Genomic DNA, 72,089 nt, shown 5'->3' with positions numbered 1-72,089 from the left:
TAAGGGAACCCAAAAAGGGTGTTTTGGGAAAATACCTGTAATTAGGCTTTAGTAATCCTAGTTTGGGTCCATTACCTTCTAGGGATTTCTATATAAGGACCTAATTAGACAACCTATATCGAGAGTCCAAAAAGTGAGTCCAAAAAGTGGGTTTTTGGAAGAGGTAAAAAGCCAACTGAAAAAGTTCAGTAAATACATCTCAGAGAGAGAAAATGAGTTTTCTCAATAATCTAGTCAAGAAGAAGGAGTTCTTCATCTCAACCTTCAAGAAGGTCCTAGCTGACTGAAAGGAGGGAGTTCAAGTTATACACTAGGTGTCTCAAGGAGAGGAGCAAGAATTGAGCCTCATATCTTCCGAATACTGGTCGCAATTTAGTTCGTGGGAAAGCGATTAAGGTAATCTTCTTTCTATTCTGGTTCATTGATATGTTCATGTATAGATCCTGGTAACCTAGTGTTAAACATATATATGTTTGAGATTCCGCTAACAACACTAGCAATTAGATGTATTAGATACATAGAGAACCCTACAGTGGCATCACGAGCCGTATGCATGAACTATCTTTGACTAGACGAATTAGATTCAAACTTGAACAACTAGATAATAGTGTTAATGGTGTTTGAATGGAGATTTAAACATATATTGATTAGATCAATTACGGGTTTGGATATGATTCAATGACCTAAAACACTAAAAACTTAGTTTTATGGAAAGGGTTTTCATAAACTAGCTTTAGGTTTTAAGTTTTTTCACTTTTTGATAAAATTAATCAAAACTATGAAGTTAGGATGATGAATTCATCAAACACAGTACCTAACAGTAGCTTGGATGATGAAAAGCAGAAAAGAAACGAGTTGGAACACTAGGGTTTCTAAAAAAATTTGGAAACCCAGCTGGCCGGACCGACCAGGACGCGTCCGGGCCGGACCAGCAGGTCTCAGACAGGGAGTCCGAGACCGGGTGGGACACGGACTGGAAATCCCAGTCCGTGAAGGACCGGGATTCCTAGTCCGGATAGGACTGGGAGTCCGAGACTATCGGGTTTCGGACATCCAAGCGCGTGAAAGACGGGTCTGGGAAATCCCAGTCCAACACGGATTAGGAGTCCGAGACTATCGAATCTCGGACATCCCAGCGCGTGAAAGACGCGTCTGGGATATCCCAGTCCAACACGGACTAGGAGTCCGAGACTCTCGGGTCTCGGACATCCCAGCGCGTCTAGGACGCGTCTGGGATATCCCAGTCCAAGACGGTTTAGGAGTCCGAGACAAACGCGTCTCGGACGTCCCTCGCGCGTCTGGGACGCGCTCTAGGGAATCCTAGGTGGTCTCGGTCTAGGACCGAGACCCTGGACACAAGTCCGGACGCATCTAGGATGCGTCTGGAGCAACCAGACGCATCTGGGATGCGACTGGAAGCTTCCAGATGCACCTAGGATGAATCTGGAGCAACCAGACGCATCTGGGATGCGACTGGAAGCTTCCAGACGCACCTAGGATGCGACCGAAGCATCCAGAAGTGTCTAGGATGCGTCTGGAGCAACAAGATGCATCTAAGATGCGACTGGAAGCTTCCATGCACACCTAGGATGCGTCTGGAGCAACCAGAAGCGTCTCAGACGCATCTGGACGCGTCTAGAAGGAATCTCGTGCAAGATGCCCGCGCCGTCCGTGCATAGAAGCGTCTAGGACGCGACTGTGATGCACCAAGGCATCTCGGACCTAGCATCCGAGATGGCCTATGTGCCGTCCTGACCAGAGACACGTCTAGGACGCGTCTCACTGTTCCAAGACCTCTCGGACTTGGCATCCGAGAGGATAACCAATAGACCCGATGGTCTGGACGCATCTAGGACGCGTCCAGGACGCATCCAAGGCATCTCATCCGAGATGCATATGGTCTGTCCTTGGCCAGAAGCGTCTAGGACGCATCTGACTAGGTAAGGACGCGTCTGACCGAGGGATAGAGCATGACAAGAACGTGCCGTCCCTAGGTCTAGCCTATGATTAGGCTGATCCGAGACAAAGTCTAGGGTTAACCCGAGACCAGCCAAGGGACTTTGACCAGGTTGACTTAGGACTTTTCGAATTTGACTCGAGGGCTTTTGGGCCTTGACCTAAGTGGGAGTTTTTCAAACCTTTTTCTCCCGGTTCCAAGCATATTTTTTCCGACATCGACCCGGACCATCGGAGAGCCCAAACGGAGTTTTTCCTTGAATCGATTTTGGAAACCATTAAGGAAGAAACATAATGAGCTTTTGGTCCGAATTTTACGAAAATAAATTTTAGAGCCCATTAGACATGGAGATGTCACTATTTCCCACGATTAGCTATACGAAACATAGCAAACCTAGAAACGAATCTAGGATACATACTTTGTTTTATGAATGTCATATTATTGTATGTATGGATGTGTGACTGCGTAAATAGTATACCTTTAGATAAGTAATCGTTTCTTGTTTCTAAGCACAAGTGGATGTGCCCGAATAATACTTAGAGTATAGGGTCTTAGAATCTATTGACGAACCGAACGATGAGATCATGGTTCAAGTGGGAGTATGATGGGTCATGAAAATGTCCCATCTGAGTCGTTTAATTTAGCCAAGTTAGTTCGTTTCGAGTCTTTACTATAATAAAATGGTTGGTTTTTATGATTAGGTGTCTTTTGCGGAGTTAGGTGTGAAAAACGGTTAAAAATGAGAAAAAGTTACTTGAAGGGCATTTTGGTCTTTTGGACACAAGGGTATTCTGGGAAATTTGGACAAGGTCAGTGACGAGTGGAAAGTAGAGTCCGAGACGAGCTCGTAGGAGAAAACGGAAGTCAATTCGGAGTCCGGAAGAGTGAGATATGCATAGTCAAAGTTGGAGTCAAACAATGTAGACTGGTGGGACACTTTCGGGCACCATTCTGGCTGGTGGGATGCACAAACCGGACAGCAACATGTGGTCCCCTCTTTTCCCACTTTTAAGTCACTGAATTTACAGAAATGCCCCTCCTTTTTGTCTCACTTTATGTTCAACCAATAAGAAATCATTTCTTGAGTAGAAAGCAACCCTAACTTCCTATTTTAACCCTCTTTCTCCCATTTTCTCCCAATTAACTCCTCAAACCCTAGCCATCAACCCATCTATAAATAAATCTCTACCTCTCTCATTTCTCTCTAGACTTAAAATTCCTCTCAAAATGCTTCCTTCTCTAATTTCTAAGCCACTTCTCCTTCTATCTTCTAACCCTAAACCTATTTCTTTCTCCTTTCTCTAGCCACCTTCATCTATTCTCTATAATTTCTTTCTACTCCTAATTTCTTCTTCTAAACTTCTAATTTCTCCATTACTTCTTCTCTAAAATCTCTTCTTCTTCTTCTATCTCTCTTCTAAATTTCTCTTCTTTTATCTTCTAAAAAGCTATTATTTGGAGTTTTGGGTAATATTCTTGGAAATATTTGGAGCTAATATTGGACATCAACATGGAGGCACAAGGAGTTATGGATCTAAATCTCATTTGGTGATTTCTTTTCATTATCTTTTGTAATTCCATTTACTTTAGAATTTCAATGAATATTACTTTAGATTTCATGAGTAGCTAAATTTTGTATCTAGGGTGTAGAGGAAACCCATATTTGGGCTTATTTTGAGATATGTTATAAATCAATGAATCCTTATTTTGAGCTTCAATGCCTATTGATTGTCATTTCATGTTGATTCTATAACCTTATTATCATTCATGTATTATAATTAGATATTTCATGCTTTTATTGATTTATTAGATGAGATATGCCTTTTAGATCTTGAATGATAGTGTAGGAAATTAGTTTTATATGGTAGTCAATCATACCTTCTTGATTTTGAATTGTGTTATTAAAGAATATATTCCGAAATCTAAATAGTTTATTATGTTAGATTTTGAGTTATATATGAAAAAAGGAATTTGTTAATTGAATGCATGTTTTAGATAGAGTCCATTTATGTGGTGGAATCAAGAACCCTAGATTTCTTTCCAACCTTGATTTCACTCTTCTTTAGTCTTTTTATTGTTTTTCTTTTTAAAATAGTTTTTTTAAAACAAATCAAAATTATTAAAGGTGGTGTTAATTTAAGATTTAGATAAAATTACTTGTCCCTTGGAACGATTTCCCGAGTTACAAACTTTACTATAACTTGACCCCGTATACTTGCGGGAATAGACCTATTTTTAGGCCTATCAAGTTTTTGGCGCCGCTGCCGGGGACTAAGCTTGAATTTGTCTTATCTTATTTCTATATTTGGAAAGTTTTATTTTTTGGTAAGTTTTTATTTTTGGACACTTTGACTTGCTTTTCCATTTTTGGTGTGTAGAACGCTAAGGAGCAAAGGAAGAGGCGCAACAAGGAGAGGAGCTCAAGAAGGAAAATTTACATTTTATTTTTAGTATTTTTTTTATTTTTGGTGAGAGAGAGACTTTTAGACTTTCTAGTTTTTATTTTTGGTTTAAACGTTTTGACCCTAAATTAGAGGGCTTGTTAATTGTAACCGAAAACCAAAACGAAGCCTCGGGTTCGCACACTTGCGGGAAGAGTGGCCCGGGTCGTCTACAAAGGTCGTCGCCCGTCTTGAACGGGAGGTAACTTCTAGATCACCCACGAATCTCCTGTAAGTGGGTACTTGTGATGTTTTTGCTTGCCTAATTGATTGTCGAACTGTTAGTTTAATTATCATATTAGTAAGGGCATTAACCCATTACAAGATAGGAGTTGGATTTCATCACCGGTCTCTTGCCCATTTAGGTAACAACATTGCGCAATCCCAAGCCTCACTTAAAATTAAAAATTGATTTAGACATTGGCCAAGGGTAACGAGCTTATAGGACCTTCTTCACAAATCTCGAACTTGATTAGTATTTGGAGTTTTCCCAGGAAGAGGGAACGATCTAAGCGCACAATTCTTGATCTTTGTACTGTGACGGAGTAACTCCTTATAAGAATCATAGTTCAAGCTTTGGAAAGAAATAGAAGCTGTCTAGATCAATTTTTAGGTGAAAAAGACTACCCAGTCGTCTAGATTGTGTCTAGGTTGCTTGGTTGAGTCAGCTTGCTTGTGTGTGTGTTTTTCTTAGGATCTTCGTAGTTTCGTTACTCTTTTAAAACAAAAAAAAAAAAAAAAAAAAAAAAAAAAAAACCAAAAAAATGGAAGGATTCTTCTATGAGGACGAATTGGAAGAGAGACGGAAGGAACAATCATTGTTAAGAACACAAGAGATACTTTTACGAAGCATGTCTAGACTTGAGGCGACTAACGCTACTCTAGATAATTTTGACCAGTCCCGTAATGATGGTCATAACGTCGATAACTATTGGAATCATCATCAACCTCAACAAGGTTGTGTCCCTCAGTTACAAAATACCAATAATTATCAACGTTTTAACTATCAAAATTATTTTGAAAATCCGAGAGATAATGTCTATGGTGATAATTATGGGGAGTATTGACAACCTCAAGGAGGTTATGAGTGACACTATGCACATGTCTATAGTTCATCCTACAGTCAATATAATGAAGAGTTTTATGATCCAAACATGTCCCAACCATCTCAATGGGATAACATTCAAATTAATGACTCTTCATCATCTTCATTAGACAAACTTTATAGTCTTCTTGTCAGGACTAATATAGAGCTTGAGCAGAAAGGTCGGGAGCTACGAGCTGAAAGATTAGCTCTGAGTGAAAGAATTAGTGAAAATCTAGAATTGTCCCTCAACAAAAAACCCAACATCATAGATGATGAGTCCTTTGATAATCTGGAGTGCAATACACAATATCATGAGTCTTATGATGATGAGGATGGTAGTATAAATGAGGCGAATACTTTGTTTGATCCTACTCCATGTTTAGTTTCTGACCATAGTATTTTGCCAACCATAGAGTCGCCGCTATCATCATATGAGTCCATTGCTGAGGAAACTCTTGAACCACCTTCAAAGAAACCAAAAGCTGAGTCTGTTTTGTCTCCCGAGTCTAAACCTTCTACTCATCTTAATGATAATCTTTTGGATCAAACTAGATGTCTTACTAAAGATGAAGCTGATGAACTTTGGCTAGTTGAAATGTCCAAAGAGAGTGATGACTCACTCGACTTAGGTGAAGTTCTAAACACTAATGAGATCATAATGAAAGATAGTTTGTCTGAGTCTTTACCGAAGGAGATTAGACCCAACTTGGAGGTAATTTCAATACAACAAGCCAATGAGGCTATTTTAGAACCTCCGAGTTTGAGTGTTGATCTAGGTGAGTCAAACCTCTTAAATAGTCATGCATCATGTCCCTCGGAAGTCCAAGTAACCTCGTGTCAATCACTTGTGTATACTTCCACAGTCTCTCAATCAATTTGTCATGTTTATGAGGATCCATTTTATCCAATGTCTTTCAACTTTAGTTTATCGTCAAACTTAATGATTGTTGCTTCATCTAAGTTTGGGGATAAATCATTCACATTGGAAGTCTCACTTAAACTGCCATATCATTCCATGGACGTGAGACTGAACCTTCCTGGATACTTCATCTTTTGGGTTGACCCTCAAATCTTCCGATTACTATTGTATGGGGAGTCATCAACCCTTAATCTAGTAGGTTTACAGTAATTTTTCTTTTTTTCTAAATAGTCATCGTCTGGCTGAAGACGATAAATTTAACGCTTCTTGGGAGGCAACCCATGCTTCTGATATAGGACAGTGGAGTCTGGTAATATCTTTCCTCTCATCTTTTATTTTGGCATAGACTTCAGAACATTGGGGACAATGTTCGGTTTAAGTTTGGGGATAGGGAAGAACTTTTTGCTAAGTCCTTCATTTCGAAAATTCAAGAGGGTTCAAAATTTTTCAAATTTTGGACCGAAAATGTGAGTCTAATAGTTGTTTTTGGCTTGTTAATAGTTATAGAGTCGAGTTGATCGTACTATCCGGTTGTTAAAAGTTTTTTCATGAATTTCGAGTCTTGAGGTCGTCTGTGTGCTAGCCATGTGAGTATTATGGAAGTGAAGGGTAGACGGTTCTGAGAGAACTAAATTAATCATTAGTGGAGACTTAACCCTTGTGAGATTTCTGAGCCTTTCTATTACCTTTGAGTGTACTCTTCTGCGCTGACTCTGAGTAGAGTGAAGAGCTACTCAACCTCGCAACTTTATAAAAAGAGCTCATTTGATCTCGTGTGCTCAACTTCCATAGCCACTAGGAGTGACATCAGGATAGCGAATAAACCTTACTCTTGTAGTCCATAAAACCCGATAATAGTGTCAACTTTAGGAAGACGGATACTCCACCACCCATTCATTATATGACTCTCGAGAATGAAGGCATGAAAAGTAAAGAAAGAAGAATGTGAAAGCAAAGTGTGAAAGAAGGAAAAGTTGATTGTTGAGAATACTAGTGTTGGTATTTGTAGTTGTTTAAATAAAAAAAAAAAAAAAAAAATTGAAATTGAAAATGAAGAGAAAAATCTCTGAAAAAAAAGAAAGTTTGTGTAAAAGAAAGTTCATGTGAACTTTAGTTTGTTATGTAAAATAAGTGTTCGAAGCAAAAAAGCTAAGTATGGAAGTTGCTTGAAGTTCTCTAACATTGAAGGCGTCGACATTCTCGGGATCTCATCACCATCCATCTCATCACTTGTATCCGTTGACCTTTAGGAAACACTTTTAGAGGGTAGAGTGGGTGAGAAGGGTAAGTGAGCTTCCCCATTCCATTTAGTGGTTATATTCCTTTTCGTAGATCATTCGTTTTAAAATGTTGTCCTCACCCTTTTTATGTGTTGAGTCTATATTAGTGATCACACTCGCACACACGAGCGAACCTTTTCTGAGTGACTTCATCTTTTAGAGTGTATGTCTGGGAGGCCAAAGTCGAGGCGAAATGTATTAAGATAGGGATCAAGGTTTTGTCTGCTTGGAACTGAAGTGATTCTCATTGTGGCTAGTCACGTACACTTCGAGTCTAGATTATTAGTGAAGAGATTTTTAACGTCTGTATAGTGTTGTTAACTTTGACTGATTCCTATTAGCTTGCCAAAATTTTCTAGGAGATAAACATTTTTGGTCCATCTTAGTGGCTTTGAGTGCGTTTGGACCCTATTGTATTTTTGAAATGTTTTTAAATTTTGTGGGTACATTCTCTGAAAACCCTCACGAGACAAAACTCGTCCACTAGGGCAACCTAGGGGTTTAACGGCTTGTTGCATAGGCTAAATGCAACCGGGATTCCTCCGAAAGTGAGTTAGGTTTTTCTTTTATTTTGTTTTTCTCGAGGACTAGCAAAATCTAAGTTTGGGGATGTTTGATGGGTCATGAAAATGTCCCATCTGAGTCGTTTAATTTAGCCAAGTTAGTTCGTTTCGAGTCTTTATTATAATAAAATGGTTGGTTTTTATGATTAGGTGTCTTTTGCGGAGTTAGGTGTGAAAAACGGATAAAAATGAGAAAAAGTTACTTGAAGGGCATTTTGGTCTTTTGGACACAAGGGTATTCTGGGAAATTTGGACAAGGTCAGTGACGAGTGGAAAGTAGAGTCCGAGACGAGCTCGTAGGAGAAAACGGAAGTCAATTCGGAGTCTGGAAGAGTGAGATATGCATAGTCAAAGTTGGAGTCAAACAATGTAGACTGGTGGGACACTTTCGGGCACCATTCTGGCTGGTAGGATGCACAAACCGGACAGCAACATGTGGTCCCCTCTTTTCCCACTTTTAAGTCCCTGAATTTACAGAAATGCCCCTCCTTTTTGTCTCACTTTATGTTCAACCAATAAGAAATCATTTCTTGAGTAGAAAGCAACCCTAACTTCCTATTTTAACCCTCTTTCTCCCATTTTCTCCCAATTAACTCCTCAAACCCTAACCATCAACCCATTTATAAATAAATCTCTACCTCTCTCATTTTTCTCTAGACTTAAAATCCCTCTCAAAAGGCTTCCTTCTCTAATTTCTAAGCCACTTCTCCTTCTATCTTCTAACCCTAAACCTATTTCTTTCTCCTTTCTCTTGCCACCTGCATCTATTCTCTATAATTTCTTTCTACTCCTAATTTCTTCTTCTAAACTTCTAATTTCTCCATTACTTCTTCTCTAAAATCTCTTCTTCTTCTATCTCTCTTCTAAATTTCTCTTCTTTTATCTTCTAAGAAGCTATTATTTGGAGTTTTGGGTAATATTCTTGGAAATATTTGGAGCTAATATTGGACATCAACATGGAGGCACAAGGAGTTATGGATCTAAATCTCATTTGGTGATTTCTTTTCATTATCTTTTGTAATTCCATTTACTTTAGAATTTCAATGAATATTACTTTAGATTTCATGAGTAGCTAAATTTTGTATCTAGGGTGTAGAGGAAACCCATATTTGGGCTTATTTTGAGATATGTTATAAATCAATGAATCCTTATTTTGAGCTTCAATGCCTGTTGATTGTCATTTCATGTTGATTCTATAACCTTATTATCATTCATGTATTATAATTAGATATTTCATGCTTTTATTGATTTATTAGATGAGATATGCCTTTTAGATCTTGAATGATAGTGTAGGAAATTAGTTTTATATGGTAGTCAATCATACCTTCTTGATTTTGAATTGTGTTATTAAAGAATATATTCCGAAATCTAAATAGTTTATTATGTTAGATTTTGAGTTATATATGAAAAAAGGAATTTGTTAATTGAATGCATGTTTTAGATAGAGTCCATTTATGTGGTGGAATCAAGAACCCTAGATTTCTTTCCAACCTTGATTTCACTCTTCTTTAGTCTTTTTATCGTTTTTCTTTTTAAAATAGTTTTTTTAAAACAAATCAAAATTATTAAAGGTGGTGTTAATTTAAGATTTAGATAAAATTACTTGTCCCTTGGAACGATTTCCCGATTTACAAACTTTACTATAACTTGACCCCGTATACTTGCGGGAATAGACCTATTTTTAGAGTAGTCAATAGAGGTTCATGGATATGAATCCGAACAAACCATAGGCGGACAAGAAATAACCTAAAACATGAGATCTTTTAGGGGTAATACAAAGATTTAATAAATCATAACGCAAACACACATAAACTTTTACGTAATAAATTGTGAATGGTTATGCTAGAGTTCACAGTAACGCAACTTGATAAATTACGTAATAGTCCCAAAAAGAATTTTGAGTAAAGCCTACCAAGATTAAGACACATGTTGAGCCCTTGTTTATCGATGGTGTGTCATGCCGAAGCATGGTGCCATCTTTTACCTTGGGATAATACGTGTAGATCTATGAAGAGGTCTTGATGCACCCGAAAAGGTTGCACACCCAAGCGGAGCAGGTATCAAGTAGTAATCCGGCAAAGCCGGGATCGATCCAAGGATAGGAGGGTAACTCGGATATCGGACGGTCTTATCCACCGGTCTAGATATTTCAAGCTAACTTAGACTAAAAGGAAAATGAACAAAAGTAAATGGGGGGTTTTAGATTGAATGAGAAACAAAACAAGAAAGCAAGCAAAACTAATTAAACGATAAAAGTAAACGGGCGAGAGAGATTCGAGAGAAGTGTCGGAGGAACAAGAGTCGAGAGACGATAAGACTCGATTCGGGCAACAAATAAGTGAGAGAGGTGTCGAAGTCCGGGAATCCATAATGATAAACCTACGACTATGTGTAGTCCGATTTGATGTGTCGAGGTACAATCGATATTCGACTCCTAAAGTAGATGTCTCTAAGTACTATGTATATCCGGAGATCATACTTAGTCAAACAAACGTCTAAATCGGTTAATCCCGAGTCATCGAAAGTGTCGTCTAGTCGCCTAACTATGTGAAGTGCATGACAAGACACATGAAAATACGATCAAAACGATAATCGAAATAAATGAACATCAATTTATAATCAAAACATCAAATCATATTAAACATAATCACGAATTCATCACATTTCATCTCATATAATCGACACACTAAAGTTAGCTAAACATGGTGATTAAATAAGAAATGGAAAGAAGATAATGAGAGAATCCCCCTTTTTCGATGTGGTTCAAGGCTAAGATCGTCGGAAAATATGAGTCTTTAAGGTGCAGCCGATCTCCCCTTAGCAAATTCTGGGTTCCCCATAGCGACCACCATCATCTTCTCCATTTATCACAAACCTCCATTAAAGCTAAACCCTAGCTTTTTCTCTCTAGAAATTTGTTGCCCAAAATCAAATCAAACCAAATGAGAAGCAAGATCATGGCATGGGGAGTAAAAGCCCTAAGATTTCCGGCCAAGAAGGTGGCCGGAATCCTAAAAATTCGACGACTTCCGGCCAAGAAAGAAGAAATCCGGCCAGCAGCTCCCATGGAAGCTTCCCGTGCCCGCAGCCGCGTCCCGTCCGTGCGTCCCATGCTTGCAGTCGCGTCCGTGAAGGCGTCCCGAGCTGCAGATGCATCCCTAGTGCCGGATCTCGAGCTGCTCATCCTGTGTACGCGTCCTTCATAGTTGCTGCTGTGTGCTGTTGCTGCCGGTCTACTGCTGGTACCGTGGAAGCTTCCCGTGCCGGCTCTCTCGTGCTCCTGTCGTGCTGCAGCTCCAGCCCGAGCCGGCCAAGCTTTAACCGGCCTTAGTGATGGCCGGCCGAGCTTGGCCGGCACCTCCTTCTCCTTCCTCTCTTTTTCTCTCTCTTTCAAGCTCTTAAACCTTCAAACTCTCACTCAAGAACACTCACAAACCCTAGCACCTTTAGGCTCTCTCTCTTCCAAGTTGTGTGTTCAATGATGAAGATGATGAATAGTGTCTTTGACCCCTTTTCTCTAACTTGAGTCAAAGCCTAGACTTAGTCAAAGTTTGACTAAGTCTTTAGACCATTTCACCTTGGACCCTAAAGAGGTGCCTCTAAAATCTCTAATCCTTTTCTTTTTGGGTTTTGATTTTTCTTTGGGTTTGACTTTGATTCCCAACTAGAAACAAAGGAGAGTGCCTTCAAGAAAAAACTATGTCTTCTTTCTTTCATATCTTCCCCGTCCGAACTCCGAATTGAATTCCGTTTTCACCGTCGGACTCGTCATTGACTCCACTTGTCATATGATTTGCTTGAAATCTCTTTCTCTCGTTTTCGGCACATGAAATGATAGTGACAATTCGTTCCTTTTATTCCGGTTTACATGTTTATCTCCAAAAATGATACCTAACAAGAAAAACACATAAAATATTATTCATAACACTCGATAAGGACTAATTAGTCTAAGTTAGGCTCTCCAAATGTGACATTTTCGTGTCACATCAGGTCTACAAGTCTAAATGGTTATTCTCAACGAGTCAGCAAAAGGATTTTGGATTTCGAGGCTAAAGGATAATTTGACACTAAAGTGTGGAATTTGTCAACCAAGAGTCATAAGAGTATGATCAGTAAAGTGTTACTCGCCCAGGACGACGAGTTAAGGGTAGTGCCAAAGTACGCTTAATTTCGAAGGAATGGGATCTTGGAATTATATTATTCTTAGGGGACAATAAATATAGAATAATATAGGCAAATTAAGAATTATGCCAGGATAACAAGTTTAAGTCACTTTCGCATTTCTTACATGTAGTTTAATTATGACGTCAAAAGACTCCACCAACATATGTTGGCTTATTGAGAAAGAAAAGTTGAATGGATACAACTTTATGGTTTGGGAACGAAATCTGGGACTCGCCCCCAGATCCGAATACAAGGCAAACGGCTTATACACACCTATTCCGGTTTTCACTAAAGATTCGACTGATCAAGAGAAGGAACAAGAAATATTCGGAAAAGGCCTGAACCCTTAACATGCCTCATGTTGGCAACCATGGAATCTAACCTTCAGAATAGGTTCATTAAAATGGATGCTTATACCATGATACGACAACTTTGGAATTTGTTCCAAAAGAAGTCAAGAAAGGAGAGGTATGAGACTTCAAGGGCAATATTAGATATGCGCCTTGAAAAGAGAAAGCCTGTAGGGCCACATGTTTTCAAAATGATTAGTCTTTTTGAGAAACTAAATAGACTTGGAGTCGACACTGGCCGGGATTTTGCCACTGATATTATCCTGCATTCACTTCATAATGGGTTCAATCAATTCAGAATGCACTACAATATGAATGGATGGGATAAATCTCTAGAGGAACTACATGCTATGCTCCAGACAACCGAAGAGAATATCGTGGTAGCTGAACCTAAGAAAGAAGTTCTGATGGCCAAGGGGAAAGACAAACAAGTTGCCAAGAACAAAGGTGCCCAATCTGATTCCAAGTGTTTCTATTGCGATGACACTGGCCATTGGAAAAGAAACTGTCCTAAATTCCTAGAAGATAAAAAGAACGGAACAGTGGTTTTCGCTAAAGGTAAAAATTATTAAAAGTTGATTGAATTAAATACTATTTCCTTAGGATACCTAAAAAACTCTTATCATTATGAATGACAAGAGCAAGTGGGAGCTGAGTATTTATTGAAGAGAAGATGAACCTGTCAAAAGCTAAGGAAGCAAGAGTTGCTAGAAAAGCTAGGGAAGGATCATAGGTCCATAGGCATTACTTTAATTAGTTTAAAGTTTTCTTTTTTCCTTTTTTGAACATTTATTCTGTAATGAGATTATGGAAATAAATAAAGTACTTAGTATTTTATAATTTTCTTAAAAGAGCCTATTTAACTTTTAAATAATTATACCAAATGATTCAACTTAGTCATTCTAATCTAGTCAAATAAATTTGAATGAACATGAATGAAACTAAAGGTTGTTTGATCACGAATCTCTCAACGATAGTTAATCATGCTCTAGGGAAACAAATTTGACAAGATCTCTTATGACAAAACAGAAGTCAATTAATCATAGAAACTCATGTTAGACATGAAAACTATGATTAATGTGACTAGAATAGACTAAGAACTAGATTATAGGAAAAGTTTTAGAAACTAAACCTAAATCAAGTGTAGGATCAGTTTGACTAAGGAATGTGATGAGATCACATGTTTAAAAGTCATGAATCTTCCAAAACATAAAATTCTGATACAAATCTGCCGACCCACTGAAACCTAGAATAGGTATAGTGAATAAGAGATTCCATACAAGTATGAATTTTAGAAAGAGTTCTAAAACCAGTCTTTTATTTAAAGTCTGAAATATCTTAGACATAGATTCTTCGAAAGAAGAATTACGGGGTTTTCTCACAAAATTATCGACACACAATTAGATTGTTGCTCTCGATGGTGTCTTACTTGAAAGAAAGAGTCTTTCCAAGAAGACAAGTGGGAGGAAAATAAATATCTGAATGGTTTCGAATAGAGCAACAAATAGGAGTAAAGAGGTTACTTGCTATAATAGGAGTACGGGAGTTACTCGTCGTGAAACTTCTTAAGGAGTTAAGGAAGTTTAACGAAATTTGCTCAAAAACCCCGAATGAGTCTTAGGAAGATTAAAAACTACTATAGCAGAACCGTTTCGAAATTGAACTGTAAGTTCAAAGAGATAAGAGTAAGAATGGTAAGTCTTGTTCGACAAGAAGGTAAGAGGGAGTGAAACAAGTTAGTTTCAAGTCCTGTATGTAGGAAACATACTGGGGTTGAGGAGACAATAAGATTGACAAAACAGTTAGAGAACTGTCTCAATAGGACAATTGACGAGGGTGGATTAATTTGGGCATCTAATTCTATTATGATAGAACAAAGAGATGATAAGACTTGTTCGAAAGAGTTTTGAAGAGATCTGAATAGAAAAACTCTTAGAAAGAGATTATACCCATCTCGCATGATAAAATGCCAAGCAAAATTTGGAATTTAATTCTGATGAGCAAATGCAAACGTGAGAGAAATACTTATGTTTAAAACATAAGATCGATCATGAAGGTGATTGATGTTTACCCGCACATTTGAGAAGTATTTGGAGTACAAAAGATGTCGTCGCCCATACATGTCAGAGAACAGCCTAGAATGCTCAGAGCATCCAAACTCAAGTCTCTGAAACCATAGATTTAAGAAAGTCATAAAAGCAATCTTCCGAAAATAAAGATAAGAATATTTTAGGAAGGACAAACAGATGAAAAGAGTTTTCATGTTGGGAGTCGTTGCTAACTCTACTAGATAAGAATGTAAAATTAGAACTTAGGAAGTACAGATTTCAGTTTAAGAAACTGATATTATCATAAAAGCTTATGAAAGCGTTCTTAAGCACGATAATAATAAGCGAAGTGAAACGTAACTAAACTGTCACCTTAGAACGAACATGAAGGATGTACGGATCTAAGGAATTAAGATCAAGGTAGAAGATCCTAAGAGATTTGTAAAATTGAGAACGTAAAGGAGTTTACTAGGGTGCTCAAATTTTACAAACTCTTGTTATCCGAAATAAACTCAGTTTATTTCGTCATCTAAATTGTGGTTTAGAATTCAGACGACAGTCCAAAATAATGGAGTGTTCTATGTAGGTTTATTAGATACGTGATCTAATGAAAGAGACCCTACTAATTGAACATGGAAGCACACCATTATATTATCCCTAGTCCAGGTCATTGGTTGGAAAACAAGTACTTAAGAAGACTAGCATGAGTGATTGACAAGATAGCGCTGTTTCTTGGGCTATGGGAATAGGAGTATTCAAAGTCAACTTCACGGGTGTATAGATGATACACTGGAAACCCGCCAAAGTGAGAGTACTTCAAAGAGTTGAAGTCATGAATTGTCATAACTCTCATTTAAGCAAATTGGAGAGATTCCTCAAAACATGAGTACTCACTCAGTTTATGTAAGGAATGTCGAACTTTGGTACCGTCAACCGCCATCCATAAAAAGTGGTTATAAAGGCGGATTGCTGGGGAGACAGGATAAACATAAGATTGAGTGGGAGTACAAGAATGGAATATGTCTTCCTGAGTAAAATCAGGATAAAGTATCTCCGAGGCACTTGATGAGAAACAACTGAAAAATGCATGGCCGTACTCAAATGAATTAAGAGTTGATCATTTGATTTGACAGATTGTTCTCGGGATCAAGGAAATCTGATGAATATGACACATCAGATGAGATACGAAAATACATGAGAATCGAGCATTGAACTTGTTCTAAGTACAAGTGGGAGACTGAAGGATATATTCCCTCGGTCAGAAGGAATGGTATCCTTCCGAAGGAGTGTCCTTCGAACAAGATGTCAATGCGTATGATTTGGCGAATAGGATCTTAATGACCGTACTCGGAAGTTCATTAGTCCGGTCCAATTAGGGGTCGTAATGCTTAACTAGAAGCCAAATACGATCGTCGGATAACTTCGGTAATCCGCGGCTAACATAGACTGGATCCTACAAGGGTTACACTTAAGAGTGATGACTTGAACGGAGAGAATTGACTAGCTGCTGGATGGCATATAAGTGGATGGGATCCATTATAGGTAAGACCAATTAGTTCGGAGGAGTCCGAACAGAGATAAATACATCCAGATCTTAAAGGAAGATCCGGGGAGGCTTTAGGTGGGCCGGCCATGTGATGGCCTACCTAAGAAAGGGGCCGGCCATCTCATGGCCAATTAGGCCCTAAGTGGGCCGGCCAAGGAAGCCCATAAAGGGCTATGTTGGCCGGCCACTCTAACGGAACCCAAAAAGGGTGTTTTGGGAAAATACCTATAATTAGGCTTAAGTAATCCTAGTTTGGGTCCATTACCTATTCTAGGGATTTCTATATAAGGACCTTATTAGATAACCTAAATAGAGAGTCCAAAAAGTGAGTCCAAAAAGTGGGTTTTTGGAAGAGGTAAAAAGGCAACTGAAAGAGTTCAGTTAATACATCTCAGAGAGAGATAGAAAAGGATTTTTCTCAATAATCTAGTCAAGAAGAAGGAGTTCCATCTCAACCTTCAAGAAGGTCCTAACTGACTGAAAGGAGGGAGATCAAGTTATACACTCGGTGTCTCAAGTAGAGAAGCAACAATTGGGGCTCTTATCTTCCGAATACTAGTCGGGAATTAGTTCGTGGAAAAGCGATTAAGGTAATCTTCTTTCTATTCTAGTTCATTGATATGTTTATGTATAGATCCTGGTAACCTAGTGTTAAACATATAGATGTTTGAGATTCCGCTAACAACACTAGCAATTAGATGTATTAGATACATAGAGAACCCTACAGTATGCTATGATGCCTCAATGAAGGTGTCAACTTGGCACCTAGGTCTTTATGATCCAGCTGATGCAACATCCTTGCAGTGAGTGTAAAAAAACCGGGAAGATCATTAATGACAAAAACCAATGATTTCAAGGGGCTCGAACAAATATTCTACAAAGGGTAACGGTGTCCGTCTTATACTGCTAAAGTGTTATAAGTGGTTTTCATCTTTTATTGTTAGAGTTAGAGTCAGGTTACCGTACACATGAGGCTCTTAAGTCAGACTCTTCGAGTCAATTTAGCTTAACAATTAGATTTCAGATATGAAACTAGAAAAAAAAGTTAATGAATTAATTTTGATTGTTTTTGGTTTTTGTACTTAAATTGATTTGGAGTGTTTAGCTCATGTTTGTCTCGATAAATGTTTGAGATTGTACGTTATCTTTTTAAAGCATTCAAAAGAACTTTCCGTGCCCCACGGGCACGGGTTACACCCTCGTAAGAAAATACCTGAGATGTCTCCTCCTCAATTTTAGATGCATTACGAATTATGCGTCAACAACAATTAAGAAACCCCCTATGAATCATTTAATATATTTGAACCACAAAGAATAAGAAAAAAAATCGAACCTTTTGTCGATGCTATAAGCCCTAACCTTCTCAAATTTCTCTTGAGTAACCTGTTGTCGTAAATCCAAATCCAAAAATACACACCACAATCATAAGCCTTACAGAAATAGAAACAACTTCTTTTAAAAAACCCAAACTGATTAATAATATGATAGTATGAATGGGAAAAGAAATTGGGTTTTCAGTCCTGCACAAAAAGAAAATACCTGAGATGTCTCCTCCTCAATCTTATGTGCACTGAAGATGCTCTTGGTGATGTGAAAGTTGAAAATCTTAGGTGTTCGACAGAGTTTGATGGGTCATAATGTCCCATCCGAGTCGTTTAATTTGGCCGAATTAGTCTGTTGCAAGTCTTTATTATAATAAAATGGTTGGTTTTCTTGATTAGGTGTCTTTTGCAGAGTTAGGTGTGAAAACGGTTAAAAATGAGAAACAAATGCATAAAGGGTATTTTGGTCATTTGGAGTCAAAGGCATTCTCGTAATTAGGCCAAGGTTAGTCCATGGATGAAAAGTAGAGTCGAGGACGAGGTCGTAGGAGAAAACGGAAGTCAATTCAGAGTCCATACGAGGGAAATATGCAAAGTGAAAGTAGGAGTCAGATAATGTTGACTGGTGGGATCTTGTCGGTTACCTTTCTTGCTGGTGGGATACGATTGATGATGTGGCCTGATTTTATGGCCTAAGCAGTTTAATAGAGTACACCACGAAGCAAAGGAACATCCAAATATGTGGCAGATTTGGTACAACCTATAGCAACCTATTCTTGTAGTCCTACATCAACTGTTTTAATCTTGGCCATTTAATTCCCCTCAATCTCATCCGACGGGTTGTTCCTTCCATCACTTAATAGCCTACGCCGAGCTACACGGAATCATCCATTTCACAACCACTTACCGTGCAGAAGTCCGCTGCTTTAATTTTAGGGTTTTTCTACTTTTAACCCTCCTTAAATTATTTTTATACCCCTCCTTTTTGTGCAACTTGATTTTCAGCCAATAAGACTCCTTCCTTGCACTAAAAGTAACCCCAAATTTCCAATAGTCCTTTTGGAGAGAGAATGAGTGGAGCGGAGTTTTTTTATTCATTGGGTGGCGCAACCACTGTTTGGGTCGGTTATAGGCAGTTTCTGGCGATTTCTTGCAGTTCAATTTCGGCTTTTAGCAGTTTTTTCCTTTTTATTAGTGTTTTTAGTGAGATTTAGTCTCTTCTCATCTTGTTTCTTTCTCTTTTTTCTGATCTATTCTACTAATCTGACAATATGGATGCTTCTAACAATCGTTTCACCAACAATTTTCTCCTCTGACTATGGAAGATAGCCCCATCCCAACAATTGTAGGGGATGATTTGGATAATTCAGAGTCAGGGATTAATAAGTCTGGTGTTATTAAATTTTTTAGTAGCAAAAGGATTGAGACTGGTTTAGCGATGAACAGATTATCTAAGGTTATACAGGGGGCCAAACCAATTTACCATTAACGAAATTACGGAAAATCTTTTCTTAATTATATTTGAAACGGCAACGGAATTAGGAATGGCAGTAGAGAAATCTCCATGGTTTGTCGTAGACGAACTGATTCTTTTAAAAGAATTTGAAGTGAATAAAGCTCCGATGGATATTGTGTTTGATATGGCTGCCTTTTGGGTTCAGTTCCATGGAATACCGGTTTATTACCTGACATCTACCATTGTTAATCGTTTAGCAAGTAGTTTGGGTACTTATAAACCAATTACTAAGGAAGAAGCAACAAAATGGTCGCATTATGGTCGGGCCAAAATAGATTTCAAAATTTCGGACCCCATTCCTCCACCAGTTAATTTCACATTATCTAAGACTAAACTTATTTCGGTGGAACTTAGACTAGAGCGTTTCCCACGTTTCTGTACTTCGTGTGGTCAAATAGGACATACCATTAAATTCTGTCCGACCGTTGTTAGATTCGGGGATCTCTTAAGACTCCCTACAACTGATGAGCAAAAAGCCCTTGTGATGCTAGCCTTAGAGCCCAATTATCCAGATCAATTCAAAATTCCTTTTTCTTATCATAATTTTGGTCGGGACTTGGGATCTTTTTCGGGTCTTCAACATTCCTCACATTTAGGTCTATTGGGGGAAACTCCTGAAAAATATTGTGTGGTTGACCACATGACTGGAAAACAGTTACTTAATGATAATTTTGGACTAATGCTTGATGATTTGGTTCAGGTTAAAAAAGCGAGATTAGCGGTACAAGGAAACTTTGCCTCTACATCATCTACTTTCCCGTTTTCATTAAATACAAAGCGGGTAGAGGCCATCACAAGTGTTGATTATCACGAAAGCCATGTACAAAAGGAGGATATTAGCAACAATGTTCCTGTTCTGGAAAACGGTCCAATGCGCGGGCAACTTAAACAATCAGTCAGGCAGATCTTAAATAATCAAACTACTACATCGTTCACGGCTACCGCAAAGCCGATGGAAGAATGAGCATACTATCGTGGAACTGTCATGGTTTAGGGAACGACACGACAAAATTAACAGATTCGAAGTCGAGACTCAGATAATGAACAAAATTAACAGATTCGAAGTCGAGACTCAGATAATGAACAAAATTAACAGATTCGAAGTTTTTTGGACAAAACACAAAGACTATAAAGAGAAATTTCAACAATTGTGGGACCTGAGTCAAGGTCAATTTTATGACCGAATTATAGAGGTTAAGAATTCTACAAGAAAATGGAGCAAACAGGCTTTCAATATGATTAAAAACAGAATTGAAGTTTTAAAAAATAGATTACTTCATATCCAAATGGAAACCCCGACAGATGAAGTATTATCAATAGAAAGTAATTATCAAGAGGAAATACTCTGTTTGGAGGAAGTGGAAAGACAAAAACTAGAGCAATGAGCTAAATCAAAATGGGTTCAAAATGGGGATCGTAATTCTAAAAGCATTTCACGCAGCAATGTCCCAAAGGCGTCAGAAAAACATAATTCATCAACTCAGACTTCAAACTGGAGAGGAAACCACTAATATAAAGGAGATTGCAGATGATTTAGTGGGATTCTTTCAGAATTTGTTTTCGGCATAGACGGTCACTGCTCCTCTGACAGAGATTTTACAAGCATATAAGGTACTTTCAGAAGAAGACCTGGGCTACGTCTCAAGGATTCCTACCTCAGAGGAAATTAAGGCAGTCGTGTTCGAAATGGGTGCTCTAAAAAGTCCAGGACCAGATGGGTTACCATGTATTTTCTTTCAAAATAATTGGGACGTGATTGGATATGATCTTATTCGTTATATACAGGCAGCATTCAATTCAGGTTCTAGCCACCCAACTCTTAACTTTACGACTATTGCTCTTATTCCTAAGATTAGAAATCCGAGTATGGCCTCAGATTTTCGTCCTATAGCCATTTGCAACTCTATTTACAAATTCATCACTAAGAAAGTGGCTAACAGACTGAGACCTTTCTTAGAGGATAATATTATGTGGACCCAGAATGCATTTGTACCGGATAGACAAATTTTGGATAACATTGTTCTCACTAACGAGATAATCCACTCTATGAATAGATCTGTCGCCAAGAAAGGTGGCTTTTCCCTTACAATGGATATAGCAAAGGCCTACGACAAAGTTAGTTGGCCTTTCCTTACCAAAGTTTTGCAAGCCATGGGTATTAGTGGACCTATCCTGTCTCTGATTCTGTCTTGTGTCACAACTGCACAGTTTAACATTCAGATAAATGGGGGTCTCCATGGGGCTTTTACAGCCTCTCGGGGTCTAAGGTAAGGGTGTCCGTTGTCACCCTACCTTTTTATCCTAACTACTCAATCACTATCTTTACTGATCCATTATTATGAGAGTCGGAGTATCTTTACAGGTTACAAGATAAACAGAAATTGCCCTCCCGTCTCGCCTTTGCTATTTGCAGATGACCTTATAATCTTTGGAGAAGCAAATAATAGCAATTGAAATGCTATTCTTCAACTTATGGAAGAATATGTTGGCTTCTCGGGTCAAGCAGTGAACTTCGCAAAATCTTCGATTTATTTTGGTAAAGGGGTGGCTCCATATGTTCGCAATCAATTCACTTCCAGGCTTAATGCTCCTATAATGACAAATGAAGTCAAATATTTAGGATCTTTTATACTAAAACCGGGAAATAGAATAGATTCTTATAGTTGGCTTCTGGATAAATTCAAAAATTCATTATCAGGATGGAGACAAGGATTAACCTCACAAGCGGGTAGGCTGTACTAATCGAATCAATTTTGGGTTCATACTGTACTTACCCTCTTAGCTACCAAATGATTCCCCAAAACATTATAAACAAATTGGAAAGAGAGGAAAGAAGTTTTTGGTGGGGACATGATGTGGTGGATTCAAAAATACACTTTAAAATGGGATATCATTAGTAGTCCTAAAAAACTTAGTGGATTGGGAATTAGGTCTTCATTTGAAGTAAATGAATCCCTAATAGCTAAGATGGCATGGAGACTGATCACCAACCAGGACTCAATGTGGGTGCAAATTCTAAAAGCAAAGTATATGGCAAATGACGATTTCTGGACTGTGCAAAAGAAAACAAAGTGTGCACCATTCTGGAATTCTATCATGAAGGTAAGAGAAGTAATGAAAAATCATATAATATGGTTAATTGGCAATGGAAGGGATATATCTATCATTAATGATCCATGGATTCCAGAAATTATAAACCATAAACCAACATGTATTCAGTCACTACCTCCAACCATATCCAAAGTGGCTGATCTTTTGCTACCAAATTCTACTCAATGGGATAATGATTTGCTCAGAACTTACTTTAATCATGCTACCACATTGGCTATTAAGAATATATTCATACATCATAGCAATCAAATGGATAGACTAGTATGGTGTCAAACAGAACAAGGTAAGTTTACTACTAGACCTTATTATTCAACAATCAAACAGGAGATCGAGCTACCACCAGCAATTCAAACGTTTCCTTGGGATAAGTTCTGGCATAAACATAATATGAATCCCAAGATTCAATTTTTTACATGGAGACTGATTCATAGTGGTCTGGCTACTCTATCAAACATAGGAAGAAGAATTCCTCATATAAATCAAGAGTGTAATATGTGTACTGATCGAGCTATTGAAACACATAATCATTTATTTGGAGAATCTCAGACAGTTAGAAATCTACTTCAACTTACAAATGAAGCAAAAATCATGCAGTTAGGGTTAGATCCGATTCAAAATTTGAAAGATATTCTCATGCAAGGAAAGGAAGCTAATGATTTGTGGTTTATTTATACTTATCTTCTATGAATGTGGTGGAAAAGCAGGATTGAACTCCACTTTTGCAATAAACAGCTCGATCTTACGCGGGTATGGTGGCAGACAAAGGTAGAAATCAAGAAAAACACCCTTTTATCTATTAATTCTTCTTCGCTTGACTATTTACAGGTACAATCATGGAATCCACCCTCAACTGGTAGGTTAAAAATAAACGTGGATGGCTCGTTTAGACAAAATGGTGCTTCTGCAACGGCGGTTTTGAGGAACTCAATCGGAGAAATCATGGAGGTTAAAGCAGAGGTTCTCTCTCCCATCTCGGCTCTCTTTAGTGAAACTAGGGCATTTCTTTTAGGGTTGGAAATGGTTGTAGAGAAGGATTTATATCATTTTGATTTAGAAGGGGATTCGAAGGTTTTGTTAACCCTCTTATCCGACGGTGCATCTGTTCCCCCGTGGAGAATAAGGACGGAAATAGAATACATGCGAGATCTGATTAGAGAGAGACATGTGACATTATCTCACTGTGGACGTGATGCAAATTCGACCCCCCCATGACATTGCGGCTGCGGCTTTAGTCCCTCAAAATTTACAGTTTGAGGGTTCAACATCACGGAATTAATTTCTATTGTAATGGTGCTTATTTCACTCATTTTCATTATTTCATGTAATGAACTAGTGTTGGATTAATGAATCATCTTTCAAAAAAAAAAGTAACCCCAATTTTCCCATTCTAACCCTCTCAACCTTTTCCTCTTGAACCCTAGCCACCACCAATATAAATAACTATTTTCCTCACATTTTTTTGGTAGACTTCAACAACCCTCTCATTCCTTCTTATCCAACTTCTCTTACCCTTTCTTTCTCTAACCTATTTTCTTTTTCTAACCCTAAAATCATCTTGTTCTACCATCTTAGCCACCATCACTTCTTCTACCCAATTTCTTTCTCTTCTAATTTCCAGATCTACTTTCTAATTCCATCTCATTTTCTTTCCTCATTTCTTTTCTACAATCAATTCCTTTCTAATTTCTTTTCTAAACCTCTCTACTTCCACATACTCTCAAAGTGCTATTAGTTGAATTTGGAGCATAATTTGGATCATACTTGGGAACCATTGAAGCAAGGAATTGGGTGATTTTTTTTCTTTGTCTCATTTATTTCTATGTATTTTGTTTTATCATGTATATGTGTCCAAATTTAATGAGTAGTTAATCTTGTCTCTAGAGTTGTAGAGGAAACCCATACTTGGGTTTATTTTGAGATATTTTATTAATTAATAAATCCTGCAATTGAGCTTCAGTGTCTATTAATTGTCATTTCATATAGATTTTGTAATCTTGTCATTGTTCATGCCTCATAATTAAATATTTCATGCTTTTGTTAAGTTATTAGATGGGATATGCTTTTTAGATGATGAATGATTGTTAAGGAATATAACCTTTATATGATAATCAATTAAAAATACTTGATTTTGAAATGTGTTATTAAATAATATCTTCCGAAATATAAATAGTTTATTATGTTAGATTTTGAGGTATATATGAAAAAAGGAATTTGTTAATTGAATGCATGTTTTAGATAGTCGATTTATGTGGTGGAATCAAAACCCTAGATTTCTTTCCCATCTTGATTTCATTCTTCTTTAGCCTATTATCATTTTCTTTTTTAAATTAGTTTTCAAAAACCAACCAAAATTAATGAATGGGGTGTTAATTTAAGATTTAAGGTGAAGTTACTTATCCCGTGGAACGATATTCAGATTTACAACTTACTATAACTTGATCCCATACACTTGTGGGAAAAGACCTATTTTAGGCCTATCAGAGTTGAAGCCCTTAACTCGACAGAGAGGGGGAGATAGGGGAAAGAGATGTCTGCGGGGATTCAATGGTAGAGGCTAAGGAAGATGAGAGAGGGTGAGAGACTGGAAGATGAGTCGTGGACTGTGAGAGAAGCAGAGGCATAACATGAGCGGGAACGCGTATGAATTTAAAATTACCTCTTCAACTATCTTTTCCATATTTCTCTTCTCAATTTTAATTTGTAAATTTGGAACGCGTACCAATCTGGTGAAGTACCACTCTACACACAGAATAATATTTTCAAACCATGATAAGAAACAGAGAAGATCAGCATAAATTACAATGCACAAACAAATCTAAGAAAAAAAATGGAACATTGACACATTTAAACAATCTAATAAATAAATGCGATGAACCTAGTAGTCATAAATATTTACAAAACGACCATAGAGGTAGATAGATGTGTTAAAAGTTATGTTGGAGCTTTCACTTGGAACAACAAACAGGTAACCCAGGATTGCAACCCTAAAGTCCAAAGAGAGATTTGTTAACAACGCCTTAGACTGATGCAAGCATCTATCAAAGTAGTGGAATTATATGTATGATCAAAAGAATGTATCACAATTGAAAATAACAAATCTACTTGAATCGAACTTGGAAACTCCATGAATGCGGTTATCATAAGCAACCATACAACAAAAATAAAATGGAAATCGATGAAGAAACGCGAAAAGAATAGTAACAAAAAACAAAGAGATAATAAATCAAACTAAGATCGACATGGATTGATAAATCGAAAACGTTTATGATTTTTTCTATCGAGAGAAGACGTTTAGCAGATTTAAATGTAGCTAGATAGAGAAAGAACTCACAGTAGCAACAAATTTCAATGTAACAGATTCTCCTTTCGCCTTCCTTGCTTCGACAAAATTTACAAGTACAAGACCTATATATTTCAATTGCATTTAATCTACAGGTATTGCGAAGATAAAACAACATTGAGCAAAAACCATCTACTTAAATTTGGTTTCATTAGATAGAAGCTATTATAGTTGAGGATAAGACAATTTAGTGACACATTTAATGCGAACTTAGTGAAAGCCTCAATTTTTTTTGAAAAAATAAAGAGATTCAGATTTGATTTAGCATCATCACATATGAAGAGTCTTTACTCCATAGACGGATTCACCTGTGTTGTGGTTCCACCTCCTGCTCTTGCTGATTCATTTGGTATATCAGGTAGCTGTTCCTCGAGCTTGATATCAATCGAAATTTTAGGGAACTTCAATCTTTAACTGAGTATCAAATCAAAGAGATATTAGAGAACTTCACCTGTGTTGTGGTTAGACCTTCTGCTATTGCTGATTCATATGGTATATAGTTGAAAATGTCGCTAGTAGCTGTTCCTCGAGCTTGACATCGATCAAAATTTTAGGGAACTTCAATCTTTAACTGAGTATTAACTCACAAAAGTATTAGGGAACTTTATTTTTTGTGGCGACTCACTTTGTAGGAATCTCACATTACTCTTTCACTAAGTATCAAAAAGATGAGAATCAGCCCTCCGAACTCATAAGAAATCACCACTATCTTATCCCAACACAGTAATAGAACTCATTTCATAGTATTGAAAACATTCTTTACAGATATGATCCCTCAAAACAGAAAACTCCTTACCCAAACCCTAGATTGAAAATGCAGTGACAACAATGGTGTTAAACCCTAAATCGAAATTCGTGACGCTCTCTTCATTTTCCAGAATATAAAAATTGAATGAAACCCAAAAGATACTGATAAGAAAATAAAGATGTGAGATGAAAAATTTGACAAAATCTTAAAAGAAGAATATGGAAGAAATCCATACATTTAAAATACAGTAAATTGCCATGTTTTTTTTAGTTAAAAAGACATCTTACCTTTTTAAAGAGCTAGGCCCCAAATAAACTTTTAAAATGGTCTTGAAGGACAATTTTGTAGGCACTCACATTTTCAAGGTAAAAATACCCTTTGTTTATCTAAAATTACCAGGAAACCTCACAACCCTAAATTATATAAACATGAACGACTGAAACAGAGAAACGACTGTGGGTTATTTGACGATTTCGTCGAGCTGGTTGAAGTCGATTTCTTGCTATAAGATCATAAATATATTTTAGGTTTTGGTTATTAAATCTCTTTACTTGTTGTTTGAAGATGATTTTGAGGGGTTTGAGTTAAGTGCTTATTGAAGAATTTTAGAGAGAGAAAGTTGTAGTTTCCAATTTTTGAATCTTTAAGGCTGAAGCAATTTATTGCTATGTTAGTTCTAATGTTTTGTTAGTTTTGATGTTTTGTTCAAACTTATTTGTTGGATTTGTATGGAAGTTGTGGAAGTATAGTTGATGCAAGGAATGTGTTTGATAAAATGCTTGAAAGAGGTGTTGTTGATTGGAATGTAATGTTAGTTGGTTATACAAGATTTGGGTTGGTTGAAATAGCTATAAAGTTGTTTGATGAAATGCCCGTGAGAAATGTTTCTTCTTGGACAATCATGATAGGTGCATATGTTCAAATTGAGCATTTCACGAAAGCTTTGGAAGTTTTTTGAAGACATATAAAAGGATGGTGCTAGATCTCAGCAAGGTGTGTGCAAGGCTCAACAAGGTATGTGCAACGCGCTGCAAGGTGTTTGCAAGGCTATGCAAAGTGTTTGCAAGGCTCTGCAAGGTGTTTGCAAGGCTCTGCAAGGAGTATGCAAGGTGTCTGCAAGGCTATGCAAGGTGTTTGCAAGGCTATGCAAGGTGTTTGCAAAAGTCTTCCAAGTTGTAGCAAAACTTTGGAAATTTTTCTCATGATTGATCAAAATCACTTGAAATAACCAAGAACTCTATTCACATCATGTTCGTCTTCTTTTTACGGGGATTCGGGGCGGAGCTCCCTTTTTTTTAAACAAATTTAGATGCATCTTTATACTATAATTGTTGTTGACCTTCTTTTTAAGAGGGTTCCGACCTCGTTTTTTTTAAAGAAATTTTCAAAGAAATCCTTACAAAAATATCTAATTTTAGAATTTATACAAAAAGAAATGCATAAAAGTGTAACTTTAAGATTTTGACATTTCTATTGCAAATGTTGTTGACGTTCTTTTTACGGCGGTTCGGTGGCGGAGCCCCCGTTTTTTCGAAGTAAATCATACAAAAAAAATATGTAACTTTAAAATTTGTAACTTTGTAAGACATTCCAAGGCTATGCAAGGTGTGTGCAAGGCTATGTAAGATGTTTGCAAGGACAAGGTATTCGCTAGGCTCTGCAATTACTGTTCAAGGCACTGCAATCACTTTGCAAGACACTGCAAGGAGTTTGCAATCTATTCAAAACATGTAAATACAATATGAAAATAAGAATACACAACATCGTTCAAAATGAATTATCATATCCAACCAATCAACAAAATATTAACAAAAATATTTATTCATTCATCAAAATATTCATATCCAAGAGACGAATTGAAACTTTTTCTCTTTTTTTTAACCAACAGTAATTCTCATTAGAAATTATACCAACAACTAACTTTCCTCTAAGTTTTGTCATCTCAGATGGTTTGATCTGCATCCTTCGTAATATTTAAAATAAACTAGCACGCGTATAAAGTACAATGGACTCTGTAAAAAAAGACAAGTCATTAAGTTGATAAATAACCAAAAGCATTACTTGCTATAATAAAAAATATGATGATTTTATACTTACGAAGTTTCTAATTGTTGTGGATAGTTTACTTGCATTCTCGTTATTCGTGAAGGAGGTTTTGGACGCGAATTGTTGTTATTGTAAGCATAACTAAGACAGGCATCTACAATATAAAATAAATTCTTAGTTGTCATGGAGTTTTCAAGACTTTGCAATCACTTTGCAAGGCTTTGCAATCACTTTGCAAGACTTTGCAAAGACTCTGCAAGGCTTTACAAAGACTCTGTAACGCTTTGCAAAGACTCTGCATGGATCTACAAATACTCTGCAAGGCTCTGCATGGACTTTGCAAGGTAATGAGTGTGAAATCTATTTAAAACCTATTGTAATGACAAACATGGAAACAAAAAGAACACAAAACCAAGGGTTGAAATTTACCACTCCCCTTGCACACGTGAAGAATTTGTCGGCCTTTTTCTTAAGATTCTCGTTGTTTGGCATTATGGAGTTCAAGTGATACCATTTCCAAGGATTCAATGTCAATACCAAAAACGTTTAACGGTAACCACTGAGTTCATTCTTTACTTCGGATGATCGATTGGGAATAAAAACATATCAGAGGAATCATCAAAGTTTGATAATTTTTTACTGAAGTCTTTCGGTTCTCTTGGGAAACTATTAAAAAGATTAAAAGACGCATGCAAGTATTCTGTCATTATTTTTCCAACTCTATGAAATCAATTCAAAAAACATTTTACAATTGAGTTGTTTCTAGTGAAATTTGTTTGCCACTTAGACGCAAAGGCTTTGCAAAGACTTTGTAAGGCAGTGCAAAGTGTTTACAAGGCAGTGCAAAGACTTTGCAAGCTAATGTTGTTGGATTATGGTGGCGTCTACTAATGTCGTATAAGCGGAATCTCAGACATCTTATGTCTTCACATTAGTACGTCCCGAGATCATCATGCATAAACTAACAATTAAACTAATAGGAAATTAGATGATTACCTTAATCGCTATTTTCCCTCGAACCTTTCCAATCGCTAAAGAAGACCAAGAGCTCTAATTGTCGCTCTTCTACTTGGGACACCGAACAGTATATTTAATCTCCCTCCTTGAAAGCCCTCTAGTGCTCCAATGGTGGTTTGATAAGAAGAAAACCTTCTTCTTGCTTGACTAGTTGATAGCTTGGGAATTAACTCACTTTCTCCTCTCTACTTGATGTGGTAGAGTAAGAAAGCTTAGAGAGAAATTCCACTCCTTATTCTCTGCCCTAAGAGTCTTGATATAGATCCCTAATAAGAGTCCACCTCTAATTTGGTTTCCTAAAAGACCCTTTAGAATAAGATTAAAGAAATTGTCGAAAATAGCAACTAGCTGATATTTTCTCAATTCCTTGAGGAGGTGACGTCCAAACCCAGCCAAAATTTCCAGATTTAGTGATCCTAACAGAAGGAACCTGCCCTCAAATTTTTAGAGCAATCCGAGCCCTAAAAGTGCCCGAATCGGTTTAGGTCCAAAACCCCGTTTTGGGGCCTTTTTGCTATCTTTTGCCTAAATTCTCTTTAGGCCTATGAGATATGTTTATGGGACACTCCCATGGTTATATCACACTCCCACTAGTCATATCATCCAATTAAATACCCATTCTTATGTGTAACCCATTGTAGGATCCGATAGAAGTTAGCCGCGAATTACTTCGTAATTCGACGATTGTAGTTGGTTTATAGCTAAACACTACGACCCCTAAATCAGTCGTACTTCTTGATCTTTTTCATCAATTGTCCTAGCAGACAAATTGCTCGCATTGCAATCTTGGTCGAAGGACATCTCCTTCAGACTCCCACTTGGACTTATACATGTGCAATGCTCGATTCCCATGTCAATTAGTATCCCATCTGATACGTCACGTCATTCAGACTTTCTTGATATCCGAGTACAACTGTAAAAGACAAACGATTAACTCTTAATCCGTTTGAGCGTAGCCACGCATTTTCAGTTGTCAACTTATCAAGTGGCCGTGAGACACTTTGTACCTAATGTGATTAGGATGACACAATCCATTCTTGCGCTCCCACTTAACTTCATGTCTATCCTGTCCTTCCCAGTATCCGCCTTTATAACCTCCTTTTACGGCTTGGCGTTTAACAAAACCAAAGTCGGACATTCCTTACATAAGATGAGTGGACCACTCATCTTTTGAGGAATCTCTCCAATATTGTCTTAATGAGAAGCGTTTGACGTTCATCACGAGTGATGTACTTCTCATTAGAGGGTTATCCAGTGTATAAACTTTTTACACACCCACGTAGTCGACTCGAATACTCCTATTCAATAACCCATGAAACTGCGCTATATTGTCAATTTCACGTGCTAGTCTTCCTTGGTCGTTGTTGTCCATGCGACGACCTGGACTAGGGAGATGATAATAAATATTCCATGTTCACTTAATAGGGTTTCATTTATCAGATCATGTATCTGACAAACCTATTCGGAATGTTTTACTATTTGTGGACTGTCGTTTAAATACTAAACCAAATTTAGACGACTGTGACATAATCAACTTAATTCTGATAACGAGAGTTTCTAAATCTGAGCCCCTTTTGTAAAACTCCTTTTACCTGCTCAGGTTTACTTGTCAAGGTTTACTCAGAATATACCTCACGTCTTAGACTTGTGTATGAATCTCATACTTTGTTTTAGGTGATAGTTTAGTTTTGACTATCGATGTAGTCCGTTTTAAACTTTGCTAATTATCAATTAATTTGAAGGTTGGTTCCTTCAACTTTGATAATTGCTAGTAATTCTTTACTAGTATTAAGGCTTTTATTCTTTATGTAGTTTTTGCCACAGATCATGTCTTAAACACTTTTAGCCTACTTTCCTTTCATGTCTGGAAGTTTGCTACGATGACTTGTTTCAACTTTTGAACTACTTCATCCTTTCGCCTTCTAGGATGTTTCTACGTAGTGTTTCGGTTTTCTAATCCGAATCTGGATATTTAAATGCTAATCCTGTCCAACATGATTGACTTTATGTTTTCGAACATAAATGTCTCTCTCATGCGTGCTTGGTCATCGGTGTCCTTTAGACTCTCAGTCTTGCAACGCTCTTTGTCATGAGTTTTTGGGTCGAAATTCTTTTAGACTTTCCGAGTCTCAAATTTTCGGTTTTGGATCTCAAGCGTCTCAGTGTACTGAGTCTTTCTAATCCTATCATCTTCTTGATCTATGCTTATAGATCTTATTAGATGCCCAAAATGGCGTTTTATCCTTGTGTGGTCCTTTTATTGAGTCAGTTCGTTACTGTTATACAACATCTTATGTTGTGCTCAATCTTTTGTATGTACACTGCATACGGACCCGGAAAGTTTGTTACTCCCACTTACCTTATTGAAATTTCGTGATTCAAGAATTTCTACATTCCTCAGGAATCAAAACTACTTTGATTACCTTTATGAATCGAAGATTCCGACTCTTACGTGCTATAATCCGTCAATGGATTCTTGAAGCATGCATATGGACATAACTGGACAGGAAGAATTTCATTCCTCTTGTCTAGTTTCGGGAAACTCGAATGTTTCCATCCTTCTGAGTTTTTTATTCTGGAAAACTAATTTAGGTCTTCCGTTGACTTAAATTATCAAGCTACATGTCTTGACGAGATATGGATTCCATGATGATTTTGGCTTCTAGCCAGAATCCATAGTCTGTTTTCCGTCTCTGCTCAGGTCTTTTATCTCTAGAGAAATAACCTTTATCTTCTGAATCTTTGAGATTACTTTTGACCTTAAGGGCTTTTGAACAACAATTTGGAATACTCTCAGTCGCTTGAGAGTTCTCCTGCGAATTAACATTCGCTTTAGTGCGGTAGGTTTTTAAGATCACATCTTTACCTCTTCCTTTTTCGAGGAACCGCGGTTTAGTGTCTTTCAACAGTTTTGTTGCTCTTGGTCGAATTTAATCGGCCTGTACAAATTTCATGATTGTTCTTCATGACTCTTCATGCTTTTTCTCATGGTCGAATTAATTCGATTTGTACTTTTCTCCCACTTATTCTTGTAATAATTAGTACTTTTCTCTCAGAAGACTAGGTATGCTAATTACTGTAAGAATACTTTCACGAGCAACAAACACTTTGTTCTCTTGATTGTTTGTGGAAAAAGCCCAAATTTCTTCTAAAATAAATTGCGTCAGGTTTCAGCTAATTTTTGTATCCTCGTAAAATGCTTTTACACAAGGTTTAGCCTTTTAGACGGATTTTTGGTAAATGTGTGGGAAGCTATGTCTAGATTTAGTGACTTTGGAGGACAGATTTTGATTCGTGTTCTTCATCTTTATCCTTTTGGACACTCCAAATATGGATAGGTTAGAAGTACATCGACGATCAATATCTGTTTCTGACTCAAAAATTTCTTTCTTGTCAGTTGATTCATGTTTTGGTTAAATTGGACTTGTTGTCCTCATCCTTTTCTGATTAGGATGAACCTGTCTTGTAGGTATTTAACCAAGTTTAGAACCTTTTGGTATGGTTTGTTTATTTAGCACTTAATAACATCTCAATATAGAAATAAACTTCTTTTTTGATTCTCCATAATACTTAGTACAGAGTTGATGTTAAAACTAGAAAACACTTAATCTAGATTAGTGCCTAAAGTAGACTCCGATCCCTTTCAGCATCCTTAGCAGTCTAGGCTTCTGCTCTCTGTTAAATCTTGTCTTCTTTTGCCAAATACTCAGTTCCTAGCTACACCTGTAAATTCACAATGATAGGGTATATTAGGTATCATATACCAAAGATTGGGAATTTTACAGTATTTGATAAATTAACTGTTCATACCTGAAGTGGAAACAACTATTCCATTCTTCTTGTCCTCCAGGAACTTAGGGCAGTTTCTCTTCTAATGGCCCTTGCCATCACAGTTGAAACATTTGGTGTTAGAAGGAGGACCTTTGTCTTTAGGTTTGGCAACCCGTTTGCCTTTTCCTTTTGATGCAGTTTTCTTCTACTGTTTCCTGCCTTTCTTGAACCCTTTGTCCTTTTGTACCATAAAAACATCCTTCTTGTGCTCCACTATTGTTATGTCCTTTTCGGCTGTCAGAAGCATGACATGAAGTTCCTCCAATGTCTCGTCCCATCCATTCATGTTGTAGTTCATCTTAAACTGATGGAAACCACTATGGAGGGAGTGAAGGATAATGTCGGTAGCCGTCTGTTGGCTATAAGGATAATCCAGTTTAGCCAGCTTGCCAATTAGCCTGATCATCTAACGAACATGAGGCCCAACTGGTTTTCTTTTCTCGAGGCGCATGTCCATAATTGCTTTTGAGATTTGAAACCTCTCCAATCTCGACTGTTTCTGGAACATTTCCCGAAGTTGTCGAATCATGGAGCACGCATCCATGTCTATGAATTGCTCTTGAAGAGTTGGTTCCGTGGTTGCTAACATCAAGCACGTTACTGGCTCTGCCCTCTTTCGAACACTCTTTTCATGCTCCTTCTCTTCAGGAGTCGAAGTAGCATCCAATATTGGTATTGGAGTTTCTAGTACATTTTGTTTGCCTTCCATCCTGAGAACTATTCCCAGGTTCTTCTCCTAGTCGAGGAAGTTGTGCTCATTCAGCTTCTCCTTTTCGAGAAGTGAGCGGAAGTTGAAATTTTCTTTCGTCATCTTAATTCTACATAAAGAAATGGCAAAGTTTTAAAACCCGTTTTCATTTTTGAAAAACATTAGTTTTCCCACATTATTCAATATAAAAACGTCCCTGATTGAATAAGTGATTCCAAGATCCTAGTTCTTCGAAGTAAAGCGGACTATGGCCCTACCCTTTGACTCCGTCGATCCGGGTGAGTGAACTACTTCACTGATCATACCCTTATGAGTCTTGGTTGACAGATTTCATTGATGAATGACTAATCTACCGTTTTTCCTCGAGTATCCAAAATTCTTTTACTGATCTCGTTGAGTAGAACCGTTTAGACATGTAGGCCTCTTCTATAGGTCTACCCGCATTGTCCCAAGGTAGAGAGGTACTCTGCTATGGCCGACCCACCTTCCTCGAACAAGGGGGCAAAGGATTTCTTAATCTGGGTAGACATTTACTCAAAATTACTTTTGGGGACTTTTACACTAGTCGGGCGTTTGTTATAGTGAACTATCTAGCCTAACTAACATCCATGACATAAAGCGTAAATAAGTAAGTAAATGTGCGCGAGAAGGTAAATCAAGCAGACATGGATCTTAGTATGACCCCTAACCTAGAAGATCGAATCTCCTTTGGTTTTCTTCTTGTTTCGCCTTTTGGTTCGTCTTAGATTGCCATCTTTGAACCTCCAATGATTTTTCTCACTCGCCTTTGGATTCCATCCTCGAGCTTCTTCAATGGACTTATAGACCCTAAACTCTAATTACAACTCTAACAATTCGCTGATCGTGTAAACTTGAAATTAACATTAATTACAAATTATGCACCCATCCGTGCTTAAAACAAGAATAAAGAAACAAATCTATGGCCATACTAGTTTCCCGCATTCACATCACATGCATTCATATAATATATCAAGGCTAAGAATTATATATGCATGACGGAGATACCTATGTCGACATCCCATGTCACATTACGGATCTTAAGTCTAAATTCGAATAATTCAACTAATGGTGCGTTCCGGTTTTGTCTTTTATGATTGTAAAACAATCTCAAGAAAAACTCCGTTTTTGGGTTTTGAAAGCCCGGGTCAATTTCGAAAAAAAATTGATTTGACTTTTAACGATTTTGAAATCCGTTTTTAAGAAAAACCTTTTCAAGTCTTCTGGTGACCCGTTTTTAAGAAAAACCTTTTCAAGCCGAGACATACTCGGGATGTCTGGGGCGCGTCCCAGAAGCGCCGTCATCCCCGCCAGCAGACGCAACCAATTCGGACATGCAGTCCGAGTTGGTCTCGGTCTTCTGACCGAGACGCGTCTGCTGGTGCTGTTGGCCGAGACGCGTCTTCTGGACACGTCCTGGACAGCATGCACATGCAGCCCAATTTTAGCAACTTCCATGTTTTTTTTGTGTTGCTTCTAAAGCTTTAAAATCCCAATTTTAGAAACTTCTAAAAACCAAATTGTTTGTTCTTGAGAAAATTCATAATTCAAGAAGAACAAAACTTTTGAAAACACTTCTCAAAACCAAAAATCAATCAAATTGAGTCTTTTGAAACACTTTCAATCAACAATTTTGATTTTAAATTTGAAAACTCATTGAATCCCATTCAATATAATCAAATTGTAAGTTTAAAATACTTTTAAACTCAACTATCAAGCTAATCAAACATGGATTAGTTCGATTCTTAGCAAAAATTAGTTATTTGCAAGAGTCTCTGACGCCACTGTTGGATTATGGTGGGGTCTACTAATGTCGTATAAGCGGAATCTCAGACATCTTATGTCTTGACATTAGTACGTCCCAAGATCATCATGCATAAACTAACAGTTAAACTAATAGGAAATTAGATGCACTACAAAAATACGTCCTATTTGTAACGGCTAATTGTAACGGCTTTCCGCTGAGCCGTTACAAATAAAGTATACATAACGGTTTCCACGTGAGCCGTTATACGTATGTACTCTTTTATAACGGCTATCATATAGATAGCCGTTGCAAATGAACTATTTAATTTAGCGCCAACTATTCGATGGCGCCAATTAATTTCCCGCGTCTGGCGTGTTGTTGTTTTATTATAACGGGTGCTTTTCCGTTATAACAGCGACTTGTTATAACGGCTTTAATCTGCGCAACCGTTATAAATGAGTCAGACTTTTATAACGGCCCACGTCCGTTACAAGTGATACTATATATAACGGCCTTTATTATTTATGGCCGTTATAATTGTGAGCCCTAGAAACCCCACGGGTCCTAAATTCAGTTTTCTCTTTCTATTAGTGAGAGAAAGTAATACTTCCGGCCGGCGATCGAAGCTTTCCTTTCCCATTAATCTTCACCGGCAAAAAAACCCTAGAGTTCCACGGCGGTGCCACCACCGGCCACCACTGCTGAGCTTCGACGCAGGGATCGTCCCTGCCACTCGCTGAAATCGGAAGTACCAATTTTACATACTTGTTTCTGTGAGTAGAGCCATCTCCATTAAATTTGACCAATTTCACTGAGCCGTTATAAATTAGGATTCTTTTTTAGGGTTACTTGTTGGAATCTCTCTCAATCGCCTGTCTCAAAAAGGTAAACACCAGATTGATTAGTTTCGTTTTCTTTTTTTTTTCTTGATTTTGTGATTGTGAAAATCAATCATGTTGAAGTGATCATGAAAGATGAATAACAGATTGGAATTGACAAGAAGTGAAAATTTCTAGGGTTTTTAGTGGAGATCAGTATCTTTAAAAGAAAAAGATGAAAAAATAATTGATATAGTTGTTGCTTTATGGAGACTTACATGTTAAGCAAACGAGATTGAATTTGAAGGGAATCAATAACATCTCTTTCTCTCTCTCTTTTTGATGGATTTTTGTGGAAATTTACTAATTTCATGAGTTAAAGTGGATTTTGTGTTAGAATTAGTTGGAATTCATTAATGAAGAAGACCTTATGAATAATATTGATACTATTGAGAATTGATCTTTTTTCTTTATCTTCCACTCCAAGATTTTATTTCCAAAATGATCACATTATACCCATTTTTGGTTGTTAGTTTTGGAGTTCATTAATGATTTCTCTATCTTCCCGGATCGAAACTAGTGAGAATGTTTGTTCAATAAAAGGGTTTTAGTGTTTCATTTTATTTTTTGTATGATGGAGGATATTGGGTTGTTCAAGCAAGTATGGAGATGCAATCTAGCCTAGTTTAGTTTAGTCTAGTGTGGGTAGGGTGAGATTAATGTGTTCATTATGAATGTGAGATTTGCAGCTTTTACATACTTGGAGGTGAGTGGGTGATGACTTTCTATATAAAGTGTGACAGTCATGGTCTGGGTATAAAGATTTGTCTTGTTTAGACTACTAGGGTATATGTTCCTAGGGCACATAAAGTTCGTATCGATTAAATTTGACGACTTCCAATATTTATCATTGCTATATAGTGGGTACGCTTACTTGTCTAATGAGATTAGTGCGCGATTAGGTTTTTGAAAACTTTAAATAAATACGTTCGTAATAAAGCGCAACCAGAGGGTTCTATTGCCGAAGGATATATTGCTGATGAGTCCGTCACTTTTATGACGAGATATATGAATGACGTCGACACACGCTCTAACGTACCGCCTCGGTATACAGACAACGATCCGATTGGAGCTATTCGAACTATTGAGAACCTGGATGTTGCTGAACGTAATAAGATACATCATTATATACTCACAAACGACAATGATACCTCTGCTTATGTCGAGTAAGTATGATTTTAATTATCTATGCGTGACTTTATTTATGATAGTCTTTCTAAGTATAGTGCTAGAGATGATGAACTATTCGATTTTTTCGCAGCGATCACAAAAGGGAGTTGAAGCTTCATCATCGTAAAACGGATCCTCTTTCAATTCAAAGAAAACACATGGAAGAGTATGGTATTTGGTTTAAGAAGCATTTAGAAGAACGTAAAAAATATAACCAACCGTATCCTGAAAGACTTGACAACTTTGTCAATGGTATACTCCCACGTGCTGTAAAGTTGAGTGGATATACAATTAATGGATACAATTTCAAGACTGTAGCAAGAGAGAGGGGTGCTATAACGCAAAATAGTGGTGTTGCGATCGATGCAAATGAACCTATTAGCTCAAGTGCAAGAGATTCAAATCCTGTTGATGCAGTATTGACATATTATGGACGTGTCACCGATATACTCGAGGTTACATATGGACCAGGTTGTGAATTTGTAATATTCAAGTGTGAATGGGTTGATGTTGTCAAGGGGTCAAAGAGAGGAAGAGGCTTAAAGATTGATGAGTTAGGTTTTACACTTGTTAATTTCACTCATATTATGCCAACTCAAAGAGATGAGCCTTATGTGCTGGCATCTCAAGCGAGACAAGTTTTTTATGTTCAAGACCCAATTGAACCTGATTGGCATGTTGTTATGAATAAAAGACCTAGAGATGTTTACGACATGGGTATCACTTCATTAGATTTCGAGCTTAACCCTACCAGTCACAATGCTAGTAATGTTGAAATTGAATATGTTAACACAAATGTGAATGGAGTAACATGTGATGTAGAAAGTTAAAAGATCCAAAGGTTCGTCGGGAAATGCGAGAACGAAGGAGAAGATGAGGAGTTTTTATTTAGGGTTCTTAGGAATTGTCTTTTATGAAGAATTTCATTAGATTATGTACACTTTTTTGATGAATCAATCAATAAATTTATGTTTCATTTCCTTCATTGTTCGAGCTAAATTAATGAATATATGTATTAGTTTTGGTTTTTAGACTGTAACTTTTGATCTATTGAGTTGAATATGTGGGTTTACGTTTTGTATCCTTTAAATTTTGTAGATGTCTAATGGAGGAACCACGAGCCGACATTCTAAAAAAGGGAGAGGAGAAGATAAATTAAGTTACTTAAAAAACCTTAATCAAGGCGAAAAGTACACAGTCGAATTAAACAGTAACTTTATACCTATAGGGCTGAATGGCGCGCACTTAGCGAAGTATATATCATATTTTTCGAGAGATACGGTTTGTTTCCCATTGACTGTACCAGATTGGGGAGAAAATAGAGTCTGACTCTATCGATGCAACAATTAGAGACTTACGGGTAAATATTTCATTCAATTTAGTTTTCATCAACATGGGTCTTGCAATTAATTGTAGATGTTTTATGAATGATTCTGCTAGACCATTCTGGGTATGAACATATGCTACAGGATGTTCAAGATCAATACCAGCTGCCTGACAGCAAGCATCAAAAGCCTTTGATGTAAATTCTCCTGGCCCATCAAGCAGGGGCGTGGCTACATTGGGGCCTATGGGGGCACATGCCCCCATAAGCCCCAATGTTAGTAATGACCCTTTGGTTTTTGTTGTTGAAACAAATGACCCCCTAGTAGTTAGTTCTACTAATACCCTAGTGTCTAATTATGCACAACATGCATGTAGACCACATATGTCATATGTGTGGATCAAGTTTTATTACATTTTGTAACTTTTCTTTGGTTAGTCTTAATAAAACGGGTTACAGTAAATATACATTATTGTAATTTCTTCATTTGAAGCTAATTCGGTTCTATACAAAATTGGATATTTAAAATTTAATTCAGTACTATATAACATAGATTATATGTAATGAGATTCTTTACTGTCATATCGATGACAAAATTTACAATAACATGAATTTTTTCCGATATGAACATTGGTTTATGAAAGAAATATGGATCAATTGTAACTTATTCCTATGCATTAGGATAACAATAACAATGTGATATATCTATAATTTTATTTATGCAATAGGTTCGAAAGAAAAAAAATGTTTGAATACGATTATAAATATATTAAGACTTAAAATTATTTGAAATTTTATTTATTATTACAATCTTTACCATAACACGATTTTTCCGATATAAATCCTAAAGTTGGTTTATGAAAGAAATATGGATCAATTGTAAGTTATTCCTACGCGTCGACAAAACTACAACAATTTGATATATCTATGGTTTTATTATGCGATAGATTCGAACAAAAAACATGCGTTGAGTACGATTATAAATATATCAAGACTTGCAGTATTTGAAATTTTATTTTATTATTACAAAACAAAAGATAACGATAGACTTAAAAAAGAATTTTTTTTTTCGTTGAACTTTTCTCTTTGAATGATTTTATTTATTGTCGTAAGTTTAGTATATTAATAGTTTTACCTTTACCAAAGTGCCCCCACCGAAAAAAAAATTCTGGCTTCGCCACTGCCATCAAGACGTATCTTTTTTATAGGAAAATCTGAAAAATGAGCACGTAGTCTAATAGTCTAAGCTAGTAATCGTGCAAAAGCATTATTGCGTGTTGATAACAGATTAACGTAAGACCATTTGGTAGATGCATCAATTAATACCATAAAATATCTAAATGGTCCACATGATGGGTGAATAGGACCACAAATATCTCCTTGAATCCTTTCCAAAAATTTAGGAGATTCTATATGAACTTTTGTGAAAGATGTTTTTACAATCAATTTACCAAGAGAACAAGATTTACAATTAAAATCCTTAGTTATCAGAAACTTCTGGTTCTGTAATGGGTGTCCTTGAGAATTTTGGATTATTCTACTGATGTAGAAACGCAGCGGAATTAAAAGAGATGAATAATTAAATAAGAACGATGAAAATAAAGATCAAATAACTCTAAATAATAAACTTGATTAAAACTTCAATGGGGTTTTTCTCTCAATCTGAGAATAATGGACAAACTAGATATCCTTTTATAGGATTCTGGACTTTCCTAGATAGACTTGAATTAGACTTTCCTAAATAATTAAAATACTGCAACTGCCTAAATAACTAGACTCAAATCTGGACCTTTCCAATTATTGGAAATACTAAAATAACATAATTTCCTAAACCTAAATTCTCTAATAATCATACTAAAATTGGGACTTCCTAAACTACTCTCCATGGCCGGTTGGACCATGACCCGGTTTGGTCATGGAAAAAGTCTCCATGCCGGGTTCCCCTGCATCAGCTTCCCCTTCTCCCACGAGGTTCGTCCCGAACCGTTTCGATGAAGAAAACAATATGATGCACCCGCATACGACAAACTTTGTTATAGCGATTCGTAATTCCCACTTTGCACAAAAGGTGAATGAAATCCGACGGATAGAGAAAGGGATTAAGTCACCAACTAAAATCTGAAACCTATGATGCAAATATTCACTCCAAAATAATAGTACTGAATAAACATCCAAGAAATTTCGACATCTTCCATCATCTTGGAGTCCGATGAAAAACATTGCAATGACGAAATTCTTCTTTGTGAAAAAATTGACCATGAAATACATCATCCAGTCCAGCTTTTCTATAATGAAACCTAACATGAGCAGCTTTCCGAAGTTCTCCCACAACTTTTTTATTATCCTCACAATTCTACTCTCTTGAAGAATTTCTCGAGAAACATTAAGAGGGTGATCATTCGAATCCAGCACACCCTTAACAAAGCTCAAATATTGAGGGCACAATTCACCGTCGGAGATAAAAACTCGCTTAACATATAAACGTATGTTCATTGTTTTTGTGTTAACGACATCCTCATTGTGAATAAGAGTCATCCCAGGAATAAAGAGAATAATTCTGAACCCTACATCACTCTTTCTTGTGAATGGGGTATGTGCCAGAGGGTCGAAAAACTCCTTGAATGTGTAAATAGGGAATGAGACAAACTGGGAGTATTTCTTCACTAAATTCTGAATCCATGCTGGCTATGAAAATTGATGCTTATCATCCTCCCTTAGGTAGAAGGCAGTTTGTGTTCCCCAGAGAAGTAGTTTGTTTGGATCTGTCTCGTTCCTAACCAACACCAAGCTGAACGGAAACCAACACCAAACTAGCCAACCAAATAAAAATCTCGACTTATCTAGAGCATAGCTAGCAGTACTCTCAAGCTCTCTAAGAAATACTTCCTTGTCACTATATGAACCGTGAACAATCAAATCCATAAGAACTCGATGAAAATTAGGATTGAGAAACGATGAGAAGCAACAACGGTTAACGAGGGAGCTAAAACGGATGCTAAAACGAACCGTCATTAATAGAGTTTCAAGCCAATTGAGACGGGGCTTTGCAATATCAAGAAAGAAATTCCTTTCGACGTTCTGTTCAATTGCTGCAACAGAAGTATGTGCATCGTGAACGTCTTCCTGGATATCAACGAAATCAGCTTCTTCTATTACTTCAGTATTGTTGGGGTCATCTTCTTCACAATCTTTTTCGTGTTTTCTTTTAAAGTTCTCACATACGAACTGGACTATATTTCCATAATCTTCAAAGGAAGATTCATCTTCGGCTTCAACTTCTTCGTGTGTAACTTCTTCGTGATCTTCGTTTTCTTCTTCCCGATTGACAGATAAAATAGGTGAAGGCGACGACCGACGGTTAGATTCAGTGAACTTATCGTTGGAGGTATGAAATCCAAATTCTCGTATAATAGTTGATTGTAGAGGAAGAGATTGTGTTGTATTAGAAGAGAAGAAGTTGTCCGAAGTGTTAAACGCTTTGAGGTCGCGTTCTATTATTGTTTGTATCGAATCATCTATTAATGAAACATCCTCTTGCTTCTTGTCCTCAATTATTTGTTCTTCCGACGACGACGCAAATTGGTTCACAATTATTGGTGGTGTGGAATAATAAAGAGAGGTTTGTTGAGTTGGCGTTGGTGTTTGACACCAAACGATTGGGAGGGAAACAGGAACCGGTTGGTGATAATGGGGTAGGGTAATTTGGGTGGTGGCTATAAATGGGATTTGAGTATTATGTATGGGGAAACTAGGGTTTAGAGAAGGTGTAGGGTGGTGGCTTGGTGGCAAATAAGAATGGTAATAATGTTGTCGTGGTGTATATGGTGGGTATGGGTCTGTTAGATTCCTGTAGTGGACGGGTATGTTAGTGTAATGGGCAAAGGGATGTGGATATCCTAGGTTTTGAGTGCTAGGGCATGGTGTTGCTTCGGCTAGGGCTTGGTAACGGGATGGGTGGTCGAACATGGTATGTTTCATGGTGGTTTCAGTTTGGTAGGATGTATGGGGTTGGTTTTGTACTGGTAGAGCTTCACTAAAGTTAGAGTATGGTGAAGATAAAACCATGGACGGAATGAAAGAAAAATCTGTGCTTTGCGAAAACATAGAAGTAGTGGTGGTGTGTGGTGGTTGTTCTTTAGAGATATAAAAAGATGAAGAAGGATAATACGAATAATAAGACTTACTTGGTTCGTCTCCGGGTTCCCAATCATACGAACATGTCGAATTCTTCTTTTGATGATTTTCTTTAATATGTATTTTGTCTTCATGGCTATGTTGTGAATCATCCCATTCGTATCCAAAATCATCCATATTCGACTCATTGAAATTTTCTGCCTCATAGTAGGAGAAGTTATCTTCTTGTCGATCATTGAAATAATTATCTTGGTAAGATAAATCTTCTTCCTCGCAATCCGATCTTTCTTCAAAAAAACTTTCATCACTATATGACGAAGAATCCATTGATATATATGAGAACTAACCTTCACGAAGAAAAAAAATCCAGAATTTTGATGGCTCTGAATACCACTTGATGTAGAAACGCAGCGGAATTAAAAGAGATAAATAATTAAATAAGAACGATGAAAATAAAGATCAAATAACTCTAAATAATAAACTTGATTAAAACTTCAATGGGGTTTTTCTCTCAATCTGAGAATAATGGACAAACTAGATATCCTTTTATAGGATTCTGGACTTTCCTAGATAGACTTGAATTAGACTTTCCTAAATAATTAAAATACTGCAACTGCCTAAATAACTAGACTCAAATCTGGACCTTTCCAATTATTGGAAATACTAAAATAACATAATTTCCTAAACCTAAATTCTCTAATAATCATACTAAAATTGGGACTTCCTAAACTACTCTCCATGGCCGGTTGGACCATGACCCGGTTTGGTCATGGAAAAAGTCTCCATGCCGGGTGCCCCTGCATCATCTACTCATCAAGGTAGATCCAGGATGTCCCAAACGATCATGCGAAAGTGTCACCACACTAGGGTCGTAAAGCTTCTGGTTTACGACAATATATGATTCAATCGTTTTTATCCTTACAAGATACTATCCAGAAGAAATAGTCGACAGTCTCTCTAAATCATGCTTCTTGCCAGAAGTATTTGAGGTAATATATAAATATTCTTCATTATTTTTATATCTAGTCTCAATGTGGTAGCCATTTCGACGAATGTCTTTAAAGCTTAATAAATTTTTCAAAGACTTGGTTGAAAACAATGCGTCATCAATGGTTATTTTCGTACCATGCGGTAATATTATAGTTGCTCTACCAGAGTCTTCAATGAGACTAGATGAACCAGCGATTGTTATCGCATTAGCCTTGTATAACTTCAAGGTCTCAAAATATTTATTGTTTCGAAAGATAGAGTTTGTAGTTCCGCTATCAACTACACATATATCGTCATCATCCTTTGATATTGTCTTTCTGTAATCCATACCTTATGTACACAAAAATAAGACATAAGAATATAACATATTTGTATTAAGGGAGGAGGGTATATTTAAAAAAGATACCTTCCTCCCTTATAATATAGATATATCTTCTGTAGCTCTCTCTTTCCCACTATCTCTCACCATCTCTCTCTTGTTCTTTTATTCTTTCCATCTTCTACTCTTAGTCTCTCTCTCTCTCTCTCTCTCTCTCTCTCTCTCTCTCTCCTTCTCTCTCTCTCGATTCCTTATTGTCTATCTCTTACTATCTCTCTCTAATGCCTTCACTATCCATGTCTCTCGTCGAGAGACTCTCGATCTGTCACTTATTCTCTCTCAATCTCTCATTATTTTTCAATCGATCTCTCATTGTTTCTCCACCTCTCTTACACACACCGTTTCGGCAAAAGAAAGTATTCCCTTCTTCGGAACCTTACATCGAGGAGGGTTTCTAATGAAATCCTCCTCGAGGATATCGTGACCATGGTCATTTCATGGCCATGATCATTTAGTTGCCACAAAACGTTTCGTGGCCACGAACTCTTCGATTTCCACAAGTAAATCTATACGGACTGAGAGAGAGATTGTCAGAAAGAGAGATAAAGATTGTGCAAGATATATGTCTACGACGAGAGAAATAATGACAGTGGTCCACAATGAAAGAGAGAGAGAGAGAGAGATCTAGACTGAGAACGACAAAGAGATTGTCAGCAGAGAGAGAGGGAGAGTGAACGAAAGTAACAAGAGGGAGAGAGGGTAGCAGTGAGTTAGAGAGGAGAAGAAATGAAAGAGAAGAGGTGGCAATGGTGGTGGGGAGAAGTTGTGGTCAAAACCAGCCCTGACTCTTAGGGACCCAGCGCGAACGTATCGATGGAGGCCCTTACATCTCATTTTTTTCTTAGTGAATTTATCTATAGCTTCCGTTTGTGATTTAACCAAATCTTGATTCAATTTTATTTTAATTTTCAAAGCCGCATAAATACTTTTTTGGAAGCATACCTATCTAATGAGACAATAACAAAATTATATATTAATCAAATAAATATTTTAACTTATTAGAAGTAGAAATAAGAATTTGAACATTAACAAAACATAAAAAACAAAGAAACTTAAAGGAACAAGAAGCTTATCTCTATGTAATTCTGCAATAGAAATGTGAGTGAAGTTTGAAGAGAAATTAGAAAAGAGAAGAAAATAAATTATAGATGATGTATTTAATTTGATTTTTGTTCTCTTCTATTTAGATGTCTTTTAGGCTTCCACGAATAGTTAATTAAATTTAAGTTGTGTGATCTTCTCTTTGCCTTTTAAACTTCTTGTTAGTTAGTGTGTGATAAACTTTTTTACTTTAATTGGTTTCACTAAACCACAAATTAGTAAAATTAGAAGTTGGATAGATTTTGTTATTTGAGGGATACATTTGTTATTTTCTTGTCCCTTTTTTAAAAAAAAAAACTTATTTAAAAAATTACGTAACTCACAAGAGTCGAACCTCAGACCTTTGTTTCTTTAACCGTCTTCTTTACCAAAAAAAAAACCAAATGGACTTCATATACATGTGGATAAAAAGGTAAATGTAATAATACTATCCATATATAAATATTATATAACTTGGGCCCTCTAAATTTGGAGGTCCTGGGTCGCCTAGGCCCAGTGCAGGCCCTGGTGGTGGTGAAGGTGATAAAGAAGACGTAGATTATTTCCCAAAGTCACGGCCAATAAATACTAATGTATCATTACATTCTGGATTGATTCTAAATAGAAATGGATAAAACACAACAGAACACATTTTAGAAAAATTTGAAAAAACATGCTAAATAATAGAAAAGAGCACGACAAAATACTTATACAAAGTTAAAAACTCAACAGAACACATTTTAGGAAAATGTAATGATACTAATGTATCATTACATTCTAAATGGGCTCTAAATAAAAAGAGTAATCTTACATTATAAACTCCCATATCTGCACCCGTCCAAAATTTTCATATGCATGGGAGGTTTCCTTATTAGTCAATAAAATGGGCATATCCTTTTTTCCTGGCTTCTTACTTTTATCTATAAATACCCTAGATTATATTGTGATTTGTCCATCCATCATTGTAATTTTGTAGCAGCAAAATGGGTTGTACTCTTGCATTGTTTTCTTCTTTTATTCTATTCTTTGTTCAATCCTTCACTAATACAGGTTAGGTTTTTAACAATCTTTGGTCTTTCTGTTGTTTTTGTTTTAAAATTTACATTAGCTTTTTCGTTTTTGTTTATTCGCAAATATCGAATAGTTCAAAATCATACTACTTAATAATCAATATCAAGTTTTGTTTAAGGTTATCTAACCGTCAATGGTCTTAGTATCGAAAAAGTTATTGAGTTGACTTCATCAAATTACTTCACTGTTTCTTAAGTTTTTAAGTTATTGAAATTTTAATCGATTTTAATAAAACCTAGGGCCCTCTATTGAAATATATTAGAAAATGGAGGACTACAATTCAAATTTTTTGATATGCGAAAAAAAAAAAAAAATTTAGACAATAATTATTTCTCTATTTTTATATGCAGGAGCTCAACTAGTTGGTGTAAATTATGGTATGTTAGGTGATAATCTGCCATCCCATGACAAAGTAGTATCTCTAATCAAATCAAGAAACATTCAAAGAATTCGAATATTTGATCCAAATCCGGATGCCTTAAAAGCTCTGGAAAATTCTGGAATCGAAGTCATCGTCGGGACGTATAATAACGATCTTCCACAACTTGCACAGGATGAGTCATTGGCCAAATTATGGGTTGAAACTCATATTGTTCCTTATGCAAATACGGTTTCATTCAGATGCATATCAGCTGGTAACGAAGTGATTCCCTCTGAGTTGGCCGACTACGTTCTTGAGGCTATTATCAACCTCGACGCTGCTATCAAACAGGCCGGGCTTAAAATTCCTGTGAGCACGACCATTTCCATGGCAGGTTTAGAGACATCATATCCACCTTCTGCTGGTCAATTTACTGAGGAGACAGCTAATAATTTGAGTCCAATAGTACAGTTTTTGTCAGCCTCAAAATACCCATTATTAGTGAATGTTTACCCTTACTTTGCCTATGCTAGTAACCCGGAACAAATAAGTTTAGACTATGCACTTTTTAGATCTGGTGGGGTTATTGTTGTAGATGGTGCATTAGGGTATACAAACTTGTTTGATGCCATGGTTGATGCTGTGCATTCAGGCGTAGAAAAAATTAATGGTGGAATAGGTGTTGATATTGTCATAGGAGAAACGGGTTGGCCATCAGCCGGTAACGGGGTATTCACTAGTGTTAGTAATGCTATGACATATCATAATAACTTAATCGCTCATCTAGCCGAAAACCATGGTACACCGAAGAGACCAGACAACAAACTCGAGACGTACTTGTTCGCTTTGTTCAATGAGGATCTTAAACCTGATGGAGTTGAGACAAATTTTGGTTTGTATTATCCTGATACAACTGAAGTTTATCATGTTAATTTTCCTTCAGCTTGAACGAACTTTATTGTATTGCAAACACGTTATATTGAATAGACAAAGATTATTTCATTTTAACATGATATTGTTAAAATAATAGTATTATGACTTATGAGCTACAACTAGTAGTTGTTGATGTTAACATGATACTGTAGGCCAATTCAAAAAAACATGATACTGTAGGCATGAGAATATTTCACTTTTTTTCCAACTGAATCATTGGATCCAAGCATTACCGGGTGTTAGTGCAGCATATAGCCATCACCAGTCGTACTTTCTGTTTCCGGCACCACGATTCCTCTTCAACATGACAGATTTAACTTCGTGCACTTCTTTATCTCTCGCTCTCATCTTATTTAGTGTAAAGAAGAGTTTTATTGATTACTTTCTTTCTTGATTAAGATCTTACAAGCATCTCTCTACTTAATATAAACTAACTCGATAGTCTTAGAGAGAGAAAGTGAAGTTAGTTACAGTTTAACTAACTTAAACAGATTAGCTAATATATCTAACTAACTCACCGTTCACATAAGAAATACACGCTTTAAGGAGAGTGCCCATAGTAGTCGCAACAGTGAGGTTGGCCATAAGTCGTTATTTCAGTTAAGCTCATTTCTTTCCAACCATTCAGCTTGATTCCTTCATTCTATGTCTTCTATCTCACAGCCCCCTCAAACACATGTTTGAGTTGGGAAGGAACATGAGTTTGCTTCTAATGAAATCCAAAGTAGAAAACAATACACCTTTAGTGAAAATGTCAATTAGGTTCTCATCACTCATCAGAAGGGACAAATTTAATTTCAAGTTTGTTGTGAGAAACCAATTCTCAACATGCTTAGTTCCTGCATGGAGTACTGGATTAGAAGCCAAATATTGTGCCCACATATTGTCACAACAAAGCACAATGGGCAGCTGAAGTGGAATGTGAAGCTCCTTCAATAGGTAAGAGATCCATAACAATTCAGAGGTAGCTAATGATTAGGCTCTATACTCTGCTTTAGTGGAAGACCTTGAGACAATGTTAAGCTTCTTTGAAGACCAACAAATAGGAGTAGAGCCAAAAAAAATACAAAAGCCACTGGTAGATCTTCTAGAGTCAGGTCAACTCCCCAAATCTGAATCTGAAAACCCGGGGAGATAGGATACATCACTAGATGATATGGTAACACCAACTTTATCCTAATGTGCCTTTGAGATATCTAAGGACCTTTTTCAGAAGAATAAAGTGAGCCTATCTAGGTTGATGCATAAACTGTGCCAAGTAATTGGCAGCATATGTGATGTCAGGCCTTGTCATTGTGACATACCGCAATGCTCCTATAGAACAAAGGATTCTCAATGGGATCACCATCTAATTTTGAAACCCTCTTACCATGAGAGACAGGAATAAGACTTGGTTTGCAATCCAGTAAGTTGGCTTTAAGAAGCAATTCGGTTATGTATTTGCAATGGGTGAGTTGTAGTGAGGAAGATGAAGAGCAATGGTGAACCCCTATACCAAAGAAATAGTCTAGGGTCCCAATTATTTTATGGAAAACTCTCTTCCAAGCTCAGCAATCAACCTTTTCATGAGCTGCTCACTGGACCCAGTAAGAATACTATCATCCACATAAAGGAGGAAAATGAATAAATGTCCACCCTGATGATATACAAACATAGAGATGTCTGGGGAACTTTGAGCAAAACCCCATTGTTGAAGATAAGTAGCAATCCTTGTAAACCAAGCCCTTGGGGGCCTGTTTGACCCCATAGAGGGATTTTTTCAAGTGACATACAAACTCAGGATGTTGAGTGTCTTCAAACCCAGGAGGTTGTTTCATATAAACACACTCAGACAAATCTCCATCGAGAAAAGCATTCGAAACATCTAGCTGTTGTATAGTCCACTTATGTGTTACCGCAATGGTAAGTGTCATCCCAACTGTCTGAATTTTGACAACTGGGCTAAATGTTTCTTGATAATCAAGACCTTCCTACTGATCATATCCCTAAGCCACAAGTCTAGCCTTGTATCTCTCTAAGGAACCATCTGACTTTTATTTCACTTTGAATATCCAATTACACCCAAGAATGTTCATATAGGGTAGCTTAGGAACCAAGGTCCAAGTATGGTTCTGAATGAGTGCATTGTATTTTGTTTGCATTGCTTCAAGCCAATATTCTGATTTGATGGCCTCTTTATATGTCCTAGGTTCAGGAATAGGGAAAACAACAACTATATAGGATGAGGACAGAGCATGTGGCGTGGTGAAATGAGCCACATGGTCTGGGATTCTCTTTGGTTTAGTGATTCCACATGGTGAATCCATTAGAGGTTGTTATGAAGAGGTAGAGGGATTTACGGGTTGGGATGAAGAAGATTGTGCATGAAGAAGGTGATATGAGAGAAAGTGTGGATAGTGCCTCTTGATCAGTTTGAGAATAGTCAGTGTGATATGGTGGATTGAGTTGAATGGGACCATGAGCAAGAGGTGGTAATGGCAAAGCTTTATTGACAAAAGATGATTCTGATGAGGGTAGAGACTTGCTAGATGTTCTGTTGATAAGGTAGGCAGGAGTGTCAAAGGCATGGAACCAAAAATGCTTAGGCATAGAGGCCTGAAATAGCAAAGCATTGCCCATTGAAGTGATGTGTCTGTTCTTTCTCTCAGCTTTCCCATTTTGTTCTGGAGTGTATGGGAAGGAGCTTCTAAAGAGGATACAACACTTGTTCAAATGATCTAGAAAGTCTCCTTTGGCTATTTCAAGTGCTCCATCACTTTGAAAACAATTGATAGTAGCTGAGAATAGCTTTTCATAATGTCTTTGAAAAATGTCGAAAACACCTTAAGCTATCTGACCTCTTTTACATTGGATTGATCCAAAAGAACCTGTTGAAATCATCAATGAACCAAAAGAACCTGTTAAAATCATCCATGAACTTGTTGGATACACTCTCAGCCTAAAGAAATGGCAATCTTTGACTTTTACCAAGTTGACCTGAAGAACAGACAGAATGAAAATCCCTTGAAGTCAATTTGATCATTTAGTTTTTTTCTAACCCCAGAACAACATCCCTTGATGGATGGCCAAGTCTATTGTGCCAAGTCTTGGCTGAGGCACTCACTGAATATGCTTCTTCAGACCCATCTTGATGGTGGGTGTAAGGATTGATTGTGAAATCAATGCTATGTAGGTTATTAACCATTAGTCCATCAACTAAGACTTCTGTAGACCACAAGTCTCTTGAAAGAAAACCCCATGGTAGAAATTCCACACTAGAAAAATTCTCTTTAGTGAACTTAGAAATGGACAATAAGTTCTTTTGAATATTTGGCGCATGAAGTACTTTTTTGAGCTCAAAAGAGGTTGTACCAACCATGACAGTGACTTGTCCTGTGTTGGAAATATTCAAAGACTTCCCATCTCCAATAAGAACACCATTGGTACCTTGATAGGGTGTACTTTCACTGAGATTGCCTTTTGAATAAGTCATATGACTTGTAGCTCCAGTATCTGCAATCCATTTCTTGTCTTGTTTATGTTGAGAAGATAAATTTGTCTCTTAAAAAATGGGTTGTGGTTCTATAATATTGTAATTAGCTTCTTCCACTTCTTCAATATTTTGACCAGCAAACTCATCTTCTTCTTCCTCAATCTCTTGCAAATGTAAATTTGCAAAATTTCTTGGAGATGGTTTACTTCAAGAAGGATTTTAAAAAATCTTTGAACATCATTTTACACTATCTGGTTTTGTGTCCCCCTTTATAGCACATGGCACAAGGAACTGTAGTGAAATCAAAGAAAGTCCCTCTTGTTTGAGAAGTGTTTGACTATCATTTTGTTTATTCAATGCTTTTGATTGTGCTCCTTCAAAAGATTGGTTTTGATTTACCAATCTTTGATTCTGAAATGGTGATCTCATAACACTCTTATTCTGAAATTTCTTGACAAAATAAGATTCATTGTCCTTACTTGTTTCCTTTTCTTTCAACCAGTGTTCATGATGAGTTAGTCAACTTAATTCTGCAAAATGCTGAACTACATCTCCATTTTGAATAGTTATAACAAATTGTGAGTATTCTTTGTCTAATCCTTGTAAAGCTATTCTAGATAATTCACTATCACTGACTCTATCATTCACATCCACAAGAGAGTCAGCTATGTTCTTTATCTTACTCAAGTACTCAGAGATCGAAGCAGTTCCTTTCTTAATAGTTTGAAGTTTATTTCTTAATGATGACTTCTTGGCTTTCAATTCTCAAGATAAATAAATTCTAGGTATTTCCATATATCCATAGATGTCACTAAACCCAATATGAGAATCAACCCTCCGAACTCATAAGAAATCACCACTATCTTATCCCAACACAGTAATAGAACTCGTTTCATAGTATTGAAAACATTCTTTACAAATATGATCCCTCAAAAAAGAAATCTCCTTACCCAAACCCTAAATTGAAAATGCAGTGACAACAATGGTGTTAAACCTTAAATCGAAATTCGTGACTCTCTTTTTAGTTTCTAGAATATAAAAATGGAATGAAACCCATAAGATGCTGATAAGAAAATAAAGATGTGAGATGGAAAATTTGACAAAAGCTTAAAAGAAGAACATGGAAGAAAACCATACATTTAAAATACCTTAAAAACTTGAAGGATGGTGATTATTAATTGAGAGAAAAAGAGAGGTATGAGACGGAATTGTTGCCAAATCTTTAAAATGATGGAGCTTCTTCATCCAGCTGAATTCATTTGGTTTGGGCGGACAATTTCATTTCGAAAGGAACTGTTTTTACCTTAACACCCTAGTGGTTAATTAAAATTACACTTTTACATAAGTGAGGGAGGAAATCCCAACCACTCAAGATAAGTTTGTGAGAGAAGATCCTAGCCATTAAGCGAGGAGGGTATATTCTAAAAAGATACCCTCCTTCCTTATAATATAGATATATCTTCTGTAGCTCTCTCTTTCGCACTATCTCTCACCATCTCTCTCTTGTTCTGTTATTCTTTCCATCTTCTTTTCTTCGTCTCTCTCTCTCCCTTTCTCTCTCTCTCTCGATTCCTCATTGTCTATCTCTTACTATGTCTCTCTATTGCTTTCACTATCTATGTCTCTCGTCGAGAGACTCTCGATCTGTCACTGTTTCTCTCTCAATCTCTCACTGTTTTTCAATCGATCTCTCATTGTTACTCCACCTCTCTCACACACACCTTTTCGGTAGAAGAAAGTATTCCCTTCATCAGAACCTTACATCGAGGAGGGTTTCTGATGAAATCCTCCTCGAGGATATCGTGACCATGGTCATTTCATGGCCAGGATCATTTTATGGCCACAAAACGATTCGTGGCCACGAACTCTTCGATTTCCACAAGTAAATCTATACGGACTGAGAGAGGGACTGTGAGAAAGAGAGATACAGACCGTGCAAGAGATATGTCTCCAACGAGAGAAATAATGAGAGTGATCCACAATGAAAGAGAGGGAGAGAGAAAGAGATCTAGACTGAGAACGACAAAGAGATTGTCAGCAGAGAGAGATAGAGTGAACGAAAGAAACAAGAGGGAGATAGGGTAGCACTGAGTTAGGTAGGAGAAGAAATGAAAGAGAAGAGGTGGCAATGGTGTTGGTGAGAAATTATGGTCAGTACCAGCCCTGACTCTTGGGGACCCTACGCGAACGTATCGATGGAGGCCCCTACATCTTGTTTTTTCTTTGTGAATTTATCCATAGCTTCCATTTGTGATTTAACCAAATCTTGATTTAATTTTAATTTTTTTCAAAGCCGCAAAAATACCTTTTTGAAAGCATACCTATCTAATGAGACAATAACAAAATTATATATTAATCAAATAAATATTTTAACTTATTAGAAGTAGAAATAAGAATTTGAACATAAACAAAACATAAATAAGAAAGAAACTTAAAGGAACAAGAGGCTTATCTCTATGTACTTGTGTAATAGAAATGTGAGTGAAGTTTGAAGAGAAATTAGAAAAGAGAAGAAAATAGATTATAGATGTATTTAGTTTGATTTTTGTTCTCTTTTATTTAGGTGTCTTTTGGCTTCCATGAGTAGTTAATTAAATTAAGTTCTGTGATCTTCTCTTTGCCTTTTAAACATCTTGTTAGTTAGTGTGTGATAAACACTTTAACTTCAATTGGTTTCACTAAACCACAAATTAGTAAAATTAGAAGTTGGATAGATTTTGTTATTTGAGGATACATTTGTTCTTTTCGTGTCCCTTTCAAAAAAAAAGTTATTTACAAAATAATGTAACTCACAAGAGTGGAACCTCAGACCTTTGTTTCTTTAACCGTCTTTTTTTTTTTTTGATAAAAGGGGGCAAATGCCTCAATTTATTAGCTACTCGAGCTTAACTTATTGTTGGCTACATCTGTCGCCAACTGACTTACAATACAACTAGGAGTTTGTAGGATCTCCATAGTTTGATTTAAGTTTAAATTGAAAGCATGTTGTGCTAATTGATGTGCAACATGATTTGCCTTTCGAGGACCAAAAGAAAATGAATAATTTTGAAGTTTCAAGACTTCACTTTTAATCTCCATAATGATAGGTCTGATCTTCCATGGTGCCTCGATTGGGTCCCTCGAGCATGCATTAATAACTGTTAACGCATCACCTTCAATAATGCAATCATATTCAGGAATACTCAACGCCATAGAAAGTGCCAACTTTGCTGCCTTTGTTTCCGCTTCCAACGCCGAGTATGTCAATACTTTTGCGGTGGTTGCCATTACGAATTCACCACCATCATTCCTACAAACCGCAGCCAGAGCTGTTCTTCCAGCCTTGAAAGCAGCGTCAAAGTTGATTTTAAGTTTGCCTTGATCTGGCGGGATCCAATTTTGTATTGGCTGATGAGAGCTCTCTTCATTGGGGGCATCTAGATTTGAATTTGAGCATGCGAAGTCTGTTAATAAAGTCAGAGCCTCTTGAATAATTTTATAGCTATTTGGGAATGTGCCTTCGAACACACATTTATTACGAGCTTTCCATAAGCACCAGGCTATATAAATTCAAAGTGCAATAATCTCCTCTTCTTTACCTATTATCCATCGACATAGTAACTCTGGAAAGCTTTCATCACCGTCGACTCGCAGATTTAGCGGATAGGCCAGCCAAGTTTCTCTAGCAACTCTACACTTTCGAAATAAATGGTCCAAATCCTCATCTTCTTCTTTGCACATTGCACATGTTTTCGAGGCCTGTGGATTGAATTTTAGCGATCTCATCTTAGTTGGTAATGCATCATGTAAGAGCCTCCATAAAAACATTTTAACTCTTGGTACTAAGTTTATCTTCTTCCATATCACATTCCAAGACAATCCAGATGGTAGTTCCATTCTAACTGATGAAGATGGTTTCTCTTTATTAATAGTGGTATAGAGGGATTTTGAAGTAAACTCCCCTTTCGCCGTATGTACCCATATCAATTTGTCGCTCATTCCTGATTTGTTTAAAGGTATCTGTAATATTGCTCTGGCCGAGATCTCATCAAAAGTATCATCAATGATACTCCTCTTCCATTCTCCTTGTTGGTCTATAAGATCACGAACATAAAAGAGATTCGGAACTTCTTGATTCTGCAGTTTTTTACTTGGCTTAAAACCTCTTAGGTTTGGCACCCACGGATCCTCCCAAATTCGAGCTACTGAGCCATCACCAACCAAATAGCAGGTTCCATCTTCTAAGAATTTTCTCATTTCTAGTATGCTTTTCCAAGTAGAGGTACTGGACTGTTTTGCTTTATGGGTCCAAAAGCTTCCGGTTTTTAGGTATTTGGCCTTCAATAGTCGAACCCATAGTGCTCTTGGTTCTTGTATGAAGCGCCAAGTCAGTTTTCCTACCATTGATTGATTGACCATTCCCATATCTCTAATGCCTAGTCCCCCTTCTTTTTGACTTGCTTGCATCTTCTTCTAATTTATGTAATGCATCTTGGATTTCTCCGTATTGTGTCCCCACCAAAAGTTTCGTTGACATTGCTCAATTTTTGTAATAACTCCTTTAGGCACTATATTTGTTGATAGGAAGTATATAGGTATGGATGCGAGCTCACTTTTGAGTAGTACAGTTCGGCCGGCATGAGATAAAGAGCTACGCTTCCATCCCGATAATTTCTTCTCTATCTTGTTCACAATAAAATCATAGGATGCTATTTTGTGCTTCGACTTCAATAAATAATTGCCCAAGTAAACATCGTCTTTCTTCATCTCCTTAACTCCCAAAATGCTTAAGATTTTTTCTCTTCTAACGGGATCACAATTACAAATAAATTGGATAGAAGATTTGTTGTAATTTATTAACTGACCCGAGCAATTCGAATATTTATCCAGTATAATTTTCAATTGCTCTACATTGAAATCTGATGCTTTTCTGAAGAAGAATAAGTCATCCGCGAACATAAGATGACTAATACTTGGTGCATAACGATTTACTTTAAGCCCATTGTAGAGACTATTATTTTCTGCCTGAACCACCAATTTTGTAAGAGTCTCTGAACACAAAATAAATAAGTATGGGCTAAGTGGACATCCTTGCCTGAGTCCCCTTTTACTGTAGAAACGACCTTTCGGTCTTCCATTTAATAATATTGAGAAAGACGCCGTAGTTACACAGTTCATGATGAGCAAGTGGGTGTTTGCAATGATTCCGTACCGCTTGAGAACCTCACTGAGAAAATTCCAATCTATCCTATCATAAGCCTTTGCCATATCAACTTTAAGCGCAAAGGATCCATCTTTAGCCGATGTATTAGCGATAGAATGAAATATCTCCTGAGCAACTATTATATTATCACATATTTGGCGATCTGGTACAAAAGCGTTTTGAACCTCAGATATTAAATTTCCAAGCAACGGTCGAATCCGATTGGTGATGATACGGTAGAGGACATTACATAGAGCAATAGGTCTGAAATCAACTAGAGTTTCGGGTGCCTGCACTTTGGGGATTAATGTTATAAAGGTATGATTCAAGTTACCTGGGAGTTGGCCTGATTCAAAAATGGTTTTGATTTGAGAAGTCACCTCATCGCCAATAATACTCCAACACCGTTTATAAAAAATAGCAGAGTATCCATCGGGTCCCGGTGCTTTACATGATTTCATCTTCTTGATTACTTGCCAGATTTCTTCCTTTGAAGGTACAGTGCTAATCATCATATTTTCTGTTTCTAATAACGGCCGATCAGATAATTCAATTGTCGGGGGGAACTCTTCAATTTGCTCCGCTCTTGATGCCCTGTAAAAGTGATTCAAAAACTCGTTAGTAATTTTTGTTGGATCCGAAGACCAGCTATGATCTGCCAATTTAACCGCGTGTATATTATTTTTTTTTCTCCTATTCAACACAGATAAATGGAAAAATCTAGTGTTCCTGTCATTATCTTCAACCCAATGTTTCTTAGCTCTTTGTTTCCAGAAGACCTCTTCTAATTTTCTAAGTTTCTCCAAATTAGCTAATACACAATTTTCTTCTTTTAAATTCTCCACCATTGGTGTTCGATTCTGAATTTCTAGGAGTAAGGTTTCGTTTTCCTTTAGTTGTGTGAAGAGTTGGCCGACTCGATTCTTACTCCAATATGAAAGTTTACTAGCCAATTGTGTGAGTTTATGAGTGAAGCTGCCACTAGTTTGTTGCCAATTCTCTTTCATAACAGCTGCGAAGTCACTATGAATAGTCCAATGTGCCTCAAATCGGAAGGGGATGGGTCCCTTAATTTTTGCTTTTGACGTATTCATGAGAATCGGAGCATGATCACTATTAATTCTCGGCAAGTGTTTAACTATTGTATCAGGAAATCTAATACTCCAATCTGGGCTAACAAGAACTCTGTCTAATCTTTCCCGAATATGATAATTAATTCCACGTCCATTCACCCAAGTGTAAGCCGGTCCAGAGTATCCAAGATCAATCAGATTACAATCATCAATCATATTTCTGAATTGTTCCGCAGCTTTTCTATTTAGACCATTCCCTCCCCATTTTTCAACTTCTTCTGCAATAGCATTGAAATCACCTATAGCACACCAAGGTTCACCTGTTTGTGTTCCAAAGTTCCTTAAGAAGTCCCAGAAACCCTCTCTATCTTTAGTACTAGGAGGTCCATAAACTGATAATAAACTCCACTTCTGCCTTTTTCCAACTTCTTTTATTCTAGAATGGATGTGATTCATCGAAGATGAAACAATCTCAATATCAACCTCGTCATCCCATAACAACCATAACCCTCCGCTCAATCCAATAGCCGGAACAATAAAATAATTCTTGTATAACAATTTACGAATCCAAATTTCTGATGAATTTTGCGATAATTTTGTTTCAGACAGAAAAATAATTGAAGGTTTCACTGCCCGGAGGAATGAATTCAAGGACAGAATTGTCGGAGCATTCCCCGCTCCCCGACAATTCCAGCTTTGTACTATCATTTGGTGAGCGGCCTTATTGGGCTGGCCGCTTTCACCCTCACATCATCACTGTGGTCAAGTACAATTTTTCTTCTCTTTCCATCATCTACAAGCTCTTCTTCATCAGCAATGGTACCCGCGACTCTTTAACCGTCTACTTTACCAACTCTGCTACCCAAATGGACATCATATGCATGTGGATAAAAAGGTAAATGTAATAATACTATCCATATATAAATATTATATAAATTGGGCCCTCTAAATTTGGAGGTTCTAGGCGGCCGTCTGGGTCGCCTTGACCCAGGGCAGGCCCTGGTGGTCTAAAGGCGATAAAGAAGATGTAGATTAGGGAGCAATGTTTGATCAAATGAGTTTTTGGACTAAAATAAAATATGTCATGAGAGTATACTAAAAAAACATGGATTCCCTAGAAAATTTATTTCGGGTAGATTATCCTTTATTACCTAAAGTCGTTGCCAATAAATACTAATGTATCCTTACATTCTGAATTGATTCTAAATAGAAATGGATAAAACACAACAAAACACATTTTAAAATTTTTTGAAAAAACATGCTAAATAATAGAAAAGAGCACGACAAAACACTTATACAAAGTCAAAAACACAACAGAACACATTTTAGGAAAATGTAATGATACTAATGTATGATTACATTCTAAATGGACTCTAAATAAAGAGGAGTGATTCAATGAGCTCGAGCTCATGCCGGAAAGCATGAGCACGCGCTTGTGGGTCGTTGATCTTGGATCACGTCCTGAAATCATAGCTACCTTCCCTTTTAGTTACAGGGACAGGCAAATCAATTGCAAATGAGTTATCTACACACATTTTATTACGAAACTGCCATTGCCTCACAATTTTTAACACAAAAGAATTAGTGTTACGGCTATTGCCATTGCCCCACATTTTTTTTTTGTTAAAAGATAGATATATTAAAACTAAGGAACTAGAGTAGCATTACAGTACATATTTAATAGAAAGTACGGGATACAGTTCCACAATTTAGATTTATATTTTCTGCGAGCCCACTTGGCTAGTTTGTCTGCCTTAATATTGAGATTTCTTTTGACGTGGGTGAATCTGACACTTTGAAGTTCTCTTTTGATGACTTTGATTCTTCCGATATAGACCATCAACTGCAATTGCACTTGATGTCTGGGGTTATTGAGATCATGTATCAAGTTAATATTGTCACTTTCCACAATCACCTGCATTTGATTAGTTTCCTTAGCCCATAAGAGGCTGTTGAGAATAGCGATCGCTTCACTTTCTTCACTATTTCTGGCACAGGCTGTGCCCACCTTTGCATATATATATATAGATTGAGAGTTGTGCACAATCATGCTGGTACCTATGTTCGTTTCAACATTCCCAAATGAGGCGTCAACATTAATGTTAGTGATCACATCTAGTTTTCCATATATGCCAAAAGATAGAAACAAAGTGAATATTATCTATTGTGCAACTAATTTGTTCCGGGTTTTGCCATGAGAAAATCCACTCAGATAATGAAGTTATATTAGTGGATATAATGTTAAAATGGAACCATATACTTTTAGCTAAAGGACACTGCAAAAGTGCATGTTCTATGGTTTCAATGCTCGTGCAATTTGGGCAGTTAAAATTATTACCTATAAATGTACCTATGCGTTCACGAACCGGGAGTGCTTTAGTACAAATCTTCTAGATGAAAAGTTGAATTCGAGGGACGGTAGGGATAAACCAGATGAAGTTCTAATTGATGTCTTGAGTCGTAGATGAATTTTGAGTAGAACTCCGATGTTGGTACATAGAACTAACCGAGTGGTTTCCTTATTAGGCTAAGTTGCATTTCATTTTATCTGTTCCTTCGCTTTGAATAGAAATTGCTTTAATTAGGTTGCATGTGGCTTCATTAAAATTATGTCTAAGAATTACATCATTCCAATTGTTATTGTTGATAAGTTGGGATACTTTGGTTAAGTCAGAGTTGGCAGTATTTTGAACCTGATTGTCCATACCTGGGATCCACTTATCCTTCCAGATGTTGATGTTCTTTCTTGTGTGGACTTCCCATGTAATCAGACTCTCAATGAGGTCCTAGTGTTTTCTAATGACCTTCCAGTTCCACGAATGATGGGATTTAGCTGGTCCCGGAGTGTCAGTGTTAGGGAAGTATTTCTCTTTAAGGAATTGGACCCATATAGCTTCTAGGTCAGACTTCAGCCGCCAGGCCAATTTACTTAGGAGAGCTGAGTTGTCTAGGTTAGGATAATGAATTTCTAGCCCTCCCAACTTCTTTCGGAAGGCAGATGTACGACCAAGCTTTGGTACACATGCCTTTGGATTTTTCCCAGCAGAAGGACTTTTGCAAAATCGCTATGCGTTTGCTTATGCCTTTAGGAATGACAAAGCATTGCATCTGATATCAAGGAATGTTATTGAAGACCTTCGCTTTGTGCGCTCCTATGAACAGCTGAGCACCTAGGTATCTTTCCGACATGGAAACTTATTTGACTTTCAGAGTTCTCATTCTAATACGTTTAAATTTTGGAGGAGAATTTTTGGAGTAAAATATATTAGATTTTGCATAGTTTATCGTTTGACCAGAGGCAAAGAAGAAAAGGTTGAGGATGTTCTTGAGATTATGTACATTATCAAGCGAGTTTTGCCCAAAAATGATGCAGTCGTCTGCGAAGAGCAGATGAGTGATTGTAAGGTTAGGATTATTAGTGGGGAAGCCTAAAAATTTACCGTTGTCCAGGTTGGAAGCGAGGAGACGACTCAGCCCTTCCATGGCTAGAGTGAAAAGGAAGGGTGAAAGAGGGTCCCCTTGCCTAATCCCCCTGGATGGATGAAACTTTGGTCCAGGGTGACCATTTATGAGGACAGCCATAGAGGAGGTAGAAATGCAGTTGAAGATCATCTTTATCCAATGATCCGAGAATCCCAGTCTTTGCATATATTCACCAGGAAAGACCATTCTATTCTATCATAAGCTTTTGACGTGTCCGACTTGAGACAAAAGTATCCTTTTTCTCATTTCGTTTTTTTTTTTAAGAGTGAATAATTTCTTCTCCCATAACAATGATATCAGATATTTGTCTGTATGGGACATAAGCTGCTTGGAAAGGAGAAATAATAGGGTTGAGATTGAATTTCAGTCTCCCAGCTAGGATTTTCGTGATAATTTTGTATGTTGTGTTGAGTAAAATAATTGGTCAATAGTCCGCCGGAGTTTGAGGAACAACTGTTTTGGGGATTAGACAAATGTGGGTGTGATTAATGTCTGGTGGGAGCTCAGCGGTGCGGAAGAAGTTCTGGACTAAAAGGTAAATATCTATGTTAACTGTGTCCCAGTTAGATTGGAAGAAGAAAGGGGGATAACCATCAGGTCCCGGAGCTGCATCTTTTTTCAGCCATAGAATAGCTTGATCAATCTCCGCTCTGTCTGGGATGGCAGACATATCCTCATTTTAAGAGGTGGTAATGATTGGATTGAAAAGATTAGATATAGTGGGAGAGTTGTCACAATTTGAAGAGGTGTTAATTGTGAGGAGGTGGGAGCTGAAGATGTTGAAGATCTCATTGATATCTTCTTGCCACTCCCCATTAGGATCTTTAATGGCTAGGATACGATTGCTACGATTCCTTTGGATTGCTTGGGTGTGAAAGTATTTGATATTTTTATCTCCCAGGGTGATGAAATTATTACGCGTTTTTTCTTTCCAAAGGCTTTCCTGTTGTCTATAAAGTTCTTCCAACCTAGCCTTGAGGTTTTGGAGCTCATTGCTACTATTGGTGGTTCGGATGGCTGAAATAATGTTTTTGATTTGCATATCTAAGTTTCCGAAAACTTTCTTATTCCATTTAGAAAGATGTTTACCTAAGGTGGAAAGATTCTTTTGGATGTTATGCGGAGAATTGTGGTTGGTGTCATTCGTCCATTTATGGGCAATGAATTCATGGCAGTCCGGGTGCGACATCCACGTTTTGTGAATTTAAAGGGCTTAGTTTTAGTTTGATTAAGATTTATAGTATTAAGAAAGATGGGGTTGTGATCAGATCCACTTGTGTCCAAGTGGGTAAGATTAGAGTTTGGAAAGGACTTGAGCCAATTGTCATTAACAACAGCTCTATCCAGTCTCTCCTGGATAAGATTGCCATTGAATTGACGATTAGTCCAAGTAAAAGGATTTCCTTGGAAACCTAGGTCCACAAAGCCTAGACGCTGCATGGTGTCTATGATTTTAGGAAAGGTAGAGTTAGAGGTGTCTTTACCACCAATTTTTTCCTAAGGATCTAAGATGCTATTAAGGTCACCAATGACCATCCAAGGATGATCTAAATTAATGTTCAGGATAGTGAGCATTTTCCACGGGTTGAGTTTTTTATTGTGATATGGGCACTCATAAAAACCTGTGATGTAAGTTTTACCGTTACTATAAGCATCTAAGATCTTTGCGTGAATAATGTTTGAGTTAGATTGGATGATAGATAGATTGACGTGGTGCTTCCAGAAAAGAAAAAGGCCACCTGCTCGATTGATGGGCTCCACATAGTGACTATTATATTTCTTTGCTATGGGAATGTGTTTAGTTACATTGAATGATTTATTTTTGGTTTCAGATAGGAATATAATGTCTGCTTGCTTAAAATGAATTAGGTGCATGAGGTGCTTTTTGGTGATGAAGGTGGAGGTGCCTCTAACACTCCAACTAAGAAGAGAGAGGCTAGAGTTGGTGTTGGTAATAAAGGCCATAACAACAGGCCCAGCAAGAAAAAAGTCAGGCTCACGAAAGGATAAGGGAGGCCTGAGATCTAAAGGCCCCCCTTGAAGCACAAAAGGCTTGGGAGCCCAATAAGTTCTTAGTCCAAGGCCTAAAACTCTAAGGGCGCCACCAACTATTAATAGGAAGATAAGAGAAGAAAGGAGAAGGAGTACAGGGAAAGAAGAGATAAAGTTCATGAGGAAACAACACAGAAAAAACACTGAATTAGAACTAAACAGAATAATAAAGACGAAAAAACTAAAAATCATGCAAAAATCGAATAAATTTACACTACATCAAAGAGGGGACTATGATACCTAAGTCAAAAGATAACAAATATGCAAATGGGAGTAAGGTTGAGAAGGACACTGAGCTACATACATACAAACTAAATGAAACTAAACGGCAGGAGATAACGATTATATACCACACTAGAGTAACTAAGACGCTTTTAACCAAAAAAAGTATTTATGATGCTAAGATAAGAAAACCACACTGGAGTAACCAAGATACTAGCAAGTACTGATGTGCAACCAAAGTAAGGAACTAGAACAAAGAAGCGACAACCATGAAATATTGCATCATGATAACTGGACTAAAGAAATTATGAAAATCTAATAATCAAGATAACAGACTTATGTATAGAACAAACAATACCAACAAAGCAAAATCACATGGAAAATACTATAGTAATAATTAAAAGGGATATAAAACTAAGTCCAACCGTAACACTTTTTTTTTCCAAAACACTAATAAAGCTTTTCAAAGAAGAAAAAAAAACAGAATGAACGCTCCGTCTACATGATGTTGGATGATTTTATTTAAAATTGAAAAGATGGAGGGAAGTTGATGCATGGGAAATGAAGGGATGCACCATTTCCCTCAGGCTTCCACCTCCACACAGTAAGGCTTCATGAATGGATATAATACCCATTCTAAATGGTTACATCCCATGCATATGAATCTTTTGGTACACTATAAATTTATAAGTGACATCAACCCTCCACATACAGAAAACACATCCAACGAATTTCTCTCTCTCTCTGGCTTTTGTTTTTCCTTTTCTTTTGTTACTAACAGAGAAGATTGTTTGGGTTTTATATTAACAAGTCATTTGGCATTATCAGTTATATTTAGAGTGTTCACGATTTTGGTCAAGGCGTGCATACTTTGAACCAAGATAGTTGTTAAGACTTCATCGTATCCTGAAGGCAAAATTCCATACCCGTTGTGTACTCGTGGTTTTACCAGAAGGGGGCGAATTTCTGTCTAAAAGAATCGATATAATCGAGCTTTGAAGTTTCGTGTATAACAACATCATTTTCTGTTTTCCATTTCAAACTAGTAACAACAATAATTTTCCAACACATGATGCATCGCTGCAGCAGGCTAAGAATTTCTCATTGTTCTCTCACCTGGCTCTTGCAGTATGCTTCTGGTTTTCCTTGATTTCCTTCGTGTTCCGATTTGGTTCGAGTTACAAATCCGTTAAGGATTAATAGGAGTGTCAACTAGATGATTTTGCGTCTCTGATCCTAGACAGAAAACCTAAGATCTAGGGTTACAGAGGTTTTCTGTCTAATTGATGTTGTAGAGAGAGGGGTTCTGTTGGTTGGAGTGGAGGGGATTACTAGACAAACTAAAGTAAGATTTAATTACAAAATCGCCATTGTCTCACAATTTTTAACACCATAACATTAGTTCTTTCAATTGACTGGTGCAAATTCATCGTGAACATGTCCCTAAAGAGTGTTTGTCTCACCATTAGCTAAAGGTGTAAATGGGAGCTCATTAGATTTGATATATGCTTACTCCTATCCAAATCCGACATCCAATAAATATTTCTCAAATCGGAATTCAAATTCTATGTTTCATAAGAAATCAATGGTTCACTCTCACAAATACATGTCACCGCTCACCACCCTCATCAAAAAACCCTAGCAAAATAAACCCCAAAGTTATTTAGAAATAATAAGAATAAAACAAGATCTGTCGTGTTGAGATATGTACGTATCACCACTCATTCAAAGTAATTTTCACTGATTCTTATTTCTTTTGAATAAAATATTGTATCTACTTTTGAAAATACATATGTACGTGTATATATATTGATAATAAAGATATTATATAATTTGATAATAAAGATATTATATATTTATAATAAGTAACAATTAAGATTATTTGGATTTAAGCGATTATACTGACGGACATAACCCACTTGAAAAGGAGTTGGAATTTCTAATATTCATATCGAATTAACTCATCAAATTTGGATTAGGATATGAAATATGGTATTTATTGAATATCAGATGAGTTGTTGGATCCATGAGAAAGAAACATATGTTTTTTTTTTTTTATAGATAATGATAAGTGGGAGAAATTTGAACTTTTTACATTATAAAATCCCATATCTGCACCTGTCAAATATTTTCATATGCATAGAAGATTTCCTTATTAATCAATAAGATGGGCATATCCTTTTTTCTTGGATTCTTACTTTTATCTATAAATACCCTAGATTATATTGTGATTTGTCCATCCATCATTGTAATTTTGTAGCAGCAAAATGGGTTTTACTATTGCATTGTTTTCATCTTTTATTCTATTCTCCGTTCAATCCTTCACTAATACAGGTTAGGTTTTTAACAATCTTTGGTCTTTCTCTTGTTTTTGTTTTAAAATTTACATTAGCTTATTCGTTTTTGTTTATTCGCAAATATCGAATAGTTCAAACTCGTACTACTTAATAATCAATATCAAGTTTTGTTTAAGGTTATCTAACCGTCGATGTCTTAGTATCGAAAAAGTTATTGAGTTGACTTCATCAAATTACTTTACTGTTTCTTAATTTTTTATGTTACTGAAATTTTAGTGGATTTTGACAAAACATAGGGCCCTCTATTGAAATATATTAGAAAATGGAGGACTACAATTCAAATTTTTTGATCTGTTAAAAAACAAAATTAGACAATAATTATTTATTGTATTGTTATATGCAGGAGCTCAACTAGTTGGTGTAAATTATGGTATGTTAGGTGATAATCTTCCATCCCATGACAAAGTAGTATCTCTAATAAAATCAAGAAATATTCAAAGAATTCGAATATTTGATCCAAATCCGGATGCCTTAAAAGCTCTGGAAAATTCTGGAATCGAAGTCATCGTCGGGACGTATAATAACGATCTTCCACTACTTGCACGTGACGAGTCACTGGCCAAATTATGGGTTGAAACTAATATTGTTCCATATGCAAATACGGTTTCATTCAGATGCATATCAGCTGGTAACGAAGTGATTCCATCTGAGTTGGCCGACTACGTTCTTGACGCTATTATCAACCTCGACGCTGCTATCAAACAGGTCGGGCTTAAAATTCCTGTAAGCACCACCATTTCCATGGCAGGTTTAGAGACATCATATCCACCTTCTGCTGGTAAATTTACTGAGGAGACAGCTAATAATTTGAGTCCAATAGTACAGGTTTTGTCAGCCTCAAAATTCCCATTATTAGTGAATGTTTACCCTTACTTTGCCTATGCTAGTAACCAGGAACAAGTAAGTTTAGACTATGCACTGTTTAGATCTGGTGGAGTTGTTATTGTAGATGGTGCACTAGGGTATACAAACTTGTTTGATGCCATGGTTGATGCAGTGCATTCAGGCGTAGAGAAAATTAATGGTGGAATAGGTGTTGATATTGTCATAGGAGAAACGGGTTGGCCATCAGCCGGTAACGGGGTATTCACTAGTGTTAGTAATGCTATGACATATCATAATAACTTAATCTGTCATCTAGCCGAAAACCAAGGTACACCGAAGAGACCAGACAACAAACTCGAGACGTACTTGTTCGCCTTGTTCAATGAGGATCTTAAACCTGATGGAGTTGAGACAAATTTTGGTTTATATTATCCTGATACAACTGAAGTTTATCATGTTAATTTTCCTTCAGCTTGAACGAACTTTATTGTATTGCAAACACGTTATATTGAATAGACAAAGATTATTTCATTTTAACATAATAGTATTATGACTTATGAGCTACAACTAGTAGTTGTTGATATTAACATGATACTGTAGACATGAGAATATTTCACTTTTTTTTCCAACTCAATAATAGATAGATGTAAGGCAAATGTGAACGACTTGGATTAGACTAACTGAATCATTGGATCCAAGCATTACTGGGTGTTAGTGCAGCATATAGCCATCACCAGTCGTACTTTGTGTTTCCGGCACCACCATTCCTCTTCAACTTGACTGATTTAACTTCGTGCACTTCTTTATCTCTCGCTCTTATCTTAGTTATATTTGCGCTACTGTTACGTTACTGATTATCCCATTTAATATATTAATTGTGTTATCTTGTCTCTGATCGACGACTATTTTCTTTTGATTTCAGTTATAATCTTGAATGTACGTATATATTGACTTCTTTAAGGAAATCATCTTCATTTCCTTGCCTGGTATGGGCTTTGTTTATCTTCTTTCTTCTTGATTTGGCATCTGAATTGTTATAAAAAATGATGATGTTCATCTTTAACATTACCTTTGGTCTTCAATATAAGAAGAACACTGTCTAGTACAGGCAGAATTAAATTATGATTTTTTGTATATATTGATTCATGCTATACATCTCTTTATATAGTCTAGATACATATCAAAGAATATAAATACAAATCACATAATATATTATCCTAATCTTAGTCTAATAATGTCAACTAAATATGAAAGAATAAAAATCATATATTTCCTAATTCCAACACTCCCCCTCAAGCCAAGGCGAAGATGTTGACGAGACCCAGTTTGACAAGAGATGACTGCAGTAATAATGGACCAACAGGTTTGGTGAACATATCTGCAGTTTAATTAGCTGATGACACAAAATTTGGTTTGATAACACCTGAGCGCACTTTTTCCCGAATGAAGTGGATATCCACTTTTATGTGTTTTGCTCTTTCATGAAGGACCGAGTCAGATGATAGCATTATGGCAGACTTGTTATCACAAAATAATGTAGATGACATCGTTTCAGCAAAGCCTAATTCAGTTAGAAGGGAACGAAGCCAAATGATCTCACATGTGCCTTGGGCCATGGCACGATACTCAGATTCTGCAGAAGATCGTGAGACAACTGCTTGCTTCTTACTTTTCCAAGCTATAAGATGACCACCATGAAACACACATATACCAGAAGTGGATCTCCTACATCTTTTGTTCCTGCATAATCTGCATCAGTAAAGCAAGAGAGAACTGATTGTGGACCTGTGACATCAAAGAGACCAAGACCTGGGCATGTCTTTAAGTACCGAACAACGTGGTAAACGGCATCGAGATGCGCAGTACGCGGTAAGTGCATGAACTGACTTACAACACTCACTGCATATGTGAGATCTGGTCTTGTGTTTGTCAAGTAAATGAGGCTACCATAAGTCGTTGATACTGTGATGGATCTGGTAATAACTCTCCAGACTCTGTTGTCAGTTTAAGATTTGGGTCCACAGGAGTAGAGGCAGGTTTGGATCCGAACATACCTGTATCTTGAAGGAGATCAAGAGCATATTTCCGTTGAGAGATACATATTCCCCGTGAGGATCGAGCAACCTCAATGCCGAGGAAATATCGAAGAAGACCCAAATTCTTAATCTCAAAAAATTTCCCAAGAGCCTTTTTAATTTGAACAATACCAGACGAGTCGTCTTAGGTAATTATGATATCATCGACATAAGCTGAAAGGATAATACATTTTCCCTCGTGATGGCGACGAATAAAACATGTATGATCTGAGTGACAACGCACAAATCCTAGAGTTTGGACCACATCACTGAAGCGATTAAACCATGCTCTAGGAGATTGCTTAAGATCGTAAATGGATTTTTGAAGGCGACATACTTTCCCTGAATACTCCCCCTGAGCCTGAAATCCCGGTGGAGGGTCCATGAATATAATTTCTGATAAGTCGCCATTCAGAAATGCATTTTTGACATCAAGTTGATACAAAGGCCATGAATAAGACGCTGCAAGAGATATTAACAAGCGAACTGTAGTTAGTTTAGCAACAGAAGCAAAGGTAGCGTCAAAGTCCTTTCCGGTACTTGAGTAAATCCTTTTGCAACAAGACGGGCTTTGTATCTGTCAATATTACCATCTGCCATGTACTTCACACTAAAAACCCACTTACACTCTACTATGCGTTCACCGGGAGGTAAAACAACAAGTTCCCACGTCTGATTATGTTGAAGGGCATCCATTTCAACTTGCATAGCAGCCACCCAATTAGGATTTTGAAGAGCTTCGTGAACAGAGCGAGAAATAGAAATTGAACCAACCTGAGTAATAAAAGATTGGTATTGACTAGAAATACCCTGATAAGAAAGATACTCAAAAATTGGATGGTTAGTGCTACATGTAAGAAGGTATCGAGAAGGCACGCGTCGCTCCCTAGTAGGATATCTAGGAGGGACAATGTCAGAAACTAAAGGCGGTGAAGGGTTACCTGATTGCGAGAAGAGTCTGGCAATGGATTTTGAGAGCGTGATTGACGAGAGTAGACCTGTAGAGGAGCAACACCTTCGGCACCTGGAGACAGAATTCTGCTAGAGGAAGCAGGGGAGGGCAATGGAGCAGATTCAAGGATAGGAGCTGGTCGTGGAAGAAAAGAACTGTCCTCCTTAGGAGTCTCCTTAGCAATATCTAAGAAAAACGAAACTTTTTTCGAGAAAAGTTACATCCATAGGATAATAGAAACGACATTTGATAGGATCATAACACCTCTATCCTTTAGACATTGAGGAATATCCTAGGAATACACACTTAATAGCCTTATCATCAAGTTTGGTATGTGTAGGACTACGGTTTTGGACGAAGCACGTACATCCAAACACACGAGGTAAAATAAGAAATAAGGTGCTATCTGGCTGAAGGACATGGAAAGGTGTCTTTCCTTTCAACACATGACTAGGGGTTCTGTTGATAAGAAAGACTGCAGTGAGGACTACTAAGTGCCAGAAGTACTTAAGAACATGCATACCACATAAAAGACATCGAACTACTGACATAATGTGACAGTTTTTCTTTCTACCACACCATTCTGCTCTGGTGTGTAAGGACATGTGAGTTGTTAAAGAATTCCCTTTTTGTTAAGTTCAGAACGAAATTCATTAGTTATATACTCCCCTTCATTATCAGATCTAATGTTACAGACAGTAGTATTGAATTGGGTGATGATCATTTGAAGAAAATTGGTAAAATGAGTATAAACTTCAGATTTTGTTTTCATTAGATAAATCCATGTGCAGTGAGTGTAGTCGTCAATGAAAGTGACATAATAACAATGTTTGGACAAGGATGACACTGGAGAAGGTCTCCAAACATCCGAATGAATGAGAAAAAAAGCCCTAGGCGCACGATGCATACGAGGAATACATGAAGTACGAGTATGTTTTGATAATTCACAAACCTCACAATTAAACCTAAAATCTCCGCAAGCTTTATTTAAAAAGAGATATAACCAACGTAAGTATTAAAAGTTTGCATGTCCTAAACGTGCATGCCACAAGTCTAAAGTTTTTAAGGAACAGATAGAAGAATTCAATGAAGGTAAAACAGAAGCTTGCAAACTAGATGAAGATATCCGAGAAGGCAACGGATCACCAAAGTAGTAGAGTCCATCATGCTCATATCCCTTGCCAAAAATCTTCTTCGAAATAGTATTTTTGCAAGACGGCTCACGGATAAGAGATTATAAGCAAACTTAGGAACATAATACACTGAATGAAGAGTTATATTAGGGGATAACCGAGCACTTCCTTGACTACAAACGGGCATAGATGTCCCATCAGCAATACTCACTGTCTGATCAACAGGATTAACACGGGAGGTAAAAGTAGATAGTCACCAATCATATGATTATTGGCTCCCGAATCCAAAATCCAAGTTGGCTGATCTGACTTACCGTGAAGAGCAACAGAAGTACTAACAGCAATAGCAATCGCGGGTCCAGAAGAGCGTGTTAAGTCTAAGTGTAACTGCAACTCAGCAATCTGGGACTGCAGTTGGGTGTAATCTGGTTGAGTGGGAGTGGGCGTTACAGCAACAACACCAGTACGAGTAACACCTTTATCTTTTCCGCCACCACGACCCCGAGAAAATTGTTGCTTTAATTCCGGGTGCAAAACAAAACAACGATCAATAAGATGGCCGAGTTTGTGACAATGTTGACAATATGGGCGATTACCTGCTGAATATGAACATGAGTGGGCAGCAAATGCCATCTGATCTTGATTTTGAGGGACAACAGTAGGTATTTGCAGTGGCGGGAGGAACAAACATCGTCGATCATCACCGTCCACAGGTTTTAAACCCATTAAAAAAATTGTGTTCAAAATTTGTGTTCGTAGAGACTCAAACTCAGGTTTTAAGCCCATTAAAAAATGATATGTGTGGCGAAGATCAAGACGTTTGGACTCCACTTCAGCATCACTTGGGAAATCACTTAAAGGTTCATATTGAGCCAAATCTTCCCATCGAGTCTGAAGGTACCCCAAAAAACCAGCAACAGAGACGCCTAAAGCTTCTTGGGAGGCATGAGAGATGTCTCGATAAAGTTCGAATACTCGTGAATCACATCGTGCATGAGCATACATTTTTGTAATGTTGTCCACAACCCATAAACTGTATTATGATACATAAACATGGTATAGATATGATCCTCCATTGAATTAAACATCCATCCTAGGATGATACAGTTATCTGCGTCCCATTGATCAAATCCCGTGTCCGTTTCAGCAGGTTGGGGCTCATTTACGAGAATCCATCCAGTCT

General features: G+C 37.1%; 2 protein-coding genes and 1 pseudogene across 2 annotated transcripts; all 3 read left to right on the top strand.

Annotated features, from left to right (window-relative positions):
• The first annotated feature begins 37,546 nt into the window (after positions 1-37,546).
• On the top strand, positions 37,547-38,638 carry LOC147537526 (uncharacterized). The gene is made up of 2 exons (XM_086642796.1): positions 37,547-37,804; positions 37,900-38,638. The coding sequence occupies exons 1-2, from the start codon at positions 37,635-37,637 to the stop codon at positions 38,636-38,638; spliced, it is 909 nt and encodes a 302-aa protein (XP_086498922.1). The 5' UTR covers positions 37,547-37,634.
• Positions 38,639-44,375: 5,737 nt separating this feature from the next.
• On the top strand, positions 44,376-48,095 carry LOC147537525 (putative glucan endo-1,3-beta-glucosidase GVI). The gene is made up of 2 exons (XM_086642795.1): positions 44,376-44,483; positions 47,106-48,095. The coding sequence occupies exons 1-2, from the start codon at positions 44,376-44,378 to the stop codon at positions 48,093-48,095; spliced, it is 1,098 nt and encodes a 365-aa protein (XP_086498921.1).
• A 17,736-nt stretch (positions 48,096-65,831) lies between these two features.
• Positions 65,832-67,223, top strand: LOC147537524 (putative glucan endo-1,3-beta-glucosidase GVI pseudogene; annotated as a pseudogene).
• The last annotated feature ends 4,866 nt before the right edge of the window (positions 67,224-72,089 follow it).

Source organism: Eschscholzia californica, unplaced genomic scaffold (assembly GCF_041429995.1).
Source record: "Eschscholzia californica isolate CP2 unplaced genomic scaffold, dmEscCali1.0.p SCAF_5, whole genome shotgun sequence".
Lineage (NCBI taxonomy): Eukaryota > Viridiplantae > Streptophyta > Magnoliopsida > Ranunculales > Papaveraceae > Eschscholzia > Eschscholzia californica.
This window is presented reverse-complemented; position numbering and strand designations above follow the sequence as displayed.

Bases quoted from the DNA above. Each gene is read 5' to 3' on its own strand.
- LOC147537525 (XM_086642795.1), top strand. From the start codon at position 44,376: ATGGTTATTTTCGTACCATGCGGTAATATTATAGTTGCTCTACCAGAG. The intron at 44,484-47,105 runs GTCTCAAAATAT...AAAAAAATTTAG, and splicing joins TAGCCTTGTATAACTTCAAG to ACAATAATTATTTCTCTATT.
- LOC147537526 (XM_086642796.1), top strand. From the start codon at position 37,635: ATGACGAGATATATGAATGACGTCGACACACGCTCTAACGTACCGCCT. The intron at 37,805-37,899 runs GTAAGTATGATT...ATTTTTTCGCAG, and splicing joins GATACCTCTGCTTATGTCGA to CGATCACAAAAGGGAGTTGA.